General features: G+C 32.6%; 2 protein-coding genes, 1 non-coding gene and 1 pseudogene across 3 annotated transcripts; 2 read left to right on the top strand and 2 right to left on the bottom strand.

Annotated features, from left to right (window-relative positions):
* The first annotated feature begins 32,676 nt into the window (after positions 1 to 32,676).
* Positions 32,677 to 33,846, top strand: LOC114180485. Its single transcript, XM_028066799.1, has one exon. It carries the CDS (start codon positions 32,677 to 32,679, stop codon positions 33,844 to 33,846), a length of 1,170 nt encoding a protein of 389 aa, XP_027922600.1.
* A 1,296-nt stretch (positions 33,847 to 35,142) lies between these two features.
* Positions 35,143 to 42,006, top strand: LOC114180484 (annotated as a pseudogene).
* An 11,310-nt stretch (positions 42,007 to 53,316) lies between these two features.
* TRNAI-AAU lies at positions 53,317 to 53,390 on the bottom strand. The gene has a single exon. It is a non-coding gene; the product is annotated as a tRNA-Ile (tRNA).
* Positions 53,391 to 59,087: 5,697 nt separating this feature from the next.
* LOC114182718 (heavy metal-associated isoprenylated plant protein 45) lies at positions 59,088 to 60,142 on the bottom strand. Its single transcript, XM_028069651.1, has 3 exons — positions 60,032 to 60,142; positions 59,870 to 59,945; positions 59,088 to 59,486 (listed from the first exon to the last, which is right to left on the bottom strand). Exons 1-3 carry the CDS (start codon positions 60,086 to 60,088, stop codon positions 59,164 to 59,166), a joined length of 456 nt encoding a protein of 151 aa, XP_027925452.1. The 5' UTR covers positions 60,089 to 60,142; the 3' UTR covers positions 59,088 to 59,163.
* Between the last annotated feature and the right edge of the window lie 11,947 nt (positions 60,143 to 72,089).

The following is a 72,089-nucleotide window of genomic DNA, read 5'->3' as shown; positions in this document are numbered from 1 at the left end:
TTTGATCATAATCAAAAATGAATTCTTTAGGCAGCTCCCCGTAAATCAGATAACTTAAGTTTCCTTTAAAAAAAATTGTTTAAGATATAAAACTCCTCCTACATGTAATATTTCCCCTTTTTGATACAAACATTTCAAGAACAAATACCCCCCCTTAATCAAAGACTCCCCCTAAATGAAAGAGAGACTCTAAAGATTAAAAAATATGGGTTTAAAGAAGGAAATGTTATATTATCAAAATGAACTCCAACGTACTAATTTGCATTTGTGAAGTACCTAGTTGTTGCTCATGGTCTAAATTTTCGAAAAGCTCACTCAAATGGTAAAAAATTTGAAAATATTTGTCCTACTATGCAAGATAATCGATTATCAGCTTAAGATAATCGATTATTGGTTCATACCCACGAACAAAAACATTTTGGTCCCCAATAAACTTATTTTGGTTCATACTAGTTATTGAACATTCAAAGAGATTTTCTTGATTTTGATATAACTTGCGAGATAGAGAACAATAACATTTTGGTCCCCAATAAACTTATTTGGGTCCTTTGAGGTTAGAGACATGTTACTTTATAATAGGAATTTAAGCACATCTTCCATTAGGGACACCAAAATGTTTAATTCTACATTTATTTGAAGTGTGACCCTTTTGCATACAATAAAAACATGTTACACAATTTATATTCCTAGAATAAGGCTTACCTTTTTCTACCTATACCCTATGGGCTCTTTTATTCTTATTATTAGGAGCTTGCTTGTTGTTATTTTTCTTAAAATTAGGCTTCTTAACACTTTTATTTTCTAATTCATCTTCAAGTTGTTTTTCTAGAATATTTAAATCAAACATATAACTTTTACAGGAAGCACATTCAACAATTTATTTTTCTTTGTTTTCTAATATTGAAATTTTATTTTTCAAAATTTCTTCTTCTTCAAGAGATTTTTCAAACTTACTTTGCAAATCTTTAAAATCACATTTTAATTTTCTGTGAGCAGTATCTAATTTACTAGATTTAACAAGTAATTGTTGAAATGCATCATATAAGGCATCATAATCATTTTCACCACAAGAGCTTACCTCACTATCAGAAGAGTCATGGTTAGCAATCAAACATAGATTTACTTCCTCATCAGATTCACTAGATCTGGATGAGCTTAAAAAAGAAATTGAAGAAGAACTTGAATCGTTATCCTCCCATTTCTTTTTCTTGAAAACCTTTTTGCCCTTCTTCTCTTTACTCTTTTTAGCATTTGGACAGTCCGCTTTTACGTGACCTGTTTCACCACATCCATAGCAATTGAAATTTGAAACAGTTTTCGTTTTCGTTTTTATACCTTATGTGATGTCTTTTGCCTTTGCTCTTCATAAACTTTGTGAATTTCTTTATCATGAGACTTATATTCTCATTGTCAGAGTCATGATCTTCTTTAAGGCTTTTGCTTTTTAAAATCTCATATTTGAAAGTTATGTTCCTTTTCCTTCCTTGGTCCTCTTCTTCATTTAAACGCCAAAGTTCAAGTTCACGCTCTCTCAATTTACCAAAAAGAGCCGCCATGGACATTGTTGCAAGATTTTAAGATTCAATGATCGTCGTAACCTTTGGCTGCCATGTCCTATTCAAAGATTTCAACATTTTAATATTTAATTCATCAATATCAAAATTTTTACCTAACCCAAAGAGATGATTAATGATATGGGTGAATCTCTTCTGCACATCGTAAATGGTTTTGTCTTGTTGCATTCGGAACATCTCATATTCTTGAATTAATGAGTTCTTCCTTGCACGCTTAACATCATCTGTTCCTTCATGGGTTACTCGTAAAATCTCCCACATTTCCTGGGCACTTGTACAAACTGAAATTCTATAAAATTCATCAAGAGTTAGTGTAGATGATATTATATTTCTAGCCCTAACATCATAGTGAGGCCTTCTATTTTCTTCCGTAGTCCATTGGGAAAAGGGCTTTGGTTCTTGCAAATTATTAACAGTAATAGTAGGAACAAAAGGACCATTTAAAATAGCATCCCAAATACCTCTATCAATCATGTTGAACTCGCCCATCACATACTATAGATTTTCTCACTCATACATACTCACCCAATTTTCACTTTAAAAGCAAAATCAATGCAAACATATAGCCAACATTTGAGAATAGAGAAACAACAGAACAAGCCGCATTCTCGCCCAAGTTCTCGCTTAGGCAAAAAGGTCTCGCTCAGGCGAGCTTCTTTCGCCTAGGCAAGAGCTCGACAAACAGGAACATTGGCCTTCTGCAAATTCTCGCTTAGGCGAGACTCCCTCGCTTGAGCGAGACATCCACTAGCTCAAAACAGGGTTGGTCACCTGAGCGACAACTCGCGTAAAAGAGCCTGGGCGAGCCCCTGTTAATCTCGCCTAGGCAAGACACGCTCGCTTGAACGAGAAAACCAGTGCTCACCACTGTTCTCTCGTGCAACAGTCCAACAACACGATCAAAACAACGCAATAAGACATTTCATAAGCTCACAACAACATACAATCCATACAATCATGAAATATCATCAAAGCAAGCATGAAAACCGAAGATTTATCAAAAATCCTAACTTCCCTTACCTGGAAAGTGTTAGCTAAGAGCTTCGACACCCAAATCGTGAAGCACGATAGCTCAAGGAGTAGATTTGAGAGCTGGAAAATAGTGGAACTAGTATAAAACGAGTTCACTAAGACAAACCCTAGTTGGAACCACGAAGAATGAAATTAATGGAGAAAGAGCATGAGTTGGAACTGACTTACGTGGAGTAGAAAATCTTGTCTGAGCTAGCTTGAAGAGGGCTAACGGCTAAACCCTAGCAGAGGTTCTGTGAGGGAACAAAAGAGAGAAGTGAGGCACTGTTTTTGCAAGAAAGGCAAAAGTGAGAGGGGTTTTGCTGTCTTAGGGATCTTGAACACCCTATGGGCCAGCCCTTAGGCTCATTAGACTTTGGAGGCAACCCTTAAATATTAGGACTGAAATAAGAGGGCCTTACATGGACCTAACCTACACTTTCTTTTAATCTAATTTATAATATATTATAATATTATTAGTATACTATAATATTAATATTAATAATAATAATTATTATTATTATTATTGTTATTATTATTATTATAATCTATAACAATATATAAAGAGAACATCTTTTTTGTGTCAACATTTTGTTATTCTAGTTTTATTCTTAATTATTTTAAAAATTAATTATTTTTAAATAGTTTATATGTAACTGTTATTCTAAATCCTTTTTTGTCTTTAACAGTAATTTAAAAAAATTATATACATATTTAATTTTTGTAATTTTACATTTAACAACTATTTTAAAAATTAATTATATATTCTTAATTAATCTTAACTCAAATTTTTGTAAAAATTAAAAAATGCGAAACGTTGGTCCATGTTAATTGTAATTAAATTAAAGAAAGTGTTGGTTAAGTCCATGTTAATATCTTAATATTGTTTTAATTAATTGTGAAAAATGTTGGTCTAATCGATGCTAGGTTTTATTTTTATAAAATAAATGAAATAATATATTGTATATCGTTTATTATTTTTAACACCGTCCAAAAATAAAGACCAAATCAATAATTTTAAAAGTGTATGGATTAAACAGTGATCAAATTTTGACCAAAGACTATTTCCAAATTAGAATCAAACTTCAGGGACTAATTTTTTTTTTCCCATTTTTTAAACTATTTTTATTATAAAAATATATTGTTTTACAATAACAGTAATCGTTACTTAATAAAATACAACTACACAATCTCTACTAAAAATTATTCTAATAATTTTTTCTACTTAAATTTAATGCCAGATACATATTTTTTAAACAGTTCTAAATATTTTATGTATAACTAGTTTGTTACCGGTGTATACGCACTTTTTGTTTTAGAAAATAGTATAATTGATTTTATATTTATTTAAATAAATTTAAAAATATATATTGATCTATTAAAATAATAATAATAATATTAATAAAAATTATAAATTTCTTAAAAATTAAAAACTTATTTAATAAAAGTATTTAGTACAATAATACTTTTTATAATTAGAAAAACACTTATAATAATAACAATACTATCAATAATAATAATAATACAAATAATAATGATAAAAATAATAAAAAATTAATAATAATAATAGTAATGAATTTATGTTAAAAATATTAATTTAAATATTAATACTAATATTAATGTTAACAACAATAACCTATTCTTATACAAAGACATACATCAACCACAAAATAAATAAAAAATTTAAACAATTGAAATATAATTTCGAAATAAATAAAAATAGAATATGTGTCTAACTATTATAATAATAATAATAATAATAATAATAATAATAATAATAATAATATCACTACAATTTTATCATGTAATGATAAAAAGAAAAATAATAATATTACAACAACTACATATATGAAGATATACACATTTTGGTATCCGATTTTGTTTTTACAATTCTATCCTCTTGATTATTTTTTTTTTCAATTTAAATAATTATTCATAATAATTTATTTTTTCAATTTTATTATTTTACTAATTTTATTAACTACTTTTTTGAATTAATGTAATGATAAATAAAAAATAAAACAAATAAAAAGTTCAAGTAATTGAAACTCGTAGTAAATAAAAATAAAATATATGTCTAATTATAATAATAATATCCCATGGTGATAATAATAATAATAATAATAATAATAATAATAATAATAATAATATTAATACAACAAATTCATATATAAAGAAATACATGGTGTCCTATTTTATTTTTACAATTTTATCCTCTTAATTATTATTTTTTAAATTTAAATGATTATGTATAATAAGAAAATTACATTTTAGTTTTATTATTTTACTAATTTTAGTAGCTACTCTTTTTAATTCAACTAATTACGAAGGTGTAAAGATAAATCAACAACAGAAGAAATAAAAATGCAAATAATTAAAATATAATTCCGTAGTAAATGAAAGCAATATCTAAATACTACAATTCAAATAATAATAACACTAAGATTATATTAATATAATAATGATATTATTATTAGCATTTAAAATAAAAATAGAAAAAGTAATTACTATTATTATTATTATTATATTTATATCCATACTAATACTAATTATTATTTTTTAAATTTAAATGATTATTCATAATAAAAAAAACTACATTTTAGCTTTATTATTTTACTAATTTTAGTAACTATTTTTTTTAACTCAACTAATTACTCAAATAAATCAACAAGAAAACAAATAAAAGCACAAGTAATTAAAATATAATCTCACAGTATATGAAAGTAAAATGTGTATCTAAATACTACAATTCAAAAAATAAAAATGCAAGTAATTAGAATATAACGTCGTGTCAAAATTAAAAATAATAGTAACAACATTAATATTATTTATGATAAGAATAATACTAATAATAGATAATAATAATACTAATAATAATAATAATGCTATTAATAAAAATATAATAATAACAATATTACGACAATTAATACTTTTAATAGTAGTATATAAAAGTAAAATATATATCTAAATACTACGATTTCAATAATAAAAATGCAAGTAATTAAAATATAATCTCGTGTCAAAATTGAAATAATAGTAATAACACTAATATTATTTATGATAAGAATAGTATTATTGCTAATAATAATATTATTATTAATATTATTACAACAAATAATACTTCTAATTGTAGTATATAAAAGTAAAATGTGTATTTAAATACTAGAATTTAAATAATAAAAATACAAGTAATTAAAATATAATCCCATATCAAAATTGAAATAATAGTCATAATACTAGTATTATTTATGATAGGAATAATAATAATAATAATAATAATAATAATAATAATAATAATAATAATAATAATAATAATAATAATAATAATAATACAACTAATACTTCTAATAGTTTGTATACAATAAAAAAATTAAGATATAATAATAATAATAATAATAATATTATTATTATTATTCTTTAAAATAAAAAGGGTTAAATATGTTTTTGGTCCCTTAACTTTCGGTGAATTTTGAAATTAGTCCATTTTGAAACTTTGGACCAATTTAGTCCTTCATCTTTCAGAATACGTGGATTTAGTCCTTTTAATCAAATTTTGTTAAGTTTATTTGATATTTCGTACGCATTTTAGGATTGTATTTGAGTTGTTTATATTGTTTGACACATTTTTACTTTAATGTTAAGTCAAATACTATTGTGAAACGCGCTTGAAATGTCAAATAAATTTAACAAAATTTGATTAAAAGGACTAAATCCACGTATTTCAAAAGATGAAGGACTAAATTGGTTCAAAGTTTCAAAATGGACTAATTACAAAATTTACTGAAAGTTAAGGGACCAAAAACATATTTAACCCAAATAAAAATATGAATAATAATAATAATAATTTTTATTATTATATTAATATTAATACTAATACTAATTATAAATTTTTAAATTAAATGATTATTCATAATTAAAAAATTACTTTTTAGTTTTATTATTTTACTAATTTTAGTAACTACTCATTTGAATTCAAGTAATTATTAGATATAAAGATAAATGAACAATAAAACAAATTAAAATTCAAATAATTAAAATATACTCCATAGTAAATAAAACTAGAATGTGTATGTAAATACTACAATATAATACTACAACAGTAATACCACTATAATAATATGATATTAATAATAATTATAAACATAATATATTATTAATAATGTTAATATTATGATTAAAAATAATAGCAAGAATAATAATTATTATAATTATATTAATAATATATATAATAATTTTCTTATTTTTTTCCTCATATTAGTAATAACATTAATTTATTATATGTTAATATTACAAATAATACTAATAATGTTATTACTGTTAACAACATTAATAAATTGAATAATATATAATATATAATATATAATATATAATATATAATATATAATATATAATATATAATATATAATATATAATATATAATATATAATATATAATATATAATATATAATATATAATATATAGAAGAGATATGTAATAATAATAACATTAATAATAATAACAATAATAATAATAACAATACCAATAATTTCACTATTAATTTAGGTGATTTTCTATATTATAGTTAATAATAATAATAATAAAATAATTCTAGTTATTTTTTCCATATTAATAATAATATATAAAAAATTAATATATTATAAATTAATATTGTTAATAATACTAATAATAATAATAATTTTATAACTATTAATAATGTTAATAATGTTAATAATAATAAAATATAATAATAATAATACTAATAGTAATACTAATAATTTCACTAATACTAATAAATAATAAATAACAATAATAATAATAATAATTTTTTAAGTTGCTTCTTTTATTAATAATAATAATAATAATAATAATAATAATAATAATAATAATAATAATAATAATAATAATAATAATAATAATAATAATAATAATAATAATAATAATAATAATAATAGTAATACATTATATATTAGTTAATATTAATATCATCATTAATAATTTTACTACTAAAAATATTATTAAAGTTAATAATAACAATAATCTATAACAATATATAAAGAGGATACCCTCTTTTTTGTCCACATTTCATATTTTTACTTTTATCCTAAATTTTATTTTAAAAATTAATTATTTTATAAATAGTTTATCTTTAATCGTTATTCTAAAAAACTCTTCTTAACCATTATTTTAAAAACCTCTTTTTGTTATAAAATAAAGCTAATAATAAAGTAGAGAAGAGAATAAAAGGAAGAATAAACAATGAGAGAATAGGGAGCAATTTTTGTGTGTATTATTACTAATATGAAGAGTCTTATTTATAGATACAATATGTAATCCATCAAGGAAACAAATCAACTAGTTAATACAAATATTTACATGAAGAGTAATGAAGAGTCTTATTTATAGATACAACATTCCTCCTTTGAGTAATGGACAATCATTATTCATAACACTCCTCCTTTGAGTGTCCATTGATAAGAGAATGTGTCTCGTTAAAACCTTACTAGAAAAAATCCTTTAGGATAAAAAACCCAATGAAGGAAAAAGAGTACACATTCTGTATTCTTTAATACAATATTGTTCATCACATATTTTATTTCTCCTCCTCATGTAAATTTACATCATTAAGGTGACGGAGTTCGAACTTGTTAATCATTTGCCTAAGTATAATTAGCAAGATACATTAGTGTTTCTATGACACCAAGAAGATCTTCATCATTTTCTTGAGGTCTAAGAAGAACATTTATCAACATCTAACGACCTCACAACTATTAGAGTGCATAATGGATGTGACTTGTCCATTTAGAACATTTTTACGCACGTTAATTATATAAGCCTCTTGATGTATAAAAAAAACCTTTGTTTAAATACTCAATTTGTAATTTCAAACAAAAAATTTTTCTTTTCAAGATCCTTCATCTCAAATTATTTCTGTAAGCAATCAATTGTCTTTGTGAGCTTATTAGGAGTTCCAACGATGTTTATGACATTTACATAAACAATAATTATGACAAATTCATTTTTGAATCTTTTCATATAAATACAAGAAAAAATAGGATCATTTCTATATCCTTCTTTTAATAAGTACTCAATAAGACAGTTATGCCACACATGTTCTGATTGCTTTAATCAATTAAAGGGCTTGTTCAATTTTATTGAATAACCCTCTTTAGATTTTGCCTTGTTGGGCAAATAAAGGCCTTTAGGGATTTTCATATAAATATGATTCTCAAGAGAACCATACAAATAGGTTGTAACATCATTCATTAGATGTAAATGAAAACTTTGTTATATAACTAGGATAATCAAATATTGGAATGTTGTTGCATCCAATACTAGAGAATATGTCTTTTCATAAATCAATATAAGGTTTTGTGAAAAACCTTGAGCAATCAATTGTACTTTATATTTAACAATTTCATCATTCTTAATTTGATTTCTGTGCAAAAATCCATATGTACTCAACGGGTTTGATACCTTCAGGTCTGCGAACTATAGGTTTAAAAACCTTTCGTTTAGCAAACAAATCTAGTTATGCTTCCTTGCATATTTTCATTTTGGCCAATCATTTCTTTGTCGACAATCTTCAATGATCATTTATTATTGATCCTCATTGTCATTCATAACATTAATTGTTATATTATATGTAAAAGTTTCGTCAATGTTGACTTCATTTTGGTTCCATATTATATGATTCATGACATAATTTATTGAGATCTTATCATTTTCAAAATTTTCAAGTACCTGAGGTTCTTCTGGAACTGAATCATTAATTTTGTCAAATGAGTATTTTGGGATTTCCATTTTAGCTCCCTTTCTCATTCAAGAGTTTTTATCTTTGGAACCAATAGGTCTATCACGCTTCAAGCGTGTCTTTAGAACTAACAGGCCTACCACACTTTAGGTGTGTTATGAACTAATATCAATTATCTTTGGAGCATTAGCAACTGATATTTAGTTACCCTTTTTCTGTCAATAAAACATGAGGCAATTTAATTGATTGACTAATTTTGTATATGAATTATCCTTTGAACTTCTAGTTCACATTCTTTTGTACAAGAATCAAGATGAGATATATATAATCCATTCCAACCAATACCTTTTTCCAATTGTTTACTTTCTCCCCCCAATGTTGGAAAACTTATTCATCAAAGTGACAGTCGAAAAGTCGAATTGTAAATAAGTCGAACTGTAAATAAGTCTCTTTAATTGTACTAATATATGCGTAGTACAAATCATCCAATTGATCATGTCAAAGAAGGCAATCATTTTGATTCGTAAACTTCTGGTTTACCATGACTTGCATTTCAATTGTACTAATATATGTGTAGTACAAACCATAAGAGAATGTTGATAATTTATCTAATACACATTTTTTAACTCAATCATAGAGATATAAAGATATTTCATATATTTTTCATTGTTTGTCTCAATATGGTATCTATTTAGAAAAATATCCTTGAAACTTAATAAGTTTCTATTCAACTTCTTGGTAGAAGTATAATAACTCTTCCAGAGCCTTCAAATATATTTGTAGTACTATAAATAATACTAACATTGATGTCTCATATTACCAAACAAGAGAAAAATTTATTACTCTTGAGAATTATATAAGTTGTTGCACTATCAATAAGACACATATCCTTTGGTACTAGTGCAAACATTCGTTCTTCATATAAACGTAAATATCAATATGAGATTTTTTTTAACAATCTCATAACCAATGATGTGATCAATGCTTCCATTTGGTTTAGCAAATAAAATAATAATATCAAGATGAGTAACATCCATATGACCATAATCAGAATCACCATCTTCATAAGCAAAGTGTGTTCCTATGTTATTCTAATTATTTGTAAGATGCTTTGGTGTACAATAAGTACAACTCAAATGTTCTTTACCATTGTAATGATAATATATACTTTCATCTTTTCTGTCAATATTTTCACATTTTCCTTTTCCCTTTTTCACATTATTATGCCACTTCTGGTGACAAAATGTGTCTTTGAAATTTCCTTTATAACCATGTCCATAATCAATATCACGATCACGATCATGAAAATATAAATCAAATGTTGCATTCACTTTTGGGAATGAAGCAAAACCAATTGGACCGGTTTCATGATTTTCTATCAAAAGCTCATTGCTTTGTTCAGCCATACAAAGGCATGAAATAATTCATAATATTTATTGCTACATTCACTTCTGGGAATGGAGTAGATTAGACAAATCTCATGATTTTTCATCAAAAGCTTTATTGCTTCGTCCAATCATACATAGGCATTAAACAAGTTCATAATATCTGTGAAATCTCTTTTCACAATATTTTTGTCGCATGAGCAAATTAGTTGCTTAGATGTTTTATTTATTTCTTTAATGGTATCCCAAGATCCATTGCATCTTAATATATTTCAACATTTAAAATCCAATATAAAGAATTATTCCTTGTAATATCAAGATGACAAATTCAAAATTTGTAAGATTTGACATGTTTAAAATTAGTAATAATAATATTAATAATTACCATAAAAAAATAATAATCATCGTCATAATAAATAAAAATAATAAGATGGAGATGAGAATGAATAAAGTCAAACAATTCTTATCATAAGAAGAAGAATATAAGGTAAAATTGTAAATGGAGAAAGGATTAGGAAAAACCTAGATTGAGACACGCAGAGCACTATCGTTAGAGAAAAAAAGCTTCCACTAGTCCTCAAAATCCTCAGTTGGTTGGAGCATCGTGCTGATAACGTGTTATAAAATAAAGCTAATAATAAAGTAGAGAAGAGAATAGAAGAAAGAATAAACAATGAGAGAATAGTGAACAACTTTTTTGTATGTAATATTATTGATAGGAAGAGTCCTATTTATAGATACAACATGTAATTCATAAAAGAAACAAATCAACCAGTCAATACAAATATTTACATAAAGAATAATGAATCATATAAGTATCAATCATATCAATCATAGGATTAAATGTATCAAATTAATGGACAATTATTATTCATAACACTTTTATCTTTAACAATTATTTTAAAAACTTCTTTTAGGTATATATTTTATTTTTCTAATTAACATCTAACAATTATTTTAAAAATTAATTATATATTCTTTATTGATCTTAACTCAAATCTTTATAAAAATTAAAAAATACGAACACACAGTCGCGACAACGCCTATGTATTCGTTAGTTATAATAATAGTAATAGTAATTTTTCTAGCTACTTATTTTACAATATTAATAATAATGATATATAATAATAATAATAAATTTTATTAATGATAATAATAGTTTTACAACTACTAATGATATAAATAAATTTAATATTAATATTATTATTATTATTAAATTTTACTACTACTAATAATAATTTTACAACTATTAATAATATTAATAAATTTAATAATAATACTAATAATAATAAATTTTACTAATAATTTTAACAATAATCACTAAAAACACATAGTAACAATACTAGAGCTGTCAAAACGGGTCACCCGACCCAATTCGGCTCGGCCCGCGACGGGTTGGCCACTTAGTGGGTCAACCCAACCCGGCTCACTTATTAGTGAGCCAACAAAATTAGAACCTGACCCGACCCGACCCACCACGGGTTGGCGGGTTAAACGGGTTAGCTCACTGGCTAACTTAATTAAAAAAAACAAACAAACAATTTTTTTCTTCAAATCCAAGAAAACTAAATTATAATTCCGATTAAAATCTAAATAAACTTCAATTTCCCTAGATCTTAATTTTCTAGTATGATCAATTATCATTTTTCCCACATCATTGTCTTTTAATTTCTTTAGGACTGTACACTTTGACAAATGACATAACATTGTTGAGATCCCTATATTTGAACAACCAGAAACATACTCTGCACCACATGCATTACATTTTGCCTTTTCTTTACCTTCTTTTATACCAATTTTTGTAAAATGATCCCAAACCTTAGAAATAGTTCCCCTAGGTCTCTTACTTTCTCTACCAAAATTTGTACCCTCATTATCAATCTCTTCTACGGTTGGTGGCAAAGAATCATTCAAATTATCATTAACACGTTGATCATCTACTGTTTCAGAATTCATGTTGTTATGTAATCACCACAAACATTAATTATATAAACAAACAACCAAAAAAGTCAAGTAGCATAACTTTAAAACAAAATAAAATATGAAGTGAAAATGAAGGAAAAAGATAAGAGATAGAAATTAGAACCGTGAAAATGATGAACAATCAAATAATGTGAAGTCCGGAAGTAGCAAATTCAAGACGATAGCAACAAACTAAAAGATGCAATGGTGAATTAAAGAGAATAGCAATTTAGGTTTGAGTTTTACTCTTTTAATATTATATATATATATATATATATATATATATATATATATATATATATATATATATATAATATAGATATATATAATATAATATATACATTGTGATATCCCATTTAAATAGATTAAATCTACTAAATTTAAACATCGCATAATTATAGTAATCAACGAGCAATCAGAGGAACATGACGCATAAAGATTCACTATTACAGTCATCCAAGAAGAGTACTGGAAATTACTAGGGCATACAAAACATCATGCCATAAGCTAAACGTAAATCTAAAAGGTACTGTTTTGCAAAAAAAGTTGTTCATACAGCAGGGGATTACAATGGCATTAGAGCCTTAAAACTGCTCCTGCAAGCCACACGCATGAACCTACTAAGTTACACCGCTACTACCATAAGGCCTATTCCCAGGATTTCCCCATCTGCTCCCACCAAAGGTGATCATCGCAAAAGAGAAAAAAAAATAGGACATACACAAAAAGAAGGGTAAGCTAGTGTAAATTATATTTAACATGTTACAGCAAACAAGTATTTGAAACAGTCCCAGCATGCAATGCAGTATTCGCAAGGAATCATGTTATAGCAACCAAGCAAGACATTATGACTCAATTATCCGGATACATATACTGAGATCGGATTCACTGGACGCTTGCACTTGTGGTGGCCTCTACTGCTCTGCAGAGCCATTGCCAATGGGTTTCACCCTACCACACACAAGGTTAGCCTTTAAGCGTCTAAGGGCATTATCCTGCCAGAGACTAGGGCCTCTCGTCACTCTCACCACTTGGGTCAGTTTGCTCTACTTGAGACTCACTGACCCTTTAAAGTTTCGGGATGCGATCCTTACTTGAATCCTTATCTTAATATATACACTACACACCACCATTAGATCTCCCCACGAGACTCATGGAATTATGCCTATCTCACACCAGATTCATGTTTCGTATATCATAACCACACTTTCATCTTATACATCCAATTCTCATTTCACCCAACCATCATTCAACAAATCCATGCCATAACTCATAACAAAAGTACCCATCCCAAAGCATATAAATCAAACAACCATGCATTTTCAAGACATACAGCCAAGCCATGGATAAATTCAAGAAAACAAAATCAATTAAGTCGTATTCTCGCTCAGGCTAAACGCCTTCGCTTAAGCTACCGCTACTGTCTTACTTAAGCTAGGCGTTGTCGCCTGAGCGAGTCCTACAACAGTAGCCCTCTGCGAGCTCTTGCTTGGGCGAGACCAGCTCACCTGAGCGAGACCACCACTCGCCCAAAACTAAAGTTCCTCGCCTGGACGAGGACGCGAGCAAAGAGCACATATGGTTTCCTCGAGTACTCGCTTGGGCAAGCCATTCTCGCCTGAGCGAGACAATACGTCGCTCAAAACCAGAATTGGTCGCCTGAGCGAGATGCTCGAGCAGAACCAGGGTGAGCTTCTGCTATTCTCAGCTAGGCGAGACGAGCTCGCTTGGGCGAGAATACCTGCTCTCACCACTGTTCCACGAATGCAGCACCAAAAGCAGCTAACACAAACCACACAATTCATTCATATACGAGCACAAGCATTCTTTAAATCATTTCAAGCATGAAACAGAACAGAAACACACCACATACTTCAAAAACACGAAAAAGAACCTAGCTTCCTTTACCTTTTTAAGCACAAGAGAAGGGAGCAGAAACTTAGAGAATGCAACCCAGGCACCACAGCTCCACGAACTAAGAAAGTGAGTTGAAACAGAAACCCCAGGCCCAAAACGAAGTTAAGAAATGGAACCCTAACCCGACCAACATGCTCAACCAGAGTAAAGGAGAAGAAACAAACTAGAAATCTCTAAGATTCAATTTACTTGGAGGTAGGAAGAGGTATCGTTGGCTTGGAGACGGACGAACTTCATGCCCTAGCAGAGCTCTTACTAGAGAAAAGATGAGAGAAGGGAAAGCTGGTTTCTCTGAAAATGGAATAGACTAAAGGAGTTAGGGGCTGGAGAGGGGTATTGGGTCCCCTTACTGGCCGGTCTTAGGCCCACAAATGACAAGATCCAAACACTTAAAGCTGAAAAAAAATGGGACTTACATACATATAATATATATAATATAGTATATAATATATATATATATATATAAAATCTATGCATATATAATATATAATATATAATATATAATATATAATATATAATATATAATATATAATATATATATATATATATATATATATAATCTATGCATATATATATATATATATATATATATATATAAACATATATACGTATACAATATATAATATATATAATATATACATATATATAATTAGAGCCGTCAAAATGGATTATAACCCGCGAGCCAACCCGACTCATCACGGGTTCGGGCCAGGTTGGATTGAAAAAAAATTACAAATTTCAATATGGGTTAAGAATGAACCCAAGCCAATAAATTTTAAATATTAAATTAATATATATATATATATATATATAATATTAAAAAAATAAAACTCTAAACCTAAATGTTATTCTCTTTAATTCACCATTGCATCTTTTTGTTTGTTGCTATCGTCTGGAAGCAGAAACCGCTGCTTCCAAACTTCATATTATTTGATTGTTCATTATTTTCACAGTTCTAATTTCTATCTCTCCTCTTTCTCTCTCACTTTCACTTCATACTTTATTTTGTTTTAAAGTTATGCTACTTGACATTTTTGGTTGTTTGTTTATATAGTTAACGTTTATGGTGATTACAGAACAAAATGAATTCTAAAATAGTAGATGATCAACGTGTTAATGATAATTTGAATGATTCTTTGCCACCAACAGTAGAAGAGATTGATAATGAGGGTACAAATTTTGGTAGAGAAAGTAAGAGACCTAGGGGAACTACTTCTAAGGTTTGGGATCATTTTACAAAAATTGGTATAAAAGAAGGTAAAGGAAATGTTATGGATTTATCCATTCAAGACTCTAATACTACAATTTGATAAGTGACAAGAATGATTTGATGTTTGATAGTAATTTATATTTTTGTGATTTTGGTTTGTATTTGGAGTTTAACATAATTTGGGATTTTATTTGGATTGTATTGAAGTTTATTTAGATTTTAATCGGAATTATAATTTAGTTTTCCTGGGATTGAAGAAAAAAAAATTGTGTATTTTTTTTTAATTAAATGAGCCAGTGAGCCAACCCGTTTAACCCGCCACCCCGTGGTGGGTCATGTCGGGTTCTAATTTTTTTGGCTCACTAATAAATGAGCCGGGTTGGATTGACTCACTAAGTGACCAACCCGTCGCGGACCGAGTCGAATTAGGTCGGGTGACCCGTTTTGACAACTCTATATATAATATATACATACAATATATATATATATATATATATAATATACATATATAATATATATAATATATATACATTTATAATATATATATATATATATATATATATATATATATTATTTCAATATTCAAAATTTATTACCAACCCGGCTTATCACGGGTTCAACCTGAATGAGCCAGGTTCTTAGTGGGTTGGGTTCAATTTTAACCCGTACTGAAATTTGTAATTTTTTTTCAACCTGATCCGAACCCGTGATGAGCCGGGTTGGCTCGCGGGTTATAACCCATTTTGACAGCTCTAAACAATACCATAATAAAACTAATATATTATATATTAATATTAATATTAATTCTAACAATGATAATAATACTCATAATTTTACTACTACTAATATTAATATATTAATAATAAAAGTATTAAAAATATATATTATATAATAGTAATATTAATAATTTTATCACTAATAATACATATAATAATAATACTTATAGTAATACTAATAATTATAAATAATAATAATAATCATTTTACAACTTTTAATAATACTAATATATTTAATAATAATAAATTTTACTAATAATTCTAATAATAATATTAATAAATGTAATAATATATATATATATATATATATATATATAAAATAGGAATAATACTAATAATATTATTAATAAATTAACCACTAATAATATATATATAGCAATAATTATTATTATAATAATAATATCCGATAATAATTGTAATATTACTTTTAATAAAATTTATAATAATGATAATTGTCACAACTGAAATTGTGACGGGATGACGAACCAAAAATAAAATATAAAAAAGAGTTTTGGAGTCGCCACCATAGTTATTATAAGAAACTATGGAAAACCATAAGAAAGAGCAAGGTATACGAAAACAGAGTTTGGGGTACGAGAGTTAATTACGCGTAGAAAAAGTGTTAACACCCTACAATGCTCATCCTAAGACGGTACCTTTACTTAAAATACAAATTGATGTGGTCTCCTTTAAATGTTTATTTTACAAAAAAATAAAATGTATAAATAAATAAATAAAGATGACAAAGAAAAACAAAGAAAACAAAAAAATATTTTTTTGTTTTTTGGGCCCGACAATGATTACTCCTTGCTCCTACGTATCTTCATTCATAATGGAGAATTATGGTGATATAGTTTTTTATGAAAAAAACTTTTTGAAAAAAACAATTTGTTCGAAGATGTTGATATCACTCTTTTTTAATATTTGAAAATTAAGTACTAAGACGACGCGAGCGGTCACACGAGCACTTATACATTTTAAACGTTAAAAGGGTACTTAAATTATTTATTTGTTATTACATCCTTTAAAACAACTTCTAAAATAAGACATGATACCTAAAAACGTGACTATTATATGTCCATAATTTATGAAAACATTAGGAAAATAAATAAAAGATTAGGAAATAACATTTAGGATTAAACATATTATTTTATTATGAAAATTTTTTAAAAACCCTTAACATGAAAAATATGGCACAACATATTCATACAATGTTAAAACATGATATCTCTCACTTATTCATGCAACAACGTTCACAACCCAATGCAATCAACAAACATTAATTATAAAACTAATGAACCCAAAAATGCATGACAATAATGTTTTTTTCATTTAAAAAAGAAATAGTGAAAACATCAAATTCAACCAAGATCATAACCAAAACTCGAGAAAGACTGCATAACACAACAAAAATTAATTTTTACGAACCTGAACGGGAGATCAGACTTACAATAGTTGCGTTGGAACACCAAGAAGCACGTGGGGGTGGCTATCGAAGGTGAGTGGGTCTTTTATATGCGAGGGTTAAAAGAAAATGTGTGCTTAGGGTGAGAGAGGTCTCCAGAATTCCGAGAGAAAAAAGTTTTTTTTTTTTTCTAATGGGTTTATATACACAACATTATAAGTCTAATGTATTCTCGTAATAAAGGTCTGTCTTAATTACAACGAATTTTAAAAGGCAAGAACTGGTCTTAATATTATCACATTATGGGAATCAAATCATATAAAAATCAGAGCAGAAAATCAAACGTGATCAACAAAATTGATTGTATCTAGTAAGAGATATTGCTTTGAATCATATTACTACTTTCTTTACTTGGAAAAAGAGGTGTCATAAAATCATAGCACAAAATCAATTATGACCAGGACAAATTAATTATAATTACAAAAAAATATTCTTGAGAAACATATTACTATTTTCCTCCTCTGAAAAAGGAGATGTCATAAAATTAGAGAACAAAATCAGAATAAATGATTCTAAATATTAGAACATATTTTGTTTTTAATTATTAGACTAACTTCTTAATCTGGAGCATAAACGACAAAGCATAGAGTGGGGGTGCAAAAATAAAATTTTGGGTTGCCATTAGTTGCAAAAAAAAAAAACGATGTGGGTGTACAGAGTATTTTAGGCTAAAAATAGAAACAAAGTCTCAAAAGAAAATACATAAAAGATTTTTATTTATTTATTTATTATTATTATTATTATCCTATTATTATTATTTAGACAAAGAAAAAACCAAAGAAAAACTTTTTTATTATTTTTTTTATTTTCTTAAAAAAACAAATTATAATTATTTATTTAGCCGGACGAAATTGGACGTTGACAATAATATTACTAATAATTATAAATAATAATAATACTTATAGTAATATCACATAAAATAATAATAATAATTTTTCTAGTTAAAATATTATACATTAGTATAAAAAATAATACTAACAATAAAGGTATTACTAATAATATTATTAATTTAATAATAATAATAACATATATTAATAATATTATTAATACATTATATATTAATATTGCTAATAATAATAATAATTTTCCAACTTTTAATAATATTCATAAATTTAATAATAATAATAATATCAATAAATTTTACTAATAATTCTAACAATAATCAGTAAAAGTACGTAATAAAAATAACCATAATAATAATATATTATATTAATTTTACTAATAATTTTAATAATAATAATAATAATAATAATAATAATTTTACTACTAATAATATTAATAAATTTAACAATAATAATAATAATAATATATCTATAAAACAATATATAAAGAGACTCCCTCTTTTGTATCCACATTTCATAATACCAATTCTATCTTTTACAATATAATTATTTATTAAATTTTTTAAAATTAATGGTTATTTTTACCTATTTTCTATAAAACTTTTTATCTTTTTTTATTTTTTTTATTCATCAAAAATTAATTTCTCTATTCATTTGACTTTATTTTTAATAAATATAAATTTATTTTATATATCTATAATCTATATCTATAATCTATAACAATATATAAAGGGGATTTCCCTTTTTGTGTCCACATTTCAAAATACCAATTTTACTCTTTAAATATAATAATTTATTAAATTTTTAAAAATTAACCGTTACTTTTACAAGCTTTTTATAAAATCGACTATCTCTGCTTATTCTCTTTTTCTTTATTTATCAAAGGTTATTCTTTCATCTGTTCTGATATATTTCACTTTATTTTTGATAAATATAATTTTAGTTTATATATTAACTTAATAACATTACAATATTATCACCTACTAATATAATATCATGCATATTTAAAAGATGCGTACACACAGGCGCGATCGTTAGTATTAATAAAGGTGATTTTTTTATAACAGTTTCTAACCATAGTTTTTAATATACACAATTTATTAAATAAATTTATCCTTTGCGTTTTTAGTTAATTTTTGTAAGACTCAATCAACTATCTATAACAAAATTACGAAAGTTATTTATTTCAAAACTATTTCTTATGAACATATTTTTTTAAATCTAATAATTATTTTTTATTTCAACAAATACAAAAGAGTTGATTTTTTATTTTTATCTATAACAATATATAAAGAGGATTATCTCTTTTGTGTCAATATTTTATTTTTCCAGTTTTACCCTTAATTATTAATTTAAAATAAAACTAATAATAGAGAGAAAAAGTAAATGAAGAATAGAAAATAAAAGAATAGGAAACAATTTGTATGTGTTTTTTCACTAATAATAGAAATGAATAATTTTGTAAATGAATTATCTTTTGATCTTTTAGTTCACATTCTTTTGTACAAGGACCAAAATATATCTTTCCAACCAATATCTTTTTACAATTGTTTTCTTTCCCCCTCTAATGTTGGAAAAACTTATTCATTAATCTGACAGTCAAAAAGTCGAATTGTAAATAAATCTCTTGTTGGTAGTTCAAGGTATTTTATTATATATACTCTCAATCGTCTCTGAGTATAACACCCTAGGTGGATATTACTAGATAAAACAAATATCATATAATTTCTTTGGAATTAAAATAATAGATAAAGTTCCCAAGGGTGGGAAAATTTAAAATTTATATCGATGAAGTTCCAATACACATTGAATCCTCCTTATTACAAATCCATAATAAAGAAAAACATCATAAAAGTAATCCAGCATATCTTGCCCCACTCTGTCTCTAGGCATCAACATCCTCACCTGGATTCACATATGCTCCCACGTGACAAGTCATACGATCATCACCAAACACAAACAGAAAGGGTGAGCTAAGAAAGAAAAATAATACAATCAATAAATAATAAGAATTAACCATCACCCAATCTATCTTAGCCAACTTTAGTTTATTGACTTCTTTATAACGTTCCACCCCAATCTCATAACCTATATGAGAAAGATCCATTCATAACCTTGGTCTTTAGGGATTATCATGCTTCCACGAACCTACTCGCTCGTAGTCCAGCTCTACGGACCTCCTTGCCCGTAGTCCAACTCTACGAGCTTGCCCACTCGTAGTCCAACATGCATGAACACCTACTATGAATCTCCCCGCTCATAGCAGCCTCAAGTGTGAGACCAAAACATATGAAACTTCCCGCTCGTATCCCCACACAGGAGTACAAAAGATATGGACCTCCCCGCCCACATCAATTACGCATCTCAAATCTTCGTTACGAACCTTCCCCTCGTAACTAATCCAGCATATCCCTGACCAAGCCATCAAGCTCATCCATGCAAATCCATCTATAATGGATCCCTGCCCCTACAATATCGCTTGGCGTTGCCTAAGCGTCGCTAGGCAAAATTGTACTACAAACCGCCTAGCGGTCTTAACATGCCATCGGGCGCCGCTCGTTCCAAGGAATTCCCTGATTCACCTATCGCTTGTTGGTTCATTCCTCACTGCCAGGCGCTACACCAGTAGCGTGATTTTACTGGTTTAATTACTGCACAACAGGTTTTAACCCTCTTGAATCATCATATGCACACCTTAAAACACCCAATTGAGTATTCATTCAATTCAGTTCAAATCCTATTGCACCTCCACAAATCACATGCATAAACATGAAGAAAACACTCGTACCTTCACAAATTTAAACTCATGGCATCATTTGAGTTTGGTTAGTAACACACATTGCACATATAAACCAAAAAGATAACAACATCAATCTAACTCCAACAGTAGTTGTTAGTTTAGAAATGGTTGTAATGCCAAGAAGGGGGGGGGGGTGGAATTGGCTAGTTAAAAATTTAGGCTATCTTTCAATGCTAAAAACAAGCTTTAATTGAATCAATTGGGTCACCAAGTTAAGATGCAAAAGCTACTGGACAGTATACTTTCAATCAGTCAAAAATAGAGTTAATCGATTGATTTTACTAAACAGATTATGTTATGGTATAATCAATCGATTGAAACAGAAAAACAGTCGACTGAAATATTGGAAAAAATGCAGAAATGCAAATTCGAGTTTTAAACCAGGAACAGTGCACAAGAATGATCAAGACAGGTTCTAAATGATTATGCAAACATGCTTATTGCTGCAGATGTCATGAAAACATCCAAGAACATGAAAAAGATGTTTGAAACACAAATTCTTTAAACTTTAAATGAATATGCAAGAGAGAAAGGTTAGAGAAGAGATAAGATCACGATATTTTTATACTGCTTCACTCAAACCTGAGCTACATCCAGTTTGTCAAGGCAACCTGAGTTTGACTTTGCACTATTTCAAAAGATTTACAAAGTATCCATTCTTACACTTTCAAAATATACAAAAACCACACAAAAGACTCTTGAATCACACAAAAATCACACAAGCACAGCAAGAACCCTCTTGCAGATCTGGAAAACCACCAGGCACACACACAAAGCTTGATAAAGATCAAACCTCAGTGGTAGCACAACCCAGCCTACCACAAACCACTTTCTCCAAGCTTCAAACCAAGCCAAAAGCTCCAAGAATTGATCCAAGATCAATTTTCAACTGCTGTCGTCTGAATGATCACGAATGAGGGAGTTTCCACAAGTTTCCAGAACAATTTTGTGCTAAAAATGGTTAGATTATCTCTCTTTCGAAAATCACAACTCTTATAGTCAAACTGTTACGAAATTCAACAGGTTGATTTTCAAATCAATCGGTTGATTTCACTTGACTTAAGTGAAATCAGTCGATTAAAAAAATAAATCAACTGATTGAATTTGTTGCAGTTTAAGACTACTGCAGCCAATCTTTTAACCTGTTAAAAAAACCATTTAACAGATTAAAAGAAACATTTTAAACTGTAGAAAAACCATTCAACAGATTAAACAACCCAACAAAGACCATATACATCTAATTAATGCTACAAGGTCTACAAAATGAATTACAAACTTCAAATACACTTTCTTAATGATGTAACTATGTGGAGAGCACATGTTCCAACCTTGATCAACATAAACACCACCAAATCTTCTTTCCTTCATCAATGTAGGCTTCATTCCAATGGTAATAGCTTCAAGATAGTTTAAAAGGGCTTCATTAAATTTTCATCATATCTTCAAGAAGCATACCACCTTGGCTTCACATGTCAACAACAGTAACAACATTTTAAAGTCAACCTAATTAATAAAAGAATCTCCAACTGAAAATAATAAACCTCTCAAATTATTTTGTTGCTGCCCTAAAAAAAACACCCTACCAGAGCTCCTCACAATTTCTTTTTGCCGCTACTGTAACCCATGATAATAAAACGCTCCCACTGTTAAAAAAAACAAAATTCTACTATTTCATCTAATAAAAGAAAATGACTATATATATATATATATATATATATATATATATATATATATATATATATATATAATCATTCCTTAGGACTGCATCACATGATCACATCATTTTAGCATCACCAATTAGAGTTGCTGCCATGTTAAAAAAAGAATCCTAACTAATAATTGCAACCATTCATTTAGGTAAAAATAACAACCAAAGACATAACATTAACACCATAATAAGACAAGAATCATAATCCATATTTAAAATAGTCCAACCCATGACTACCATATACTTTTGATTATTCCCATCGCATTGCCTATAAGATAAAAACAAAACTATCACAAACATAATTCTTATATTTCATATCGCATAAAAATATCATTGATCATATTTAATATTATGTAACCCACATATTATAATATATTTATTTTATTTTTTTACACTAACTCGTACCAACATTTTAATTGAATATTATATAAATCGTTATCAACTATAAGCTATATAATATTCTAATACTATTATAAAGTTTTATAACATACATTATATATAATATTCTAACAAAATATGGAACTCCCATTTCATATAATCACGGAAAAACCAAAATAACCTAATGCCACCTCTAATTCACGCTTATGAAAACACACAACTGGCAAATTAATTAGACTAAAAGTCTTACACCGTCGTCTACTTGTGCTGATAAAACAAAATACCATGCCGAAATCTTTCAACCCCTTAAAACCTTCCACTACCTTTATAAGATAAAGAACTCCTATCAGCAAATAAATAACAAAATTATGTACATTGTGTAACACCAATACACAAACGTGTCACTTCAATCTAACTTTGCCATTGACAACACTTAAACCAAACAATTTCCTTTCATAAGAAAACGTAATGAAACCCCAACCACACCAATATCTTCTACTAAAAAAAATACCAAGCTAGCATGCTAAAAAAAACAACTTCTACCTCACCAAATACAACACAAAATTATACAACTCCATATTATTAGTTAAACTCATCAAACACAACAACCACTCACAACAACATACCCATGTATATATAATATATACATCGGTAACAAGGAAATAGAGACGCAATCAAAGAAACATCAACCCATGTTTGGTAAAAAAAATTTTAGTTTTCTCCCACTTGAACTCGCACATAAAATAAAAACATCATCGATCAAAAGATAAGTTTTACCCAAGATATCTCCAAACAGAAAAAAATTTATATAAAAAGTTAACTCCACTTACTTGGTTTCCTAGCTCCAAACAATTTCCAATGAATTCTTCCTGCTCCTCTCCTTGCCTCCACTCCAATTACTTTTGATTACTCCACCCCAACTGCTACCTCTCTGATTTCTCGGGGTATTTCTATAATTTCTAGATTTTTCCATCACTTAGCAAAAATATAAAAATATAAAGGGCTTACTTACTCAAGCCAATGAATTCAAACCCGCATCCTTCCAACCATCAAACACGTGCACACCAACAAGTCATCACATTATTCCTGTTAATTCGCACATTCATACAACCTTAAACCATGCTTCCACATTCACAATATTTTGGTAAAATAAAACAATTAAAATCACATTAATGGCACACACCAAACTCAAACCCAAGTCCTCTCAACATAACCAAGTACTCTCAACCACTTAAGCTAACATTATTCCTTGCCTAGGACTTGTCAATAAATTCTTTTAGGGTACTTCCAACCCACAATTGTTTGTAATTTATTTATTATTCTTTATTCCAATTTCTCGAGTCTTACACTGAGCACCCATCATAGTCCCTTTTGGTGGGGGAAATTAGAACATATACACCACACCCAAAAATTCTTACATGAGAATATTAGGTCACTAACTAAAAACCAACTGCATAATAGAGTATTTGTGATAACTTGTTGACTTGATGTGAATCAATAATGAAACATGAAAAATAACATATTCCTAAGTAGCCATTGGAAGATTAACTCTCATAAGTAATGGTCTTGCAACCAATTTTAAACATTTTAGTAATGATTCCGCAAGTCTATTTTGAGTATGAACATGTGATACTGCATGCTCAACTACAATTCTAATTGATATATAATACTCATGAAAAGCATGAGATGTAATTTCATCAGTATTATAAAAACAAATTTTCTTAATCGGATAATATGGGAAGTGAGCTCTTAACTGTACTAATAACTTTGCAAATACTTAATTGCGGGTTGATAATAGACAAATACGTGAACATCTACTTGAAACATCAATTAAAACCATGAAATATCTAAATAATCAACATGGTGGGTATATTAGACCACAAATATGATCCTGTATTTGTTCTGAAAATGAGAGTGACTCATTTTTAATTTTTCTGGTGATGGTCTTGATATCAAATTTCTTTTGTGAACGTATAGTACATGAGAACTCATTGGTCTGAAGAAGGTTTTTTTTGGACTCCTAAGTGGATGTCCACATGAGTTTTCAACTATTTTACGCATCATGATATATCCAAGATGACCCAACTGATCATGCCAAATAAGAAATTCATTTCTATTTGTAAGCTTTTGGCTTACAATGACAAGCGTCTCAATTACATTAATATATGTGTAGTACAAGACATAAGGGAAGACTGCTAATTTCTCCAATACACATTTTTTATTAGGCTCAATTCAAGTGATATAAAGATATTCAATATCTCCTTCATTGTTTGTCTTAATATGATATTCATTTAAATGAATATCCTTGAAACTTAATAAGTTTCTATTAGACTTAAGAGAATAAAATGTATTTTTAATATGTAATCTTGTACCTCTTGGTAGAAGTACAATAGCTCTTCCGGAGCCTTTAATTATATTTATAGTACCATAAATAGTACTAACATTGACTTCTTGCATTACCAAACAAGAGAAAAATTTATTACTTTTGAGAATTATATCAATTGTTACATTATCAATAAGACACATATCCTCATCATTGGTGCTAGTGTCAACATTCACTCTTGATATAAACATAAATATCAATATGAGAAATCCTTTTTTTTTTAACACTCTCATCACCAATGAGGTTATCAATGTTTCCATTTGGTTTAGCAAAGAAAATAACAATATCAAGATGAGTAGCATTCATATGGCCATAATCAGAATCACCATCTTTATAAGCAAAGTGTGTTTCTATGTTCTTCTCATTAGTTTTAAGATGCTTTGGTGTATGACAAGTACAACTCAAATGACCTTTACCACCATAATGATAACATATACTTTCATCTTATTTGCCATTATTTTCACCTTTTTCTTTTTTTCTTTTTCACACTATTGTACCACTTTTGATGATAAAATATTTTTTTGAAATTTTCTTTATGACCATTTCCACAATCATGATCCCTATCATGACCACAACCACAACCAAGGCCACAACTATGACCATGAAAATATAACTCAGAAATATTGTTGCATTCCCCTCTGGGAATGGAGTAGAATCAATTGGGCGGATCTCATGATTTTTCATCAAAAGCTTCATTATTTTGTTTAGCCATACAAAAGCATGAAATAAATTCATAATATTTATTGTTGCATTCACTTATGGGAATAGAGCAGAACCAGTTGGGCGAATCTCATGATTTCTCATCAAAGCTTCATTGCTTTGTTTAGTCATACAAAGGCATAAAATAAATTTATAATATTTGTGAAATCTCTTTTCACAATATTGTTGTCGTAGGAGCAAAGTAGTTGCTCAGATGCTTTATTTCTTTAATGGTATCACCAAAACCAATTGCATCTAAATGTATTTTAACTTTTAAAATCCAATATAAGTAATTATTACTTGTAATATCAAGGGTCACAAATTCAAAATTTGCAAGATTTGACATGTTTGGAATTAGTACATAAAATAATAGTAATAATAATCATCGTAATAATAAAAATAATAAATAATTTGAGATGAAGATTGATAAAGACAAATCATTCTTATGACAAAAATAATAATATAAGATAAAATTGTAAATGAAGAAAGGATTAGAAAGAGCTTGAATTAAAACATGCACAACATTGTCGTTACAGAGAAAATGCTTATGTTAGAAAAATGATTACTCAAATAATACTAATAATAATAAAAATATGAAATAACATAATAATAATTATTACAAAAATAATAACACTAAGACATATATATAAATCAATGAATATTAATAAGAGATCAATAATTATAATAAGAATAAGAAATAAAAAGTAGATGAGGAAAGAAGTAGAAATAACCTGGGTTGAAGCATACATAGCGCTATCCTTAGAGAGAAAACGCCCCCACTGCACAGGGCAATACAAATACGCAATCATATGTGTTTCAAATCATATGCATTTCTCTCCCAAGATACAACAATCCGTCAGATCGATCGAGTGTAGCAAAGGATCTCTGAACCTTATGAATACCACCGTTTTAAGAGATAATATAGAAAAAAAAAAGAACACTCTTGAGAAAACTCTAGTGTTTTTTGTTGTCTTTTTCCCATGCACCTAGGTGGTATTTATAGGTAGAAAAGGAAGACAAAGGAATAAATTGTAATAAGAATATAGCTGTTAGTCATAAAAAATATTAACCCATAAATTAAAAGTCTATAAAAACATGAGTAACAGTAAGTTTTTAATTTTAATTATTTATTTTTAAATTAGATTAAAATATTTCTAACATCTTCCACTAGTGCTCAGTTGGTTGGAGTATCATATTGATAACATGTTATCCAATAAAACTAATAATAGAGAGAAGAATAGAGAATGAGAGAATGGAGATCAACTTTTATGTCTTATTATTAATAGGAAGAGTCTTTGTCCTATTTATAGATACAACATGTAATTGATAGAGGAGGGATACAAATCAAAAATCAAAATAGTTATTATAATATATTATTTTCATAAAGAATAATGAATCATATGAGTATGAGTATTAATCATACAACTGTAGCATATTAATGGACGACTATTAATTCATATAACATGATTTAAATCTTGAGTTATTTGATGTTTGAATAGGATTCAGTTGAAAAAAATTATAATTTTTCTTTTAATATGAGGCAAACGAAACTTGATTTATTTAATTTGAGGATTAAACTGTTTTTGCGTTAGATTGTATTATAATTAACTAGTAACAACTCTTTATTATTTTGTTAATATAATTATCCTTTTAAATATAAAATGTTGTTTAATATCTTCAAATAATTTTAATGGTTAATTTATTTATTCATCAATTATATAAGTTTATATCTTGATTTTTACTTATTATCTTTAAAATAATATTTTGAAATACTTTATTTATATTGCTATAGATAAATTAGTTGAAGCAATACGATAAATTTTAATTACATTGTCATAAATACATAAAATAAGTTTAAAGAATAAAATATATTTAACTGAATCAACTATGAGAAATTATAAATTTTTTAGTCCACCAAAAAGTAAATTGAACTAATTCAAATTTATTGATCTACCTTTTTAGAAGAAAAAAATCTAGACTTTACTCTGTCCAGTTATAAATGTCAACTTAGTAACCTTTTTTTTTACACATATAATAAAATCCTCCGTGATTGGGTTAACAATGTAACGTCCCATTTAATAATTAAATTCAATTAAATGAAATGTCACACAATATAATATAAAGAGCGAAGATTCGGAGTATAACGCCACTCCATATAATTATCCAAAATACTTAGAGGAAAAACAAGGCATATCAAGATGCCAATACAAAATTAAGTACAAGAATTGACAATAAACAATTAATACTCAAAACAAGGTGATACATGGGCCACGACCCTAAATAAGACTCAGAGAAGCGAAAACCATCCCACGAAGCTAAGCAGCAGAATCATCATTTTCCTGTTGACCACGAGTACCTCTCGCTTCTGCTCACATCAATAAATTGATGATCATCGCAAAAGAGAAGAACCACACATAGCAATCAAACAAGCAAAAAGGGTAAGCTAGAGTAGAAAACAGTTGATCATACTATTACATGAAATTTCAAAGTCCAAGATGCATAAGCCAACCAATCATGTTATGACTTGCAAACAATACACTAAGACTCAGACACGACTCATCCGAATAGATATAATTACTTAGATTCAGCGGATGTTTGCACTTGTGGTGGATTTCCCTGCTCTACCGAGCTAAATGTTACAATGTTTCCTCCCCCACATAAGGTTAGTCCTTAATGAGTTTCAGGCCTCCTGCTACTCTCACCACTAGAGTCAGTACGCTCTATATGAGACTAACTGACTATTTAGTGTCAGGATACAACCTTACCTTGAATCCTTACTAAATTATATAGATGGAGCACCACCATGAACTCTCACTAACAAGGGTCATGGAATTACGTCCCGACCAACTGAGGCACCACCATGAGATCTCAGCTAGAGATTCATGGAATTACACCCCAACCAAATGAGGCACCACCACGAAATTATCGTGGAATTACGTCCTAACCAAACTAACATCATGTTTTCAACAATCTATAACTTTCATGTTCACACCTGTCAACACCCAATTTCGTCCGGGTAAGAAATTTTTTTTTTCTTTTAAAATAATTAGGAGAAGGGAAAAATAGGAAAAAAGTGAGCATTGATTTGTATATAGATATATTCCTACTTTTACTTTCATCCCATTTTTAATTTTTATTTAATTTTATTTAATTTTATCCTTTTTATTTTATTTAATTTTATCTTTAAACTTTTAATTTAAATTTTAATATTTTTGTTTACTTTTCTTATTTTATTTTGTTTTATTCTTTTTGAAAAAATATAAAAAAAGGGGTGAAAATAATAAAAATGAGAAAAAGTAAAATGGAAGTCAATGGTGCATCTCACTTTTGACCCTATTCTAAAACCAGCACAGAATATGAGCGAAAGAGGAAACTGGCATGGTAAGAACAACGGTCAAACCATTTGAAAAAGGGGGGACTCTGGCACAAGGGCCGCCGGTGATTCAGAGCCCTGAACGGAGTACGCGCACCAATGGCAATGCCCCTGGAGTTCACGCAGAAGCAGTTCGAGTTGCGCATGAGGGGAAGGAGAGTGAAGGTCGCATAGGCTCTCGTCGCCAACGACCGTGGTGGACACCGGTGTCGCCCGCGACGGCTGTGGCCGATGGTGGCGAGGTGACGAGGTGACGATCTTTCGGGGTTAGAGTCGACGCATGCGCGAGAACAAATCGTTGAGCTGCCGAGAACGAGGGCGACGTCTCCGGCGTCAACGGGCGCTGCTGGCAAGCTAGCCGCGTGATGGTGCGGTGGCGTGGTGATGCAACGGTGAAGGTGGTCGTTGATGGTGGCGAGTGGGCGCTGGGGCGGGTCTTGGTGTCGTCGAGAGAGAGATAGAGAGAGGGCTTGCCTCTTGATCCAGGAGCTGCTAGGGTTTAGGTTAATCACATTCTAGCCCACTTTCACTCCTTGCACCACCATTTTTTGACACTTTCACCCTCCTGTGTGTTAAAATTGGGTCTGCGTGGTTTTTCTCGCGCACCCCCAATATCAACTACACACCCGCGAGTTTCTTTGGGCTGGCCAACCTTTGTTCCTTGCGCACCCGCACAATTACTAATCCTGCACCCCTGCACACATTTTTTACTCCTATTTTAGACTGGTTTTATATTTTACTCGCTACACCCCCATCTTTCAATACACACACCTCATTAACTTCATGCACCTCCCATGTTATCCATGCACCATCCTTTTTAAATAATTTCATCCTTTTATTTATTTATTTTTTTATTTTTAAAAGAAACAAAATATTTGAAAATTATTAAAAATCACAAAAAATAAAATAAAAAAATAAAATCTAAAAAATAAAAAATATTCTCTTTCACTTTATTGTGTCTGTCCGGTCGCTCGCACCGTGTGACACTTATTTTCTAAAATACCAAAAATGTTTTCTTTCTCTTTTAGTGTCTGTCCGACCGCTCGCGTCGTGTGACACATATTTTCAAGTAATTCAAAAATACCAAAAAAATACAAAATTTTCAAAATATAAAAATATCAACATTTTCAAACAAACAAGCTTTTTAAGAACTACGTGATCCTTGATTCTCCACCGTGAGATACGTAGGAGCAAGGCCAGTCCTTGTTAGGTTCACCTCCCAAAAAAAAAATTAAATCTTTTTGTCAACTAAGTTTTCCAAATATCTTTTTAAAGAACTACGTAACCCTGATTTCTCATTTTGAATGAGAATACGTTGGACCAAGGTCAATCCTTGTCGGGCCCAAAAAATAAAAAAATATTTTTGTTTCTTTTTAGCATCTTTGTCTTATTATTTTTGGGGAAAATTAATATTTTGAAAACAACATCAACTTTGCATTTTTAATTAAAGGTACCGCCCTCAGGCGGGCGCGATAGGGTGTTAACACCTTCCCTACGCGTAACCGACTCCCGGATCCAAAATCTGGTTTTTCGCAGACTTGTCTTATCTTTATGGTTTTCCATAGTTTTCCAGAATAACTACGGTGGCGACTCCAAGTTTTTTTTCAAACCTATTTTCTTTTTTGGTTCGCCGTCTCGTCGCGATCCCGGTTGCGACTGATGGCGACTCCATTGGGGACGCTAGAGAGTCAAGCCATTTAATTAGAAATGCAAACTTGATGTGATTTTCCTAATGTTTTCTTTCCCCTTTTCTTTTATTTGTGTATTCTTGTCTTTATATGTTTTTTGTATATATTTGCTTCTTGTATTAATTGTGTGTGAATTACTTTGGTTATTTTGATAATATTTTGAAATTGCAATATTTGCCTGGGAAGTTTTCTAGCTGTTTTGCAGGTGGGGATTTGGGTATGCATCATTCTCCCTTCACACACACACATTGTGCATTACATGAGTGGGGCCCTACACCCGGGTCTGTCTAACTTAGAATTAGAGGGGATTGTGTAGCAATGCCACAGTGGATGAACTTCCCAAGTGGTCATTGTGAGAACCCCAGCTAGAGTTTGTTTGCTTCGTTGGTACTCCCGCATCTTGTTGTCTACCAACTGTTGTGGGAAATGCCAGGAAGTGGGCCATTGCTCCAGTGACCTTGATCTTTAAGTATTAAGAAACAATCCTGGTGAGGCATGTATTTTAGCTTAGAACCATTAGGCGTCGAACTTCTGTTAAGGCACAAAGGGAGGCATGTGCATTACCTTAATTTTCATCTCGCCTTTCTCATTTTATTCCGATTTGCGATAAAGTCATGCATTTGTACATTCTGTTATGGCATCATTGTACATGCATTTTGATTATTTGTTCATGCATAACATGTACCCTGTCATAACATGTCATAACATTTTTTGTGATTCTAGGTCAGAGATTTTAAGGTCGTGATTGAATTTGTGAGAAACAAGAGAAATTAACATGGAATTTCGAGTCGGGGGAAATTTAGGGTCAGATACCTTGAAGAAGAAGCTACCTATCAAAGTTATAGACAATAATTTGAGTGGTCTAAGGGAAATAGTGCAACAAATGAAGATTATACAGAAGAATGCTTTCAAGAAGCGGCATGGGAACTTATTGAGGTTGTTGAATGTGGAAGTCCAAGCATCGGCCGTCACTGCTCTGGCTCAATATTATGATCCGCCACTCAGATGTTTCACCTTCCAGGATTTTCAATTGGCACCAACAATAGAAGAGTTTGAACAAATTTTGGGCTTGTCAGTGGAAGATAAAGTCCCTTACAGACATTCAGAGCAACATGCATCTATCTCTACGTTGGCTGGAATCTTGAAGGTACACCCTGTTGAGCTGGAGGGTAAAATGGTCTCCAAGGGCAACTCGAAGGGGATCCCTCAAGGATATTTAGAAGGGCATCTACGTCGTTTGGCGGAAAAAGAAATTGGGGAGACGTTCATGGATGTGTTGGCTCTCACACTTTATGGAGTCATACTCTTCCCTAACATGGAGAATTTTGTTGATCAAACTGCCCTCGATGTGTTTGTTGCCAACAAGATTCATTCAGAAAGTCCAGTCGCTGCGGTTCTAGCTGATGTGTATGGGAGTTTGAACCTATGCCACACACTCAAGAGGAAGAAGATGCTATGCTGTGTACCTGTGTTGTATGTGTGGTTTGTATCTCGAATCCGTCTAGGTACATTGAATGTTGAATGTCTTATTGGAGAGTTACCACCTAGCGGCATTGAAATTCGGGGGGCGAAGGAATGGGCCCAGTTTTGTGCGAGTTTGAATGGGGGAAGAATTAGATGGTGTGTCCCGGGGTTGCCAAAGTCACGTGTCATTTCTTGTGGGATTTTCCCTAACGTCCCCCTAATAGGCACTAGAAGTTGCATGAATTATAACCCTGTCTTGGCTCAACGACAATTTGGGTGTCCGATCAAGAGCTCCCCAACTCCAGAATCTTTGGTTGTCGTTTGGACTTATTATGAAGAAGGAATTTCCCTCGATCTAATTCGACGAATTAGGAGTGCTTGGGGTGAGGTCCTGCGCGTAGAAAAGGACCTAAGGCCATGGGTAACCGACGAGAAGATATCCTACCTGAGCGGTCAGAACCTGCTGAGTCCGAGGAAATGAGGGTGTTGAAAGAGGAGATGGAGAAGATGAAACTCAAAAATGCCAAATTAATTAATGAGCTTCAGAGTCTCCGACACGAGTATGTGGATCTGAGGCGTGATAAGGAGGAAATGACAAAAGCATATGAAGGAATTCTTAGGAAACAAAGAGAAGAACGAGATCATGCTTTCAGAGTTAAACAGGATTTGGCTGCAGCCAACACCGCGTTAAAATCAAGGGACCGAGAGAGAGATGCAGCAGCAACATCTAAGCGCCAAAGAGATCAAATGTGTGAGGAATTTAAGAGAGAGAAGACTGAAGCACTAAAGCGGTTGCACAACGCTCAAGTTAGGATCAGTGAGGTCGAACGACAGATGAGGGAAATGGTGTCGACCTATGAGGTGAAGATGGATGAAGAACGTTGGCATAGAGCTGAATTGGAGAAGCAACATGAAGAGGTGATAAGTCGAATGAATGAATACTCAGTCGAGCAGGAGATGGCCATGGAACATTGGAGGAGATGTTTCTCACAGCTGGCTTCCCTTGCAAATGGAATAATCGAAGATATTCCGCGATTATTGGCTGAAGCAGAGGCTGCACTACCGATATTCAATCCGCCTAGGAAAATTGAGGCGTTCTTTAGTCATTATAAGGAATTGATAAGGGAGATGAAGAACATGATAGCCAGGGCTAGAGAATAGTTTTTCTTTATTTTCTCGTGTAATGAATGTAAAAGACTTGTGGATGATCGGGTTGTTTTGACAATATGTGATGGACTAAGATTCATGTTAATTTCTATGATATGTTTACCTCAAGGTTCTCACGGCTTTAAAATTTCTGGCTAAGATAAATGTTTGCATTCATTTTCATTTTTTTCATTTTTCATAATTCATTTCATTTAATAAAAATAATAGAGCAAAAGCAAATACAACGGCAAAATTTCCACGACACCCTTACCGCACACGAGCTAACCATAGAATCATGGAAGATTGGGAAGAAGCTCATGAAGCTGTGAAGGCCGACATTAACCAGCTGAAGGATCAAGTGGGCCAGATCCTGGAGGCCTTAAAGTCGCTGAAGGCTTCGGGAGAAGCTTCCTCTGCAAGGATTGAGGAAAATGTTCACCCTTAGGTTCCACGATATGAAGTCCAGAACGCACAAGGCATGTCAATCCCATTCCCAATGTACGGTCTGCCCCCGGGGTACACTCCACCCGTTGGAGAGTATTCAGAGGCAGAGCAAACTTCCTTTTCTTTTCCTGTGACTAACAATACACTACCGATCAATACTCAAGGGCCGATATTAGCCTCGACACCCATGACGGGAGTAGGAATGAAGGAGACAATCACATTCGCAGAACCAAGGGTGACTGTAGCACCAAAGTCTGTTGACGAAGATGCTTTGGCTAAGGTCATACCACACGCTACGGCCCAGGTAGTGTCCACCGGTATTGATGGGGCTAAGAGTAAGCTTGAGATCCTTGAAGAGAGGGTTCGAGCCATTGAAGGTGGTGGAAGCTATGGGTTCGGTGATGTTGCAAGATTAAGCTTGGTTCCTGGTGTGATGATACCACGTAAGTTCAAGGTCCTAGAATTTGAAAAGTATCAGGGTACCACGTGTCCTAAAAGCCATCTGAAAATGTACGGTAGAAAGATGGCTGCTTATGCCTATGATGACAAGTTGTTGATACATTGCTTCCAAGATAGTTTGGCTGGTGTTGCCTTAAATTGGTATACACACTTGGAGCCATCTCGAATTCATTCCCGGATGGATTTGGCAGACGCCTTTGTGAAGCAGTATAAGTACAACACGGATAGCGCGCCGGATAGATTGCAATTGCAAAATATGGCTAAGAAGGATACTGAGTCCTTCAAGAAATATGCACAACGGTGGAGAGAGTTGGCTGCTCAGGTTGAGCCACCACTACTTGATAAAGAGATGGTGGCGACGTTTGTAAACACACTACAATCACCATTTTATGAGCACATGTTGGGTAATGTGTCTTCCAATTTCGCTGATATCATTATTATTGGTGAAAGGATAGAAATCGGGTTAAAGAGTGGAAAAATTGCATATGGCCCGTTCGCGGCTGCAACTTCTAAGAAACCCGGTTTCCATCCAGGAAAGAAGAAGGAAGTGGAAGCACACACAACCTCAGTGATGCCAGCGTGGGAAAGTCGGGGTCCTACTCACAATTATCGACCACACTTGAACCAACCTCCTTATGTGACCAATGCAGTGTCTGTTCATCAAACAACACCTCAGCAACAAGAGTTTTATCAAGCGTCAAATCTTTATCAACCACAGCATGCCCCGAATAATGCTTGGAAAACCGAACCTAACTCAGGTTTCAACCGAAATGTAGGTCAAAACACCAATGTGAGGAGGAATCAAGATAGGAACTTTGTTCAGTTCACTCCAATTCCTATGACGTATACGGAATTGTTACCGCATCTTCTCCAAAAGCGCTTGGTGGCAATTTGTCCGATGAAGCCTGTGCAACCCCCGTTCCCAAAGAATTATGATCCAAATGCTAAATGTGATTATCACGGAGGGGGAGTTGGACACTCTACTGAGAAGTGTGTAGCCCTCAAACACAAAATGGAAGCTTTAATCAACTCAGGGTGGGTAAAGTTTCACGAAGACAAACCTAGTGTTGAAGCGAATCCTCTTTCTGGACATGGGAATCCTTCGACAAATGTCGTCGAGGATAGGGAACACAAGCTAGTAAGGAATGTGAGTGAAATCCAAAGCTCCAAGCAGTTTATTTTTGAGACATTGCTGAAATTGGGTCTGTTAAAAGGGGGATATAACTTGAGTGAAAAATGCGGATTCCATCCAGGTGTTAAACATTCTATCGATGAGTGCACCAAGTTCGAGGATGTTTTACAAAATTTGCTCGACAGAAATTTGGTGCAAGTATGTCGTGAGGGTATGGAGGAGGAAGTATTTGCACAAGATGGCGGAAAACCCGATGTGACTTTGCCAGAGCCATTGGTGATTCATTTCACTAGATCCACCCCTACACTAGCAATGCAAGAAAGGCAACCCATTACTATCCAAGCACCATCCTCTTTTCCTTACAAGAGTGAGAAAGCTGTCCCGTGGGAATATGGTGCATGTGTGTCGGGTGGGGAGCAGCGAATAGAAGGTCAGCCTACTAGTGGGGAGCCAGTGGTTGAAAACATTTTGGGTATCGGTGGAATGACTAGGAGTGGTCGAATATTCACACCTCCGATCTTGATGAAAGATGGTGTAGGTAATAGTGAATCGATGATGACCAAAAATGCTAAAGAATTCTTGAAGATGAAGATGATAAAAATTGATGAAGGTCTGAGAAAAGACGACAAGAAAGAAATATCTAATGAAGATGCTAGTGAGTTTTTGAAATTCATACAACAGAGCGAGTATAAAGTGGTCGAGCAACTGAATCGCATGCCTGCTCGGATCTCTCTTTTGGATTTACTTATGCATTCAACCTCACATAGAAAGCTACTAATGAAGATACTCAGTGGAGCACATGTGGAACAAAATATTTCTCTGGACAGTTTTGAGGGAATTGTTAGCAACATCACCGCTAACAACTACCTCACTTTTACTGACGAGGAGATACCTGCTGAAGGGAGAGGACACAACAAGGCCTTTCATGTCTCTGTGAAATGCCTGGATCATGTTGTGGCGCGAGTATTAATCGACAACGGTTCTTCTTTGAATGTAATTCCAAAAGCGACATTGGGAAAGCTACCGTGTGAAGGTATTCACATGAAACCAAGCACAATGATCGTGAAGGCTTTTGATGGGAGCAAGAGAGAAGTGATGGGAGAGGTAGAACTGCCAATCCAAATCGGGTCGTGCGTCTTTCAAGTAACTTTCCAAGTAATGGATATCCTCCCAACATACAGCTGCTTGTTGGGCCGCCCTTGGATTCATTCAGTAGGTGTGGTGCCTTCAACCTTGCACCAAAAGTTGAAGTATGTCATGGGTGATAAACTAGTGATAGTTTCAGGAGAGGAAGATATTTTGGTGAGTGGACCTTCGTCCTCTCGATATATTGAAGTAGCAGAAGAAGCCCTTGAGACAGCTTTCCAGTCCTTGGAAATTGTGGGCAGTACCTATGTAAAGCCATATCCGATGAACCCATAATTGTCTCGTGCCTCCCTTATGACCGCCAAGATCATGCTAAAAGAGGGATACGAATACGGAAAAGGGCTAGGCAAGGACAAGCAAGTATTGATATTTCCCCTGGAGGTCATTGAGAAAAGGAATAGATACGACCTGGGATACAAGCCTACTCGAGAAGACAAGAGGAGGCTGATGGAAGAAAGGAGAGAACGCAATCTGGCTCGCATGCAGGGAAAAGAGCAGGAGTCAAAAAGGATCTGCATTTGCGATATCAAAGAGAGCTTCCACAGTGCCGGATGGATCAACGCTAGCCAAATAGCAGCTGTCAACGATGAAGATGAACGGGAAAGCTCAAATTTTGTGCAGCCATACACTTCAGATGCACCACTCAACAATTGGGAGACTTTGGATTTACCTGTGATGTTTAATTTGGTTAAAATGTAATATTTTTAATTAATCCTACTGCTTTGCCCGGAGCTCTAGGATTCATGACTTAACGGGTTGACACCTTTTTCTTTATGCTCAGCATGATAATCAATTTGTGTTTGCAACCTTCGTTTTTTGTTTTGCATTTTTCACTATCATTTGTTTATTTATCGTTTTTATAAATTCGAATAATGCAGATATGACAATGAATGTTTTGAAAATAACAATGTCGATATCCCTAATTTTGAGCACCCTGTCGATAATATGGAAGGTGATTATGAGGATGATCCGGAACCCTCCCCTGAACTAATGAGATTAGTGGAACAAGAATCTAAGGAAATAAAACCCCATCAAGAGGATGTTGAAACACTTAACCTAGGAGAGGAGGATGAGAAGAAAGAAGTGAAAATTGGCACTAGTATGAAGAGAGAAGTGAAACAAGAATTATGTGCTTTACTAAAGGAATTTAGGGATGTGTTTGCTTGGTCGTACAACGACATGCCTGGCTTAGATACTGATATAGTGCAACATAAGCTTCCACTCAAGCCGGAATGTCCTCCAGTTAGACAAAAGCTAAGGAGAATGAAACCAGAGATGTCATTAAAGATCAAAGAAGAAGTGCAAAAGCAATTTGACGCTGGATTTCTAGTTGTGGCAAAATACCCTCAATGGGTGACAAATATTGTACCTGTGCCTAAGAAGGATGGCAAAGTTCGGATGTGCGTTGACTCTCGAGATTTGAACCATGTGAGTCCAAAGGACAATTTTCCATTGCCTCACATTGACACATTAGTGGATAATACAGCCAGATTCTCACTATTTTCATTTATGGACGGCTTCTCGGGATATAATCAGATCAAGATGGCACCTGAAGATATGGAAAAGACAACATTTATCACATTGTGGGGAACATTTTGCTATAAGGTCATGTCTTTCGGACTCAAGAATGGAGGAGCAACCTATCAAAGGGCCATGGTGGCGCTTTTTCATGATATGATGCACAAAGAAATCGAGGTCTATGTAGATGATATGATCGCCAAGTCCGAGTCAGAAGCAGAACACATCCTCAACCTGAAGAAATTGTTCGAGAGATTGAGGAAGTTCAAGCTTAAACTAAACCCGACTAAATGCACATTCGGTGTGAAATCTAGAAAGTTGTTGGGTTTCGTTGTCAGTCAAAAGGGGATTGAGGTTGATCCTGACAAGATGCGCGCGATAATCGAAATGCCTACTCCTAATACGGAGAAGGAGGTGCGAGGTTATTTGGGCAGACTGAACTACATTGCTAGGTTCATCTCCCAGTTGACTTCCACTTGTGAACCAATATTCAAGCTATTGCGTAAAAATCAGGCTGTCAAGTGGAATGAAGACTCTTTCGACAAAATTAAACAATATCTTCAAGATCCTCCAGTCTTACGCCCACCTAAACCTGGGAAACCACTAATCCTGTATTTGACTATATTGGACGAATCAATGGGTTGTGTGTTAGGTCAACATGATGAAATTGGAAGAAAAGAGCATGCCATATACTACCTGAGCAAGAAGTTCACAGAATGCGAACGACGATACTCGTTTTTAGAGCGAACTTGTTGCGCATTGGCATGGGCTGCCCATCGTCTAAGACAATATATGTTGAGTCATTCTACCTGGTTGATATCCAAGATGGACCCCATCAAGTATATTTTTGAAAAACCCGCTTTGACTGGAAGGATAGCCTGGTGGCAGATGCTATTGTCAGAATACGACATTATATATGTCACACAGAAATCTATCAAGGGTAGTGCTCTGGCTGAATATCTGGCTCAACAACCCATTAACGATTATCAATCAATGCAGCCTGAATTCCCCGATGAAGACATCATGGCCTTGTTTGAAGGTGATCAGGAAGAGCAAAATGGAAAGACATGGACGTTATTATTCGATGGAGCTTCTAACGTCATAGGACATGGTATAGGGGAAATACTGATATCTCCAGAGAATCAGTACATTCCAATGACTGCAAGGCTGTGTTTTAATTGCACGAACAATATCGCTGAATATGAAACTTGCGCTATGGGCATCCAAGCCGCAATTGAATCGAAGGCGAAAATTTTGAATGTATATGGAGATTCAGCATTGGTTATCCATCAATTAAAAGGGGAATGGGAAACTAGGGATCCGAAGTTGATTCCCTACAAAGCTTATATCATGGAGTTGGTGGAGTATTTTGATTCCATTAAATTTCAACACATTCCGCGAGAAGATAACCAGTTGGCAGATGCCTTGGCTACTTTGTCATCGATGTTCGAGGTTAATCAAGATAGGGTACTGCCAATGATCCAAATGAAGAGTCACGAAGAGCCAGCATATTGTCACTTCATTGAAGAAGAATCAGATGGTAGGCCTTGGTATTTTGATATCAAACGCTACTTAAAAACCAGGGAATACCCCGAAGAAGCATCTGAGAATGATAAAAGGACACTGAGAAGGTTGGCTACAAGTTTTATCTTAAGTGGGGATGTGTTGTACAAAAGAAACCATGACATGGTTCTCCTTCGATGCGTGGATGCAAAAGAGGCCAAGTCCATATTGGAGGAAGTTCATGGAGGCACCTTCGACACACACATGAATGGGCACTCAATGGCCAGGAAGATCTTGAGGGCTGGTTACTTTTAGTTGACCATGGAGAGTGATTGTTGCATGCACGTGAGGAAGTGTGAGAAGTGTCAGAAATATGCAGATAATATCAATATGGCGCCCACTACTTTAAACTTAATGTTTGCACCATGGCCATTTTCGATGTGGGGGATAGATGTTATTGGAGCCATAGAGCCAAAATCCTCAAACGGACATCGCTTCATACTGGTTACAATTGATTACTTCACTAAATGGGTAGAAGCTGCTTCTTACGCCAATGTGACAAGAAAAGTTGTGACTAAATTCATAAAAAGAGAGCTGATTTGCAGATACGGATTGCCCAACAAGATAATCACTGATAACGCCACCAACCTGAAAAATCAAATGATGACTGAATTGTGTGAAGGATTTAAAATCCAACATCATAATTCTTCTCCTTATCATCCAAAGATGAATGGGGCAGTCGAGGCTGCTAATAAGAACATCAAGAAAATTGTACAGAAAATGGTGGTTACGTATAAAGATTGGCACGAGATGCTTCCTTTCGCTTTGCATGGGTATCGTACTTCAGTACGTACATCAACTGGGGAAACGCCTTTCTCTCTGGTATACGGAATGGAGGCAGTGCTACCTTTCGAAGTAGAAATTCCATCCTTACGAGTGTTAACGGAGACCCAATTGGAAGAGGTTGAATGGATTCAAGCTCGATTTGACCAGCTCAACCTCATTGAGGAGAAGAGGCTAACAACAGTGTGTCACGGACAGTTATACCAAAGAAGAATGAAAAAAGCGTTTGACAAGAGGGTGCGCCCTAGAGAGTTCCATGAAGGCGAGCTAGTCTTGAAGAAGATCTTGCCTATACAGAAGGATCACAGGGGCAAGTGGACTCCAAATTATGAAGGCCCATATGTGGTGAAGAAAGCATTTTCTGGTGGGGCATTAATTCTTACAAGGATGGATGAGGAGGAATTACCGTTACCGGTCAATTCTGACGCGGTCAAGAAATTTTATGCATAATGATTTCTTGATAGGATACGCTACTAGGGGATACCGACATTGTACCCAAAGTTTGTTGTACTCTGCTTTGTTTTTCGTTCAATAAATATAATTTGGTTTTCTCCATAAATTTGAAACAATTGATGTCATGTTGAGCTCGTAAAGAGAATCAGTAACAGATAATCTAAAAAAAAAAGAGAAAGAGAGGATAAAAGATGAATAAAGCCATATACATACCAATGAGGCATCACAGGTATGATCTCTAAGAGCAGGCTCGCTTCTAAAGGGTGTCGTGGAAGTAAAATAATAAAAAAAAAGAAAAAAAGAAAGAAAAAATGAAATCAATTTTGGAATTTGTTGTTAATAAAGTTGTCAAGTGTATGGCATTTTCAAAAAATGAGGAGAAAAAGGGAATGAAAATACAAAAAGTGGGGAGAAGGGAAAGTCTTTCCATGGTTTGTCACTTTAAGCATAACTTGCATTCATCTCTTGTTGAAGCATCTGCATTCATATTGCTCGAACCCCCAATTCGTTCACTTCCCTCTAAAATAAAGGATTGCCCTAGGAAATAAAGAGGAGTGTACTGTGGCAGGTTTGTTTAGTTGACCTTGTCTAACAATAGGCCAAAGCCACAAGTTGGGAAGAACAAAAAGGGATTGTTTGTTAGAACGAAAAACCTACAGAGGCGATATGGGAGAAGAAAAGAAGATGAAAGTGGAATGGGTTAGATGCTGCCAAATTTTGGCTTGGAGTTAAGCTCATGTGAAAATAAGGTGAAGAAACTTTGAAATGACGTGTGGCCTCCTTCCCCTACCAAAATTTAAAGAAAAAATCCTATATCCATTTGCACCCCCTTTGAGCCAAAATAAAAATTTCTTTCAGTATCGTTGAACAAGAATCATCAACATGTCAAGTTACCCGAAACACATAAGAGGTGTTCAAACAGATCAATGAAAAGGAAATCTAGAAATGCATGTCAAAAAAAAAATCAAATCACAAAGTGATAACAATGCAAAAGACATGAAGGATGTGAAAAAGGAAAAGAAAAGTGAAAATAAAGATGATGGAATACACCGAAATTCCAAGTGAAAGGCTTACAGGGTGTCATGCAAATGATTCTTGTTCCAAACTTAATACCTGCAAACTCATACTTGGGCCTTATTAACCATTTCTTTCATAAACCTCTTAACCCCTAGCCAATCTACAAGCCAAGAAAAGTCCACATCGATTAAAGAATGTTTGTCTTGATCTTCTCATGAGCTTAACTCGTGGACCAAAATAAGAGGTTGACGATAAAATAAAAAAATGGAGAAAAAATTTCCCATCAGCATATGAGTTAAGGAAAAGATTCAAATTGGGGCAGTCCTTTCCGTCTCATCAAACTACGCTCTTGCCCAACGCAACAAAACTGGGGCAATTTTTAAACCTTGCATGTTTCTTCTCGAGTATTAACCTAACCACCAGAAATGTTGCCCCTGAACAATTGTTCAGCCTCTTACAAAATTGGTTCCTATCCCTCATTCATTCGTGAGTTCGAGCTAGTATGTTTTGCATGACGCGCAAAAAAAAAAAAAAGAGGGAAGAAATTAAACTCATAGTTTTGCAAAGTGCACCAGGATCTTTCACCACCCCCCACTATTTTTGCTTGAACATAATATCAGAAACGTGACTTGAACATGCCTTGGATTTGACAACAACGTTGACAACTAATTCCAAAACAAGAGCATCTTTGAAAAAAAAAACAAAAAAAAAAGCTTCACATGAATATTACCCATACATCCATCTCATCATTTTACATCATCACATAAAAAAATAAAAAAAAAAAGCTTCACATGAATTTTATCCATGCATTCATGCATCTCATCATGTTACAAGAATGGACTCAAAAGTTCAGTCAGGACAAGTGTTTTGCACAAGTTTCGCCAATGTTAAGCATTCCTGTGATGTTTGTCGATACATCAAAATCAAACCTCAGGATTTTCCTTTCGGAAAAGGACCCCCTCCTTTGGAATGGTCAAATCAACATTGCATCGAGACCCTCTCCGTGGGACTGATCATCGATTCCTTCACATCAAGGCCCTTTGCGAAGCAATGGTCATTGATTTCTTGGTTGCATTGAGGCCCTCTGCGAGGCAATGGTCATCGATTTCTTTACATCAAGACCCCCTCCTTTGGAATGGTCAAATCCAATGTGTCGTATCGGGACCCTCGTCGTGAGAGTAGTCATCGTTTTCTATGCCTTCTCCTTAGGATTGGCTAAATCGTCTGACAGATCAAAACCCTCTACTTTGTAATGGTCATCGAATCCTTCCAGATGTAGGTCCGCTCCTTTGGAATGGTCAAATCAACATTGCATCGAGACCCTCTCCGTGGGACTGGTCATCGATTCCTTTACATCGAGACCCTCTGCAAGGCAATGGTTATCGATTTCTTTACACAGAAACCCTCTCCTTAGGAATGGTCGAATTCACACATAAAATTCCAAAAAAAATGTTTAAAAACATGAAAGCACATAAAAAACTCTCAAGATGAAGCGAAATAGAAAAAAAAGGAGAAAAAGAAAAATTCTTACTTTCAGAAAAAAAAAACAACAACATAATTTCAAAAAAAAATTTGAAAAAAAAGGAGAAGAAGACAAAATTTTAAAAGTTTGTTTGACATCATGACCCTCTCTGATAAAATGGTCAGTGATTTCTTTCTTTCTGAAAAAAGACTTGGTTGACTCCACTTCTTTTTCTGGATGTTGGCCCTCTTCTTAGAATTGGTCTTCACATTTCTTTAAATCAGTTTTTATTCACCTTCTTCCTTGTCAAAACCCGAACGAAATTAGTGTTTCTATCTTTACTTATCTTTTACTATGATATTATGAAAAGTTAATTTTCATATTATCGGTAAAATCTAAGTAAAGAGGAGCAGCTCTCAACACCCAATTTCGTCCGGATAAGAAAATAAAAATTTTTTTCTTTTAAAATAATTAGGAGAAGGGAAAAATAGAAAAAAGTGAACATTGATTTGTATATAGATATATTCCTACTTTTACTTTCATCCCATTTTTAATTTTTATTTAATTTTATTTAATTTTATCCTTTTTATTTTATTTAATTTTATCTTTAAACTTTTAATTTAAATTTTAATATTTTTGTTTACTTTTCTTATTTTATTTTGTTTTATTCTTTTTGAAAAAATATAAAAAAAAGGGGTAAAAATAATAAAAATGAGAAAAAGTAAAATGGAAGTCAATGGTACGCCTTCTCTGCACTTTTGAGACTTGGCATGAGAAAGGAAATGGTGGGGAGGTGTATCACTGCGTGGCAGCGCCGGTGGAATGGCAGAAGCTAACCTGCATCTCACTTTTGACCCTTTTCTAAAACCAGCACAGAATATGAGCGAAAGAGGAAACTGGCATGGTAAGAACAACGGTCAAACCATTTGAAAAAGGGGACTCTGGCACAAGGGGCAGCTCACTCGCAGGGGGAGAAGATACCATTTCAAAAATACAGTTCATATAGGGCGGAAAAAAGATTTTGGAAGAAAAAAAGAAAGGAGAACCGTTTGAAAAAAAACTTCGTGGCACAAGGGGGAAGCGAGCCAAGGGGAGAAAAGAGAAAAGACTTGAAGCCACCAACTCAACTCTGGTAGGGGTTGCAAGAGGTAAGAACTCTATCTTGAATAATTCAATGAATATGTTGTCTTGGTGTTTTTCATCCTCAATGAGAAATGCTTGCTTGTGTGAAATGATGCGCGCATGTTGTTGGGTTTGTCGAGTTTCATAGTATGTTGTGCTTGCGTCGTTTGTTAAGTGCCAGGAAACGAAACATGCTTTAAGTATCTAACTTCATCTATCACAACACAACTTCAATAAAAAACCAGCATCATCATGCACTCGTCCTCGTCATTTTCCATATCCAACGAAATAGCCAAAGCTGTGAACATTTCTAGGACCTGTTTTCACCATCATCTCGTTCATATTCTCGCACACGAATGAGCTATGAGTTTGGCTTTCATCTACAGATTCATACCTTCATCCAAGACCAATCTTTCTTCATCATTCTTCCATCACTTTCAACCTGCAAACAATACACGCTCCCAACTGTCATCTTGTTCGTTCATTTTCATCACTCACCTGCATAAAAACCAAAAACAACATATACGCCCACTGCTACCAACTCAGATTTCATCGTTCATCATTCTCGAGTCGCTGTTATACAACACTCAGCAAAACACCCAAAAACCAAAACCCACACGCTCAACCGCAGATTCACAACCTTTCAATCACCTCCTTCACGCCGCAACCCAACCTCATCACAAACCAACCCATCTCACACAATGACCAACAAACACCATCACCTTTGACTTGTAATCAGAAAATCAAGCTGACACTTCACCACCACTCTTCGTGTTCTGTTACATCCCGAACAGCACCGGACTCTCCTATCTTTCCCAACCAGTCACAACCAATCACAGCAGAGAGATGAATAGGGAGTAGAAACCCTCGCCGACTGTGAGGCCACCAGCGATTCGGAGCCTTGAACGGAGTACGCGCACCAATGGCAGTGCCCCTGGAGTTCACGCGGAAGCAGTTCGAGTTGCGCATGAGGGGAAGGAGAGTGAAGGTCGCATAGGCTCTCGTCGCCAACGACCGTGGTGGACACCGGTGTCGCCCGCGACGGCTGTGGCCGATGGTGGCGAGGTGACGAGGTGACGATCTTTCAGGGTTGGAGTCGACGCATGCGCGAGAACAAATCGTTGAGCCGCCGAGAACGAGGGCGACGTCTCCGGCGTCAACGGGCGCTGCTGGCAAGCTAGCCGTGTGATGGTGCGGTGGCGTGGTGATGCAACAGTGAAGGTGGTGAGTGGGCGCTGGCGCGGGTCTTGGTGTCGTCGAGAGAGATAGAGAGAGGGCTTACCTCTTGATCCAGGAGCTGCTAGGGTTTAGGTTAATCACATTCTAGCCCACTTTCACTCCTTGCACCACCATTTTTTGACACTTTCACCCTCTTGTGTGTTAAAATTGGGTCTGCGTGGTTTTTCTCGCGCACCCCCAATATCAACTACACACCCGCGAGTTTCTTTGGGCTGGCCAACCTTTGTTCCTTGCGCACCCTCACAATTACTAATCCCGCACCCCTGCACACATTTTTTACTCCTATTTTAGACTGGTTTTATATTTTACTCGCTACAACCCCATCTTTCAATACACACACCTCATTAACTTTATGCACCTCCCATGTTATCCATGCACCATCCTTTTTAAATAATTTCATCCTTTTATTTATTTATTTTTTTTATTTTTAAAAGAAACAAAATATTTGAAAATTATTAAAAATCACAAAAAAATAAAATAAAAAAATAAAATCTAAAAAATAAAAATATTCTCTTTCACTTTATTGTGTTTGTCCGGTCGCTCGCATCGTGTGACACTTATTTTCTAAAAATACCAAAAATGTTTTCTTTCTCTTTTAGTGTCTGTCCAACCGCTCGCGTCGTGTGACACATATTTTCAAGTAATTCAAAAATACCAAAAAAATACAAAATTTTCAAAATATAAAAATATCAACATTTTCAAACAAACAAGCTTTTTAAGAACTACGTGATCCTTGATTCTCCACCGTGAGATACGTAGGAGCAAGGCCAGTCCTTGTCAGGTTTACCTCCCAAAAAAAATTAAATCTTTTTCTCAACTAAGTTTTCCAAATATCTTTTTAAAGAACTACGTAACCCTGATTTCTCATTTTGAATGAGAATACGTAGGACCAAGGTCAATCCTTGTCGGGCCCAAAAAATAAAAAAATATTTTTGTTTCTCTTTAGCATCTTTGTCTTATTATTTTTGGGGAAAATTAATATTTTGAAAACAACATCAACTTTGCATTTTTAATTAAAGGTACCGCCCTCGGGCGGGCGCGATAGGGTGCTAACACCTTCCCTACGCGTAACCGACTCCCGGATCCAAAATCTAGTTTTTCGCAAACTTGTCTTATCTTTATGGTTTTCCATAGTTTTCCAGAATAACTATGGTGGCGACTCCAAGTTTTTTTTTCAAACCTGTTTTCTTTTTTGGTTCGCCGTCTCGTCGCGATCCCGGTTGCGACAACACCCAATCCATGATCACATATATGACTAACCATTCATCCATATTCCATACTAAGATCATACCAACTGCATCATTCACAACCGAAAATTCCCCTTACTCATGCATATTCATTCATCTCATGCTTTAACATAACAATCCAATCAAGCATGTGACAAACACCCAAAAACAAAGAAAGAAACATAAACCAAGCGCTATCTCGCCCAACTCTCGCTCAGGCGGGAGGTGCTTCTCGCTCAGGCGAGCTCCTTTTGCCTACGCGAGGCTCGAGAGATGGGAACATTAGCCTTCATGTCCTCTTACTTAGGCGAGACCTCCTCGCCTAAGCGAGATGGACTCTCGCTAAAAACAGGAGCTACTTGCCTGAGCGACAGTTCGCGTAGGCATCCAGGGCAAGTTACTACTAATCTCGCCTATGCGAGACATGCTCGCTTGGGCGAGAAAACCAGAACCCTCCATTGTTCGCGTGTGCTCAGTTCAGTCGTTTAAACATTTTAATCGCACATTTCATATTCATACCATCAGGACTTCACCCAAGCATGCCAAGACACGAAAAATAACCAAGAACAGCTAAAATATGATTTAAAACGCAAAGCCCTAACTTCTCTTACCTAGAAACGGGCTAATATAGGACTTTGACCCTTAAGCCAACGAACCCAATAGCTCCAGGAGCAGATTTATGAAGTGGACAGCAACACAGAAAAGAATCTAGGTTACCATAGTGGACCTCTTGCGAAAAGTCGAAAAGGAGACTTAGAAAGGAATTAGTATGAGCTGAGAGTTAACTTACAAGAAGTAGAGCTGAGTTTAGCGCTAGCTTGACAAAGAGGGGACCAAACCCTAGCAGAGCTCTCTGTTGGGAAGAAAAGGTGAGGAGTGAACACTATTTCGTGAAAGTGAAACCAGAATGGAAGTTTGACTACTTTAGGGAACCTTGGCACTCAATGAGTCAGCCTTAGGCCCATCTGATTAAAATAAGCCCTTAAGATTTAAGGCAGAAAAGAAATAGAAAATAAAGTGAATCTTACAAACAACACTATGAAAAATGGTTAAAAGTATAGATTGTGATATACGGGAACTAAAAAGTATATGTCAATTTTAGAAGACAAACTAAAAACTTAAATTTGAAAAACAAAACATATATATTTAAACATTAAATTAATTACAATACAGTTTACCTTTTTTAATTATATTTAAATTAGGAATATCTGTATTACGTTATTTTAATTGAATCAGAATAAATTACAATAGAAGTTTCCATTTTATAATAATAATTAAATTAATTATTAATGAACTAACTCTAATTATAGCAATCAAATTAGTCATATTAAAAATATCCTTTTATCACAATTAACTTGATTAGTCACTATTAATTCAATTTTGATCAAACATTTCAAAGTAATTCAATGAAGGAGAATTAATTCGGTTGTAGAGATTATTAAGAATAAATAAAAGTGTATTGGAAATATTAATTGGGGCAAATTAAACGATGGCGTTGGCGTTTCGAATCACATAGATTTTGAGTTCGAAGTTGAGGTGTTGACGTTCCGATTGAGGAGTTTGCAAAGTTCCGATATTACGATGAGAGATGGTGGCTCACGGTGATTTTCACTTTGAGGTTTCAAACATGGCGTAGAGGGACGGTGAGGCTTCTCTCTCGCTCGTGAGAAATGACGAAGAAGATGAATTGTGGGAGCGGTTGGCGGGCAGAGGGTCATTGCAATGATCGCTGTGTTGTTTGGCTCTCACCACCGACTCCTCTAGTGGTGACCAACGTTTCCAACGGCGTTTCTCGCCGGCTGTGGGGCGTACGACGGCAGAACATGCTATTGCAATCGTGGTGGCTTGCAGAGATGAAGGTGGAAGGGAAACCGTAGTGGCTTTTGTTTGCGAGAGAATAGGAGAAAATTGGGTCTGGGCAAGTTTTTACTTGGAGCATCCCTGTTTTAATCTCTACACCACTTTTCATTTATATGTTAGGCACTTATTTACTCATTATACCAATGTTTATTTGTTTTGCACCACTTTTTTTTTTCTTTCCAATTTAATTTGGATCTAATTTAAAAGCTTATGATTTTTTTAAAAATATTTGCAAGTGTTCAATCATTAGTGCAGAATTGCATTTTTACCTCGCCTTATAGGTCTCGGTTGGCAAGGAACCGAAACATATAACGGCGCGGTGGCATTTTTGCAATTTCAGGCAACTTATATGCCACGGTTCAAGAAAAACCCAAAGCCAAAAAGGGTTATAGGCTTCGGTTAAAAAAAAACCGGTGCCAAAAGGTGCTTATATGCTTCGATTGAACAGACCCGCAGCCAAAAACGTGGCTAAAAATTTCAAAAATGCCACTAGCCGTTACGTCTTTGGCCTCGGGTGGCACTGAACCGGGGCCAAATAGGGCTATATGCCTCGGTTATTAATTGAACCGAGGCCATATAGTTTAATTAGGGCACAAAAACGCGAACTCCTCTACTTCTTCCTGGCGCGCCGTTGCATCTTCTCCATCTCTCTCTGCATCTCGCTAGTCTCCTGGATCCCCTCTCCCTTTCACCTCACGCATGAACAAAGCAAACATCACCACCCATCTATGCCGCACCCATTCTGACCGGTGATGAACTCTAGCAACAACACCGGCCACCACTGCGACGCGAAAACAGGGCACCAGATCTGCAACGCGGCGATGTGATCCACCATGGCAGCACCTTTCGCAAGATCGCCATGGCGCTCCACTAGAGGAACCACCGTTGAGATCTCCGCCGCTGTAGAAAGCCACCGTCATTGGACCTGATCGAACCTGAGGACCAAAATCGCGAGCCCCAATCGCGGATCCAGATCGTCGTCGCTGAGACGAAGAAATCGTTCTCGCGTTCATGGTTCCTGGTGAGCTCTTCCAGTCTTTTCGTTGTTCGTCGCAGCGGCGCCGATGATGGCTTGCAGTGGTGGTTTGTGTTCATCGCTGCGACAATGGTTCGCATTCATCGCTGCGATAGTCGTTCGTTGATCGTAATGCTAGTGGTGGTTCGTCGATGGCTTCGTCTCCGGCGATTTTCTTTCTTCTCTGTTTCTCTATTTCTAATTTGTTCTTGGGTGTGAACGATTGGGGAAGATGAAACGTGAGAGCTTTGTGCTGGGACGGGGGTTCTGATCCGGTGTGATGTTGTATTGCAGGGATGGAATTGTGATTCTGGTGTTTTGCTTGTATGTTTTGTTTGCAGGTTGGAATTGTTGTGATGTTGAGGTGGTGGTTCTACGAATGAGAGTGTTGCGGGAAGGTGGTGATAACTGGAGGAATTGGTTTGCGGCAGCTAAAGAAATGAATGGTAATCATCCTGATTGTGTTGTGAGAAGGGAGGACAAGGAGAAAACGATTGATGATGATGAACAGAGGAGCGTGCTGTGCCGCAAAAAATTTAATTAAAAAAAATATTTTTACCATATGGCTTCGGTTCTCGTGGACCCGAGGCAGAAAAGGAACCCTATGGCTCCGGTTCATTTAGAACTGAGGCATAAAAGGGACTCTATGGCTTCGGGTAACAACCGAGGCCAAAAGGGGGTACCTTTTGGCCTCACCCCAATATGCTTCGGTTCTAGACCCGAGGCAAAATGAGGAAAATAACTGGGGCAAAAAGCCCTTACTGCACTGGTGAATGGGTACCTGCAAGCTGAAAAAAAATCCACAGGTTTTTCATGTCGGTATCCAATGAGTAATGCAGTAGGTAACGAGTACAATTTTACATGTGGATCAAATAGCGGGTAGATACTATTCGTGTCCGACACAACCCGTTGTCATCCGTATATATAACTTATGATTTTTTTATCAATAAAAAGAAATATAATGAATAGGGACAATAGGATTGTCCCAACTCTCATACAAGAGAACAAACATAGAAAAGAAGACGAGAAGATTGTAATTTAGCATATTCACCTACTATATATTCGATAATGTAGAGACAATAATTGTGTTTATCCACTAAACAAAGTCATTCCCAATTAGAAAAAAACATAAAACAATGTATAGACGTATTTTTGTTTCTACAAGTTTTTTCATATGTAGTAAATCTCTCTTCACTATTAAGCTGAAACTTCTCCTAAAACTTTGTGTCATTGGCATAATTGGGTTCTTACTCAAGACATACATAGGTAAATTTCATTCAACACTCCTTGAAAGATGTAAAAGATGTTCTTACCAAAGAACCAGGGGGTGTTGAATTGACTCTTTCTGAAAAGTAGGCTCAATTTTAGACTTTTAAAAATCTCTTGTTTGAATTCAATTGGCTAAGTTTCTAGCAATCTATCACACCTAGAACATACATTTTAACTGGTTAAAAAAAATAATCAACAGACTGAAATCACTTAACAAAGAAGCACACAATGAGATCAATATAATTCATCAAATTAAGAAACAAGATCAACAGGTTGAAAAACTGGATAAATTATGCAGAAAATGCAATTAACACTAAAATCTGATCAAAATGTCAAACAAGATTAATTCCAATTGATAATATAAGCAACATTTTAACAACAAATTACGTTAAAGATTATGCAAAAAGATTGATTAAAATGATTTTCTTGAAGATTTTATCCAAGATCAATTAGGAGAAGAAGAATCAAACCAGTGTACAAAGATTTTTAAATTGGTTCACTCATAATATAGCTACATCCTGTTACTTAAGGCAACCTTAACTTGACTTTCCACTATATCAAAATTTTTACAAAATCCTTACAAGATTACACTTTTGAAAACCCAAAAACCACTCCAAGACTCTTGAATCCCACAAGAATCTAATTCAGCACAACAAGACTCTCACTTGTAGACTATGATGCACCGATACTTTAACTTGAGTCAAGTATCTGTGTCTGACACGTATCCGTATCCGATACTTTAAGATATTTTACGATACTTATCAATGAAGTATCTAATTTATAAATTTGTAGTACACTTCAAGAAAATCTTTGAATAATGACCTATTTTAGTGACAAAAAATAATTAGTCACTATATAATGTCCAATTTAGGTACCAATTTAAAAACTAAAAAATATTCACAACTAAAATAATTCCAAAAAATTATAATTTGTCTCTAAATTGATAATTAAAATAGTTTACATTATGAATTGATTTATAAATTGGTCACTAACATTAGCTACCAAGATTTTGACTACCAAAATAATTGGTATCTAATTAGGAAATTGGTCTTTAACATATTTTATTGGAAAAATAATTGGATTTATACACAACCAAATGGCCTATACAGGTCTCGAACCTGTGACCTTCGCGTTATTAGCACAACGCTCTAACCAACTGAGCTAATAGGCCATGCATTTTTCTATTCTAAATACCGGTAAAACTTGTTTATTGAAAAAAATAATCCGGTAAACTTTTTTATTGGAAAAATAATTGGATAGTGACTAATTATAAAAGGAAAAAAACAAAAAACAAAAAATTGTATATTGACTAATTTATTACATAATAAGAAAAGAAGATATTATCAAAATTACTATATTACCCATTGTCTTTTATTTGTAGATCTGGAATCACACCAGATAAAACCCAAATACCAAAGAAAGACCAAACCTTGGTAGTGGCTCTCCCTAGCCAACCAAAAGTTTTCTTCAAGGCACCCATACGAAGCTAACAAGGCTCCAAGACTCCAAGAAGCAATTCACTAACGTTTGCAACACTATGTAATATAGAGAGGACAAGTTTTTCAGAGATTTCACATTGATTTTTCTCTAGAAATGAATCTATCACTGACCTCTCTAAAAACAGGCTTTATAGGGGCTAGTTAACATATTCAATAGGTTGATTTGTCTATTCAATCTGTTGATTTCAGTTGACTTAAGTGAAATCAACTGATTGAATGATAATTCACCTGATTGAATATGTTAATACTAGAATTATAACAAGCCAATTAACCTGTTAAAAAACCCTTTTAACAGACTAAAAGGCTACAACCAAACACAAAACACCTATTCTATGTCAAATAATCTTCAAGCTTCAAGTTCTTCACGTGTTAGCCAGATTAAACACACTTCAATCTTAATCAACACTCCATTTCTTTAAGTCTTCATCACTTTATCAAGTGTTCATCAATCTCCATCAATCCTTCCTAACCTCAGCAAGTCTCTATGCAATATCTTCATCAAATCTCTATACATCAAAGTCATTTGTGTTAACAATCTTTCCCTAATTTGATGAAGCCAATATCCATTGAATTGATGAACAACATCCATTTTGTTGAAAAAGCCTTCCATTATTATCAAGCTTGTGATTCTGAAATATATGAAAAAAATAGGGCATGGAGGATAACAAACAAACACATATACATATACTCCACCTATCACTAGTATGGTTTGTCATCATATTTGGTTCATTAATTTTTCTCCCCTAATTCCTTAATTTTTCAATTCCTTAATTTTTCTCCCCCTTTGGATTCATCAAATAGAAGTAAAGTATATACTGAAACAAAAATACCAAAGTTTCATTCATTATAGGATGAAATGCAATCAAGCAAAAGCAAAAACAGAAAGAAATATTAAAAACTAATACAAATAACTAAGTAAAATTTTAAAACAGCTAACTGAAAAACTGCATAATTCATGAAAAGAAGAAATGCAACAACAATATGCAATGCATGATCCTAAAGCCAAACCAACCAGTCATCTTGAGAATTGTCTCTATTGTAGGACGTGGCTGGCAGATCATGAACACCATGGATATGGTCATCCAAATCTTGGAACCTTGCATTGTAGAAATTGTGGTGCTCATCTTGGGTAGCATTGAGCTCATGCAGTTGATCGAGAAACAACCTTTCAAAGTGAGACTAAATAGGGTCTCTGTCTTCTAGAGGATTGTAAGGAACCAAGTCCATTGGTTCTACAACATTTTCATTATCCCATTGGGTTAATCCACTTGGGCCAACTTCATTATCATTTTTCCCAACTATTGCACCTTTATCTCCTCTGGTGGTCTAGACATTCTTGACCTTAGAAAATCCCGTCTTATGTAGATTGAGGTAGAAAACACAGTTCAAAGTTTAAGTTGACTCCTCAAGTTCGTCTTCCACATCCATACCAAAATACTCAATAAACTTAGATAATACCACATATGGAAGCTTGAAATCAGTGATTCTTTTGTCTTTCATCATATGATCACGAATCACAAAAGTCTAATTCTATTGGATGTCATTCTGAATGCAATACATGATAATCAAATCAACCCCATTCAAGGTTGAATGATTGCTTCCATGGGGTACCATGATTGTGGTAACAATCATGACAAGCAGCCTTTCATCTACCTTGAGTCCACCAACATGAAAATTTTTGATTTTATCTTCAGGCCTTCTAAGATAATGACCATAGTATTGAACCTTTTCGAACTCCTCCATAGCACATGTATCTCCCCTCCTTACTTGTACACATCTTTGCTTTAGCCTAACCATATATTTCCAAGCTTTCTTGGAGACCTCCATATGCACACCCCTCATGTAGGACGTAAGAATTCCATTGCTGAACTCCAAATTGGTGGAAAAACACCTTCACCAAGTCGCACTACAAGAAAATTGTGATTCATCTACAAATAAGTACATACAGATTTGGATCTGTTGGTAAATTATGCATTACATATGGATTTTACCTACGGATATTAAAAATTGAGTTACATACGAATTTTTTCATAGGTAATAACATAAGATCCGTAGTAAATAAAAGAAAATTTACCTACTAATTTTACATAAAAATTTGGAAAAAAACATAATTATTAAAAATTAAAACTTAAAATCCACATGTCTTGCACTTACACTCTCAATTTTTTTCCCTAATGCTCACCAACGAGAAGAACAAGAATTTTCCTCACTCCTTCGTACCCCACACATGCACCCCCTTACAAAGAAAAAGTTCTCCTTATTCGTTAGCTCTCAACCACCCACACATTTGTCATTCCTCAGTTCTTCGCCCTCCACACCCACATAGAGAGACACCTCACATGCCTCCATCTCCATCCTATTTGTCAAAACACTAGCCTCCACTGCTCTTGGCTACTCCGCATTGGTTGCCGCTAGAGTAACCTCCAATTGAGTAACTTGTTGACATTAGCAACTCATTAGCAACTCGCACCATCGCGTCATCTTGCGACCACCACTAGGTCATCCCACTGCCACTATTGTGTCATCCCACAACCATCACTACATCTTCTATCCTCAAGCGAGGCTTCCCAAGGTTAAGGTAAAAAACCCATTTGAATCCTAAACTCGATTGGTGTTCTAGGTAGAACGCAAATCCATTTGTGTTGTCCTTTGATTTTGGATTTTGACAAATTGAAGGGATGGAAATTTTGTTTACTCTATTATGTGGTTTTGAGTGGGTGGGTTGTGGTGTTTTATTTCTTGTCTTTGCATTTTGTATTGAGAATGCTAATATGAATGAATTTTGAATTTTGATTGTGCTACTCTATTGTTGGACTCCCCTTCGCACCTAACGTTATGCTTGCTCATGGAGAGTGTCTTTCAGACCAACTTGGTAGTAATAGGATAAGAAAGTAACATGATTGAAAGAATAATACAAATGGCTTAAGTTGGATAGAACCTAGTTCAGAATACAAATGCACTAAAAATCTTAAGTGTCTTTCCTAACTTTGTAGTCTAAGATAGGCAAGAAATCCTAGAGAAATACCAAAACCTAGAACTATTCCATAGAAAATGTACTAAGTAAGACTATACTAATGTGTTGTATTGTAATGCAAGTGAAAGGTATTCTCACAAAACTTCTCAAGTTGATAAACATGAACCATGATTGTAAAAAAGGTAGAAGGAAATAACATTTCCAACTGGCAAAGAGTTTGAATCATGGGAGACTCAAGCTTATCAAGATCTAACTGACTTAAAGGTTTGCCACATAATTGTCGAAAAAAGAAACATAGCTCTACTATCACTGTAGTCACATTGTTTGGTAAAACATTACATATGGCAATAGGTAGTAATTGTTCCATAAGAATATGAAAATCATGTTTTTGAGGCCAAAAATCTTTCCATTTTTCACGTCAATACACCTTGAAATATTACTTGAGTATCCTTCTAGCATTTTAACATTTTTCAATGTTTGCAAAAGTGTCTTTTTCTTTGCTTTTGACAATGAAAAAAATAGATGGCCTAAATCTTCCTTTATCATCTGCCCAAAGTTCCTTCCTTATACCCATTTCTTTAAGAACCTTTCGAGCTTCAAGATTATCTTTTGATTTCTTAGGATCATTAAGGAAAGTGTACAAAAACATTATCACATACATTCTTCTCAATATGCATGACATCTAGGCGATGGCGTAACAAATTGATCTCCCAATAAGGAAGGTCAAAAAATATACTTCTCTTTCTCCATTGATTTGCTTCAACAACATCAACATTGTTTCCTCAAGCCCTCTTACTTGCATTTGTAATTTCTAATGGTTTCCCAAATGTAACATTCAGACCCTCAACTTGTTTAAATATGTCTGACCCTGACAAAGAACTTGGTGTATCCCTTAATTTAGTTCTTCCACTTAAAAGTGTTCGACTCAACCTAAATTTATGGTCTTTTGGTAAAAATCGATGGTGTCCCATAAAAATAAATTTGCCTCTGTACAACCAACAAAAGTCGGTATTAAAGTTACAAGTAAAGGAAGCAAGACCAGTGTGTGTTCCATCCAGCTTAATTCCTAGCTCAGGGAAGTCACTAATTGTCCACATCAAAACCGCTCGTAGTGTAAACATTTCTTTTTTCGAATGTCAAATGTTTTTGAATAGTCAAATTCTTTGATGAGTGGTTCTAAGTGGACATCAATGTCATTCCTGCCATTTGTTTACCAAGAATTATCATAGAGAGGATAAAGGAGGTTTGCTTCATACACTTCCAAGGAGGGCGATTGTATGGTATGAGGACCACTGCCATATATTGTGACTTGTACTTATGTTTCCAAAAAGGTTTAAACCATCAGTAGCTAACCCTAATCGTACATTCCAAGGATCATCTACAAATTCTGGATGCAATAGATTAAATGTTTTCCAAGCCTCAGAATCTCTCGGATGCCTCATTAATTCGTCTTAGTTATTTTTGGATACATGCCATGTCATTGAATCAATTTTCTTAGAACACATAAACAATCTTTGAAATCTCGACTTTAATGTAAAATAATGCAAGATCTTTGCATATTGCTTCTTATTTTTATCTTTGCATTTAGACGTATTACACCTTTTACATTCTTCTACGTCTCCATTCTCTTCACCCCAATATAGCATGCAATCTTTTGGCTAAGCTGGTATTTTGATATAATTAAGACCAAGTTTGTTAATAGCATTCTTGGCCTCACAGGAGGAGTTGGAAAACTTAGCATGTTCAAATGTGTCCTTTAGCAAGCCTAGAATCATTCTCATTGCCTTGTTACTCATTCTATACATGCATTTAATATGATTCAACTTTAGCATGAATGATAGCTTCAAATACTTTGTGCAACCTTCATATAATGGTTGGTCATTATCCTTTAAAAGAGCGTCAAAATTTGCATTTCCTTCATCATGCACCATATTATTTTTGCACATCATTATTTAAATAGCCCCGTCAAAATTATTAACACCATGCTCCACAAACCCAAAGACATCATTCAACATATTTTCCATTGGATTTTGAGATTCCAAAAGATCTTCAACCTCATTTGCGCTTGTAAGCAGCAAAGGATTCGCTTACACTTGGTCTTTCACCATGGAAATGCTATTTTTTATAGTTTTTAGGAAAACTCTACATGTTAAGTGTTCTTCATAAGGATCCCTAGTTTGTCATTTTTTAAAATCATACTTTGAACATGGATACTTAATGACAAGACCATTATTATGTTCAAAAGAAAAATCCAAAAAGAAGTTCAATCCTTTTACATATTCAATTGTTCTTTATGGTTTAGAAATTCACAGTTTATCTATTGACATGACTAAAAAAAATACAAAAAGTAAATTTAAATATATAGCAAATATTGGTTGAAAGCCAATTATATATATATATATATATATATCATCAAACTCATACAACTTTATTAATTCTGATTATATCAGGAGACTCAGTTAAATAATGATTCACATGATGGCACAGGGAGCATGAACATTATCATCACTAAAGAGAAAGACGGTTTCATCCTGAACAGTGGAATATGCTTGATCAGGAAAATAGCCATAAACACTCTCATTGTAGCCATGTCTGTAGTAATTATAGGTAGTAGAGAAAGTGGACTCATCCAAGTATTGAGAGGCATAAGGGTAGTATTCACTGTCATAAGGGAATGGCCAATATTCTGCTCTTCTTCCTGTTCTTCTTACAATCCTTAACACCTTCCCTTTCTCCACATACCCTCTTACTGTTACCTTCTGTTGATCCATGTCTATGTCCAAGCTATCAACTCCTGCATGCCAAATCTCACACACTCATCAACCCTACAATTCACTAAGTTCCTAAACTTGTTACAATCATGTTTTTTCTAACACTTCATTCATGGTATAAGAAAAAAAGAAAAAGAAACTTGTTTTTTGTCCACCATATAGAAAAATGAAGATTTTAGGGTGTGTGAGAAGGTAAAAGATAATGGCCAATATTTACTCTTATTAACCACATCATATAACTTATAATTCTATCATTTATGTGAGAAGTGTTGATTTTTTATGTGTGTACATGAATCATTTCTTAAAGATAATTGAGTGAGTTTTTATGTGTTTTGTTGCATCCCACAGATTAAGATAAAATAAAATAAAGGGCAATTAATTAATGTGTGCAGGGTTGAGGTCTTGCCATTCAATTTGGAGATTGCCCTTCTAATTCTTTCTTCACATCCTTGGCAATCCATATGCACCTTAAGTTCAACTATCTGCAACAAATAGGTTGAACCGAATACATGAATTCTTTTGTTTTAGAGTATTCATGCATTGCACTGAAAAAAAAATTGGTACTTACCGACAAAACATTAGGAAGTTTCTTTTTCCGAGGTCTCCACCCAAACATGTTATACATGTTGCGAGGAGCAAGGATGCTTCTCCATTTATATATAACAAGATTTCAAGAAACAAGGCATTTAGATATTTAGATAAGCACATGCAATTATATATATCATGTGCTTGGTATTATTAATCGAAAGTAATTTTAACTTAACTTATTTTTACAACTGGGAATTGATTCCATTTATAAATGTAAGATTAAATATATTTTTTTTATAAAACTATTATAAAAAAATTGCGTTCCGTTCTAAAATTAAATTATAAATTATATAATAATTTACAATAGAATTTTATTTTTCACATGATAAATATTCTATATATGTCGTACCTTTGTAGAAAATGTTTATATACTTTTATTAAAGTTCAGAGATGAAATGATTTATAGTTTAATTTAGGAATTAAACACAATTTTTCATAATAATTTAGGAATAAAACTTCTAAGGTGATTGATATATATTTTTTATAATGAATTTGAGATTGTCAACCATTATTAAGATTTAGGAATATCGTGATGAAGAATATAATTGGAACTGATAAGTGGACGAATCTATGCTTATTTTTATTCTCTCTTTTGTCCGGTAGAAATGTGTTTTTATTGGACACAAATCACCTGTCCTTTTTTTCGTGTCTTATTTTGTTTATCTTAAAATATATTGCTTCATTAAGAGTCCTAAATAATTCTTTTTAGATATTTTCAAAGAATAGTATTTTTGTTAGATAAAGCAAAGAAAGTACTATTTTTGTTGCTGCAGGTATTGATTTTATTTGCTATATGAGAACAGTGTCACTCAATGAATGCCCTGACACTATTCTATATATAGGTGGTAGTACAGATTTTACATTGATTCCTTAATCAATATTGAAAAGTGCTAACGGATTTAATGCATTAAATATACACTTTTGTTACTTTTGTTACACTGTCAAACATACGGAGTATGTTTTCTTCATTTATGAACATAATTAATATAAAAAAATAATATTTTAAGCCGCAGTGGATTTTCGACCAATATTTTGAGTATCAAAATTTTAGTTAAATTATTTTTTTAAAAAAATATTAAGTTAGTTCTCTAGTTTTTTGAAGTCTCAAATTGAACTAATTCTTTTAAAATTGATGGAATCCAATCATTTTTGTTAAATTTTTTGAATTGGAGTAATGTTTTTTCATCAAAATTAACATTAGGATTATGTCAATTACACCAGCAAAACAAATCATCCTTATTCACATATTCAATTTTGATAAAAAAACATTGATCCAATTCAAGAAATTTAATAAAAGAAATGATCAAATTGCATCATTTTTTTAAAAATTATGGACCAAATTGAGACTAAATAAAATTTGAGGACCAATTTAATATTTTTGAACAAATATAAGAACCAAATCCCAAATTTTGTATATAAACTAGTAAAGATATTGTATTTACTTTTAGATGGTGATAAAAAATAATAAGATTATAATTATTGTTATTATTATAATTATAAAATTAAATATAAATATTTTTTATAATTTTACTATAATTAATTCTAATGTATAATGTTTAAGTTTAAAAATATAATCAAATAAAAACGTTTAAATTAAAAAAATGATCTTTAAGAGATAATATTAATAAAATAATTATTTTTATTTAAAAAATATTTAAAAGGTAAAATTGAGAAATAGATGTAGACAAAAAAAAAAGATTTTTTTTATATATAGATATAGATATATAAAAAAATTAGAATATAAAATACATAAAATATATTAAACATATTAAAGTTTTAAAAATATATTTAAAGATGTATATTAAATTATATAAATATAAAAACATTTGGAAGGATTATGTCTCCTTGATCATAGGTGAAAAGATCGATTTTTTTTTTTTTTGTTTTCATCTTCACAACATGTATCTTGTCTTTTATCACTTTTAAAAAATTAAACTATTATTTTATACTTTATAAATATATCTATTTAAAAAAAATCAAGACTAAAAAAATAAGCTATCGAAATCTAATTAGATAATCATGTACGAAATTACTAAAAATAAAATATACGATAATTAACCTTTTTGTTTTATTGTATGTTTATAAAAAAATACTATACAAAAGATTAATAAGGTAAAAGAAAATACATAACTTATATTTTAATATCAAGCAAAAGAAAAATAAATTTTTTTTTCTTCAAAATTCAACTTAACATGTGATAAACTAGAGGAAAAATAATGAGTTTATTAAATAAAATAAAAAAATTATTTTTTTTCTTCAAAATACAATCAAACATATGATAAATTAAAGTAAAAATAATTAATTTATGTTTAACTTTCTTTTTTCTTTAAAAGAAAGAAAAGACATATAAAAAAATAAAAATAAAAAAACGGTAAATAAACTAAGAGACGAAGAAAATAAATAAAAAATATTTTTGTTATATTTAAATTTAGGTTTATTAACATTAAATAATTTATTTTATTAAAAAAATAAAAAATCTACCTAATTTAAATTTCATATACATTTATAAAATTTTAAAATTTGGTTTGAAAGAGTTGAGGCATCCCAAACCTCCGAGAAGATCCGCCTCTGTAAGTGAAAAGAATTTAAAATGTTGTCTACCGGTATGAGTCACGACTCACGTCGAACACATATTCATAGTTACCACCATTTCTATTACTCTAAAATTAAATATCTATCAACGTTTTATATAATAATTCAATTCATTTATGATCATATACGCAAAATATAAATTACTTATGCATCTAATTAATAGTGAGTTGTTGTATGTGATTAATATGGTAAAATAGTAGTGTAATTAAAGATTGATTATTAGAATATATGCGATTATTTTTGTATCAAATAAGTCTAATTAAAGATAAATAATTTATGACATTTCTTGATATTCGATTAATATCATTCACTAAGTCTAATTTTTCGTTTTCACAAAACTTGGTATCATCTTAGCATTGATTCCCAAGTAAATAACATGAAAGTGGATATCCATCCTAATCAAGTGTGCACCCAGACAAAAAAAAATGGGAATATATGTAAACTGAAATTTTATGAATTAAGATTAGATTTGATTTTTAGAAATTAGTCTAGAAAAGTAAAATATACTCTAATGTATCTAAGTGAACCATTCAATTAATATTACAATAATTATTATATTAAATCATAAATAGGAAACAAAAATTCATTTATGAATTATAACTTCAATATAACATAGTTACAATCTCTATCACTCATAAACCCTAACACTACACATATGTTAAACATTAAAGAATATGAATTTCTCATAAAAACCCGACAAAATCTCTTTTATTTGCTAGTATAAACCAAACACCCTAATAGAGAGATATTTGGGAAATAATTACATTCATAGAATGTAAAAAACTTAAAATAAACTAATTTGAATGTAGTTCATGGTTTATGTGTAAACTATTAAAATATTTTCTCTCAATTTTGGCTTCGGTGTAGATACTTATAATTGTTTTCATGTAATCTTTTATTATTATTTTTTAATTTAATTATTTTATTATGATTATATACTTTTTTATTTTAATTTTAGGTGAGGAGATATATTTTCTCTCAACTTTTTATTTTTCTTTTATCTTGTTTTCAAGTGAGTGGAATAAATTTCACTCAAGTGCTTCTTGCGGTCTTGAGTGAGAGAAACCAAATAGGTTTGAAACACAATGGTATTTGATCAAGTGAAGCATTAACTCGCTTTAAAGAGTGAAGTAACTTGGGTGAAAGACTCTTATTTAAGGAAGTCTTAGGGTGTGTTTTTATGAGTGGAAAGATTTGAGAAAGAGGATTGATTTGAGAGTAAAGTTTGTGTTATTTTTTTTAAGGGATTTGAAAGTGATGGTGGAGTGAATTTGAGAGTAAATTTTGTGAAAGTTTGTGTAAGATTTGAGTGATGTGTCTAATAAAAAATAAAATTTATTTTATGAAAAAGTAAGATTACCAAATTGACCTTGATGTTAAATGTAGTATAAAATGATAATTAGATAAATTGTAATTAATTTTGAATTTTTTAGTTCACAAATTCAAATATTAAAGATATTTATTAATTGAAAAAAAATATTATAATGTATTTAAAGTGAAAATAAAATATTTAACTGTTGGAATGAGATACACGAAGCACGGATTTGGGTAAAAAATTCAAGCACTTGGAACATGATACCTAATAAAGGGAACTGGGTAAGTGGAGAAAAGGAAGAAATTGGAATTTGATACATATGTTTCCCTCTTCTTTATCTTCTTTGTCACCCACAAATCCCCTCCAAAGTGGCGAGATGGTATCACGAGCTTCTTCCGCAAATCATCACTCTTCCTTGCTTGCAAATTATTAGATACGAACGTCAAATTCACCCGAATATCCATCGTCACCAATTCCTGCTAATAGTAAATATGTGCATGCGAACATAACCCTAAGGACACTTAATGAAGATATATATAGCGTGACACTTTAATTAACTCATCATTTCACTTAAAAAATAGATTTATTGATGGATAAAATTCGTTGGTATTAACAAAATTCGTCGATAAAGAAAAACTAACAATGATTTATTGATGACAACAAATTTTTCGGCAAAATGCTTATTGTTTAGTTTTAGTGACGAAAAGAGATATGTCAATAATTATCAACAACCAAAAGTTTGTCAGCAATTATCTGTCTATAATTACTAGAGACCCAAATACATCGGTAATTATCCATCGACAAATATTTGTCAATAATTACCAACAATTGTTTTTTTTTCTATTGGCAAAATTTGTCAATGAATATCGTGATTTGGTCTTCTTCATTCACTTTTTCTTTCTTCTTCTTCTTTTTCCTCCTCCTCATCTGTCGCCACTGCCACCGTTGCAATCGTTGCAACCATGTTCATTACCATAGACGTTGTTGCATCTACCACCTTTAGCTCCTCCTCCTACCTTTTCCTCCTTCATCGTTGTCTCTGTCTCCTCCTCATTCTCCTTCTTCTTCTTATTGTTCTTCTTCTCACTCATCTCCATGTTATTTATAACAAATATATCGTTAGATTTTTGTAATAAAATTGACACCCATTTTGCTCACGAACTTACTAACAAATTTATCGACACATTTTAAAAATTACAGTTATCGACAGATTTTCAAAAATCCAATTAATTAACGAATTTTAAAAATGTTCAATTGCCGACAAATTTTAAAAGAATTAATTACTGACATATTTTATTACAACATGATAAAAGCTGAAGCAGGAATTTCAGTGTTTAATTACTGATGAAACAAAAAATATCTATCAGTAATCACTATAAGAAAATGCTTCATTAGTAACCAATTTTAGTGATCAAAAGTTGTTAGTTACTATAATTACTAATTTAGATACAAGTTTACAACGTAAAAAAGTTATTGATTGCTAAAATAGTTACTATTATGAATAAAAAAGTATAATTGGTCACTAAATTGGTTTTTAAAATTAGTTACCATAGTTTTGGCTACCAAAGAAAACTAGTCACTAAAAATTAGCTACCTAAGTTTTGGCTACCAAAATAATTGAGTTACTAAATTGGTCTCTAATTAATTAGTGACAAATTTAGTAACCAATTATAATTTTTTTATTTATATTAGTGACTATTTTAGTAACCAATAAATTTTAATTTTGTAGAATGGTATCTAAATTTGTCACTATAGTGACTAATAACTTTTAATCACTAAAATTGGTGACTAATAAGACATTTTCTTGTAGTGAATAAAAATTCTAAAATTACCAACAAATTTTATCGATGGATCCATTATTGAAGGATAACTCTATTTATAATTAAAATTCTAAAATTCATTTATAAAATTCTACAGTAAATTATATTTTACCAATAACTTTTTTTGTCAATAAATGTTATTTTATTGATTTTTTTTGTCCATAAAATTTTGCTAATATTCTTAGTTTAGGACTAGACCTCACACCTAGTTATTAATTTTGTAGAAGTAATACACTCTTTAGTCTATTACTACTTTATTTTTGTGCTTAGTGTAAACGTTAAGCCATAAACTAATTCAGGTTAAACAAGGAACATGAATACTCAAACAATTTTAAATACCTTTGAGCATAATTACGTTAATATTATTTAATATAAAAAGTTTTAGTCTAAAGTCGTTTTGACAAAATACTTTGAAAAATACTATACGTTTGTCTTCTCACTTTATTCTACATGGATGGTTAATAATTATATATGTACTAAGGAAATATATGAATAATTATTGATTTTGAAATCATGGTGTTAATTTCTTTAGAAACTTACAATATCTACCAAGGAACTTATTCCATCCGTATTAGATCACATGGGTTGCAAATTCCATTTTTTTTCCACCTTTTTATGATTTTGAAACATCATATATGCAAAAATCTCATAAAGAGGAATTTTGCACCTTAGACTGTTGGGGAAAAGTTTGAGACACTTTTCACTCATTCTCAACGATTTTTTTTTTTCCTTTTTAAGTGTAAAAATTGTTCATCCTACATTTAACAACTATTAACAGTGTCATTAGCATCGGAAACATCTTTTAATAACAAAGTCACACAAGTCAAATCGTATCATATTGAACCTAAGTACTAGCGGTATATATTCTTGAACTTAGTTTATACATATGGCTACGTCAAAAAATAAAAAAATCATAAATATATGAATCTATGTAATATTAATAAGGAAACAAATTAATTTTGATTAAATTTAACATCTGGGTTGGGTTTTTTTTTATTTATTTATTATTAACAATGCATATGAGTTAAATTTTACACTTTCCATTTACCGTTATAATTTGTACTTATTTTTATCTGATGAGCTTTGTCTTCACGGTTTTCTTTAACTTGAGAGTAATTTGACATAATAATTTGTTCAAGAAAGATTGTCTCTGGGGAAGGACGTCAGTATAGTTTGTATCAAGAAAAATTGAAGAAAATATAAATATTCAAAGAAACTCAAGATAAAAAAAAAAAACCTTTAATAAACAAAAAGTTTGAGAAATAAATAAAGAGATTTATAATTATATCAAGAAGATGAAAGAAAATGGGAAATATTACCTTGAAATAATAATAATAAAAAAAATTGCTACTGTTGTTAGAGTATAAGTTCTTTCTTTCTTTTTCTACTTAGCTATTTATTCTTCTTAGTTGAGGGGACATTAAAGTTGAGATGAAGTTGTGTATGTTTCCTATAGGAAGCACACCAAACCAAAACCAAATGTGTAGCTTTCACAAATCTGAACTTAGAACCACTGCATTGGCATATGCTTGGATATATTAAGGTGTTGTGTCTCCACCTTTACTTTCATCCCCTTTCCTACTTAGCTCTCCAATTAAATCAGATTTGGGCCAACGAGAGCTCTTCAAGAATGATGTTCATGTCCATATCCATCCACACCTTACGAATATTCGTCACATATATACATTGTACCTATGTTTTTATTATTTCAACTTGATCTTGCCTCGAGTAGACATCACTATATGACTTGTTTTGATAAAGTAATTAGACAGAAATTGAAATTCTAGAAATTTTGGAAGGTATTAATAAAATAGAAAATTTTCAAATATCCTAAAAAATATAAGAAATTTGAAATTTCACTTATTTTCACTCTACTGCCCCTTCACTCACAAAGGTTCAGATGATTCATTTGGGTTGAAGGTCGTGACAACTAGATCCGAGTCAAAGGTCGAAATGACTAGACCAGAGCCAAATGTCAAGACAAATTGACACAAACATAAGGTCAAGACGGATTGACACGGGCCGAAGTTTAGTAATGAATTGGCCTGATCTAGAGATCAAGACGAATCAGCCCAAGCCAAAGGTCAATATGGGTTAGTTTGATTGAAAGTCAAACTGAGTCAACTAGGGTCAAAGGTTGAATTAAGTCGATCCGAACCAAGGGTCAAGCCAAGTCATCCCTGGACGAGGGTCAAGATAAATCGGCCTAGAGCAAATAATCTTTGGGGGTCCTAGCCAAAGATTAAAAGAAGGGTTAGGAAAGATGTTGGAGATCCCACCTTGACTAGAGATAAGGTAAGTATATAAGTGAGTTCAAACCTCATCTTATAGGTCAACTTTGTAGAGTTGAGTTACGTTTAAAGTTCACCACTTAAGAGAGATATTAATAACAAATATAGTAGTGGGTTTTGTCTTGGAATTGTTTTGGGGTTGTGGGTTAAGTCTTTGAGACTTGTTCTAAACAACATGCACAATAAATGCTTATAGTGTGTTTGGATAAGTCATTTCAAGATGTTATTTCATTTTTTTAGAGAATTTGAAATGCCTTATGACAATATATGTTGTTTGGACAAGGAATTTTTAAAGAAATTTCAATTATAGAATTTCATTAGAGTAATTATATTACTTAAATTTAAAGAATTTGAAATTCCAAAAAAAAAGTAAGAATTTTAAATTTTTCATATTTTATTCTTCGTAACTTAGGTTAACACAAGCTAAGGTCAACTTGGCTCGACCTAAACTCGATTAAACTAGGCTTGACTTAACGTGGGTTTGACCCAAGTTTGATATGGTCTTGACCCAATATCACAGCCCAACACGAGCTCAACTCGACTTGGCCATATTTAACCGAATTTGTGTTGGTCCTAGCTAGGTTCAACCCGATCCGACCTGAACTTGATTTGGCATGGATCTAGTGTAACTCAATTGGATGTGATCCAACCTTGACTCAACTTGACTTGGATCCAAGTCAACACGGGCTCAACTTGACTTGGAAAAATTTGATATGATTTGTCTTAGTCCCACTTATACCCAATCCAATCTGACTTGGCATATGCCTAGCCAAACTTGGCTAAACGTGATTCCACACCGACTCAGCTCGACTTGAGCCCAAGTTAACTCGGCTAGACTAGGGCCCAGGTCAACTTCGCTCGACTAAGGCCCAAGTCAACTTGGTTCAACTTGGGCCAAGACAGCTCAATTTGATTGACTAGAGTTGACTCGACTTGATCTAAATACATTTGACATGGTCTTGGTTAGGCTAAGTCCAACTTAGTCTTGATCAAACTAATACCTAATTGATCTTGTTAGACTAGGACCTACATAAGTCGAGCCCAACTCAAGTAAACGTGGGTCAACCCCAACTAAAATGAACTTTGATCCACCCCAAGTCGATTGGCGCAAACTCAACTAGACTGAACTTGGGCCAACTTGGTTTGAATTAGTCCGCTCTGGTGAACTCAACTCAACCCAACCTGGATCTAGGTGGACCCAGCTCAACCTAACTTCATAGATTAAGACTCACTTGAGCCTAGCCCAACTCGATTGAGCATGGGTTGGCCACATCTTAGATAAATGTTGACTCACACCGACTTGACTAGGTTCGCTCGATTTGGCTTTAACCTTAGCTTGAACTGACTTTGCTTGACCTGGACCCGAACCCACTTGACATGGGCTTGGATCGACTCCACCTAAGGCCAAACCGACTTGACTCGACATGGACCCAAACTGAGTCGACTTGATCTTGGTCTTGGCTAAGTTACCTTGACTTGGACCTAGATCAATTTGACTCGAAGTGCATCTAAGTTAACTCGTCTTGACTTTGCACGAGCCAATTTGTCTTTTTTCTAGGCCTAGATAAATATAGATCGAGTTCATATGACCTATGGGCCCATACAAAAATCAACCTCACCTAAGTTTGGGTTGACTTGCGTTGACTCTAGCCTAGATGGGCTCGAGCCAACCTTGCACGTCTGACCTTGCTAAATTGGAATATTGTAACTAAATAAGAAAATTAAAATTCACTAAATTTGGATCGTCTTGTCTAAACAAAATATTTGAAAAATGATATGATCAATTAAAATTCAATATATTTTAATATTTTAATGTCTTTGAAATTATGAATTTCTCCGTCAAAACACAAAGTTATGATGTCATTTGATAGGAACTTTTAAGAGGGTAAATCATTATTTTAGGAAACATGAGAAGTTTTATGAAAAATATGTTGTTTGTGTAAACAATTTTAACAAAAATTGAAATTTTAAAATTTTATTAGATTATTTGGATTCTTTAACCTTGTGTTGTGTTTAGATATGAGACTTCACAATTTCTAAAACATTCAAATATATTAAATTTGAATTAATCTCATTTTAATTTTTTTTTTCTTTTTAAATGCTCTTTGTTTGGATAAGATAATTCAAACTAATAAGTTGATTTTAATTTATATAAAAGTTAATTTTTTATATATGTTTGAATCCAGTTTTGTTATTTTTATGCTGTCCGATCTCTATAAAATATAAATTATATATTTAATTGTCAAATATATTATTAATAGGCCAAATAAATGAATAACTAACACTTTTACTTATAAACATGTAGTATTTCTTATAATGAATTAGATGTCATATTAATATAGGACAACAATTGATTAAATGCAGAAAATTCAACGACTAAATCTCCAATTAAAATGTTATAGAAATCAAAATTACATTGTTTTGAAACTACATGGACTAACCTCAATTCTTAAATATCATAAGGGAAATGGTGATTGGTGATCATGAAATTTCTTCTTTCTTTGTTTTTCTTGGTTGTAGTTTGTTAAAAATACAATAGTGAATTTAAATAGAAGATTAATTACAGATAAGTTAAATACCATATAATCATAAACTTGTAGTAATGTTTTTATTCAAAGTAGTGTATATTTAACTCGTGTCTTCTTTATTGTTGAATCTCTTCGCCTAAACACTCATTAATTGTATATAAACATTTCCAGCAACGATGCATAAGAAATTGTAACATCAATGCTGTGTAGAATTGACCTTAGGTAAGCAACCATGCAGAATATGTCACATATGTTAAAACAAATGAGCGAATCAAAGATACAACAGAAGATGATGCAATTCTCGTATAGGAAAATTCATATGAATTGTCATACCAACTACGTCATATATACTATTCGGTACACGTGAAACATTTATGCAATAAATGGCTCTGCAAAAAACCATGGGCTTCAAAACAAAAAATGTCCAACTTCTCTGCTGCATCCTATTATCGTGGATTAGAACGCAATCCCTATATAACTGGATAACCACGAAGAAAGAAGACACAGATAGACAAGTTCAACTAACCCTAAACACATGATCACTGCAAAAGGCATTTCTCATCTAAGCTTTGTGAATTTCTTGAGGAATTGAGGATGAACTCCAACTTGAAAAGGGTACAATTTGAGAGGACTCTATCGGTACTTTACACGTTCGAGTACATATCAACCACCTGAACTCAGATGTACTGAGATGTATTTGGCCTAAGTATATTTGGCTACGACGAGACCATAACGGTTAGGCCACTAACACTAGTAAAATATGCTTAAATTAAGAAGGGTAAAATGTATTAGTTAAAGTTAATTAGAGTAATTAGGTAACATGGATCAGGTTCATCCAAGTAAAAACTCATAAATCATGGTATAACACAATATACAAGGTAAATTAACTACGTTTATTCATTATTGCATTTAAAATTGTAAAAATTGTTTGATGCATTTGGCTGACTTGAGTGTTAGTCTAAATAATGAGTGATTGCTTGGGGCACATGTGAAGAGTACAAAGTTGTCTTTACGAGGTATATTTAGGGATAGCAATGAGTCAAGTCGGGCACAGATAGTGTCTACTCGCAATCCGACCCAATACAAAAAAATTCACCCGCTACATGCACAGGTATCTGTTTGAAATGTTTAAAAAGTACCTCCGGGTACCCGTGGATAACCGCAAATATTTAAAAAATATTTTATCAATATTTAAAATTAATTTTAAATAAAATTCACTACAAAAAATCGCGTATATAATGGCGTTTTTAATATAGCAGTTCTTTGAAAATGTCACTTTTTACAGTATAATACGGCATTTTTAGAACTGTCATATTTTACATGCAAAATATGGCGTTTTTAACTATCATATTATTAAATGTCGTACTATTATTGAAAAATATGTCATTTAAAATCGTCACTTTTCAATAATTTTTTTTATACTTTGAAATCCTTTCTCGATTTTTAATATGTGAGTCCCTCTCTTTTGCTTCTTTTTTTTTTGTTAAAAATG

This window comes from Vigna unguiculata, chromosome 4 (assembly GCF_004118075.2).
Source record: "Vigna unguiculata cultivar IT97K-499-35 chromosome 4, ASM411807v1, whole genome shotgun sequence".
Classification (NCBI taxonomy): Eukaryota; Viridiplantae; Streptophyta; class Magnoliopsida; order Fabales; family Fabaceae; genus Vigna; species Vigna unguiculata.
The sequence above is the reverse complement of the archived record's forward strand: the minus strand, read 5'-3'. Positions and strand labels throughout refer to the sequence as shown.

What these genes read in the sequence shown, in the direction of transcription:
- LOC114180485 (XM_028066799.1), top strand. Translation starts at nt 32,677, where the DNA reads ATGGAATTTCGAGTCGGGGGAAATTTAGGGTCAGATACCTTGAAGAAG.
- LOC114182718 (XM_028069651.1), bottom strand. Translation starts at nt 60,088, where the DNA reads ATGTATAACATGTTTGGGTGGAGACCTCGGAAAAAGAAACTTCCTAAT. An exon ending in AACTTCCTAATGTTTTGTCG is followed by an intron (nt 59,946 to 60,031) that starts GTAAGTACCAAT and finishes TATTTGTTGCAG; the next exon opens with ATAGTTGAACTTAAGGTGCA. An exon ending in GGCAATCTCCAAATTGAATG is followed by an intron (nt 59,487 to 59,869) that starts GCAAGACCTCAA and finishes TTTGGCATGCAG; the next exon opens with GAGTTGATAGCTTGGACATA.